Genomic DNA, 70,688 nt, shown 5'->3' with positions numbered 1-70,688 from the left:
TCATGTCCCTCTGCCTTAGAGGTTATAGGCCACTACAATTTAAGGAACCTTGTAGAATGTACCAGTCCAATAAATATAAGTCTATGTGCCGAATTTTGCAATAACTTAGTAAAAGTAGATGACTTCACCTATACCACTAGGGCAGCAGGCACTGATATCGTATTTTCCCCTACGACTATCCGAGAGTTTTTAGAGTTGCGTCCTTCTACTTGCCCCTTTTTGTGCTATCCTCCGAGGGATCTACCGTTCGACGATCCCTACTCACATATTACTCTCGATACGATGTATTCGTATTTTTTTGGGGGAGAGAGAGATCCCATTGTGACACAGTTTAGGTCAGTAGAACTTAGAGTCCAGGACTACGCTCTTTATAGGGTTGTAGTTCTTTGCATTTTACCACTGACCACTCGGGACATCGCTGTGATGCGCCCATTCCATTCATTCCTACTTTATGCCTTGATTCATAGGTTGGAGATTGACATTAGCCTACATATCTTCTCCACCATCATTTACGCAGCCGGATACGTGACTGACAGTCGAGTCCATATGCCATTTTGGTCACATTCTGACAGCCTATATGTCTTCACTGCACATTGATGTCACTAGAGGAGACGTTGCCCATATGACCGAGTTCGATGTTATATCCTCTCGGAACTTTTCCCTAGCCGGCATCCAGGTAGATAGAGATGACGGGACTATGACTTGGCGGAGGGGGGCACAGCACCAGCCCGATCCAGACGCACAGATGGACGAGTTCATGCTCGCACTATTTCCGGAGGAAGCCGCACCGGCTCCACCACCACCCCCAGCTCGAGCACCACGACACGCTCCCCGCACTCTAGCCGACCGTATGACCGGACTAGAGAGAGCCATGGCGAGTCTCCAGCAGGAGAACTCCGATTTTCATCGGGACATACGGCGAGAGGTTGCCGAGTTACGAGCTGTCGGGGACACCCGCCACACTGAGCTGATGGCACTTCTTCGATCCTTGGGATCTGGACCACCCCCTTCATCATCTCAATAGCTTTAGTGATGACCTACTTCTGTAGCTACACTATTTGTAAAATATTTTAGATTTATCTAGTGACATTTCAAACTTACACTGAATATGTTCTATCTCAATAGCCTAGGAAATTTCAAAAATCCTTTCAAAAATGATTAGTACCTAATTGGTTAGGCAGCTGGTTAGAGATAGGTATCAAATTCAGGGGGAGAAATATAACTATTTAGTTTTCCAAATAGAATTTTAAACTTAATTTTGAAAATCAAAGTTTAAAAACAACTTGTTTAAAATTGTAAAATCCTTTTAACTCAAATTTTTTTTAGTCTTTGAAAACTGACTTTTTCAAGTATTTTAAACGATGGTTTTTGAATCTAATACCTTTTTGAAAATTTGATTTTGGAGAACAAATTTTATAAACACATTCTAAAAATATGTTCTTACTTTTACCAAACTCCTTTGAAAACTAAAAGTAAAGATTTAAACTTAATTTTACTTTGAGAATTGTCCTGAGTCTAGTTCTTAAAAAAAAATTTCACTCAATTTTGACAATTTGATTTGAAGGATAAATCTTACAAAATTTAGTTTACAAACTAAGCTTCTCAAAATTATTTTTCTTGAAACTTGAATCTTGTACAATTAGTTTTAAAAAAAAAATAGATTTTTCAAACTTAGTTTTGGAATTTTGGTGTTGAAAACTTATGTTTATAAAGCATTTCAAAGTTGAAACTTGTTTTGAATATACACTTATGTTTGAAAATTAACCTATCTACACTTAGCATTTTTTCTAAAAACTAAAAGCTAATGCTTTAAACAAGTTTTCAAACTTTATACTCCCCCAAGTCAATTTGATCTTTTCTTGGATTTAAAAACTCAGTTATTTTTCAAGGTCTTATTGTTTTCAGTAATTCTCACTATGTTTGTTTACCCTTGTTTTTTTATGTATGCCAAAGGGGGAGGGTTAGGTTGGTTAAGTTAGAGCAACTTAATGCAAACTTGAAAAACTAACTTAAACCTTAAAAACCTCAATAATCATGCTTGATTCTTGCATATTTTTTCACTAACTTAACCAGGTTGTCATTCCATCAAAAAGGGGGAGATTGTTGGTGCGGTTAGCACTAACGGTCTAACTCAGGTTTTGATGAATGACAAATCAGGTTAAGTTAGGTTTGTTGTATCCAACACTTTTATCAAGTGTGCAGAAAAGTCCAGACAGGTCGAGTGTGCAGACGAAGTCCAGACAGGTCGACGGGCTGACCGGATGTCTGGCAAGAAGTCCAGCTAGGTCGACGGGCTGACCGGATAGCTGGCGAGAAGTCCAAGCGGGTCGACGGGCTGACCGGACGCTTGGCGAGAAGTCCAGACGGGTCGACGGGCTGACCGGACGTCTGGCAGGTAAGTGAGGTAAGTCACTGGAGGGGAGTGACTGTGAGGACGCGTTCCCGGGAAGGGGACATTAGGCGTCGATCCGGCTTAGATCCATTTCGGATGTCTAAGTCGAGATCGTGACTAGATTCCGGTCTCGGAAAGACGGAATCTAAGTCATACTCTTTCTTATCCATCTATTGAACTTTAACTGTGCTAACAATCTGTTTTACAGGATACATATTTGCCTCGGACTAACCTTGTTTTGCAGGAAAAAGGAGCTTTCTGAAACAAGGTGGTCCGGGCGCCCGGAGGGGATCCGGGCGCCCGGAAGGCAAATTTCATCCAGCCGAGTCGTCGCCACGTGGAGCATCATGGTTTGTGCAGCTACGTCACGTTCCAGGCGCCCGGAAGGGATCCAGGCGCCCGGGACATCATATAAAAGAAGCCCCAGGTAGGAGCTTCAAAGATATCAAGTCTTCACTGAGAATTTACTGCTTGCTCTGCTGCTCTACGCTCCTGCGACGCCACGAGGCTATTCCGACAAAGCGCTTTCTTAAAAGTCTAACTCTTCTTCTCTTGTCGGTATTTTATTTCTGTCAATTCTTGTACTTATTTGTAATCTTCATTCGAATTGATAGTGATTGCCCAACGAAAGTACTCACGGAGTACGGGCCTTCGAGTAGGAGTCGTCACAGGCTCCGAACGAAGTAAAAAACACCTGTATCTATTTTATTTTTCCGCTGCGTTTATACTCATCTTTATCGAATCGATATTCACCCCCCCCCTCTATCGAATCCAACGGTCTTACAAAATATACCTAGATTAACTATCTAAGTATCCTTAAAATCTTAGCTAAACTTACAACTTAAACCTAGATTGCCCTAATTGCTTCAAAGAAATGCCAAAACCTAAATTGGCATTTCTTATTTCTCTTGATTTGTTTATGCCACTTAAAAATTAAACATATCCTCAAATGTTGGCATATTTCATTTTTCCACAAGAGTAGCACTAAGAAAATACCAAAGTCCCAACTTGGTATTTCTTATATTTTTCTAATTTGTGTCATTTTAAGATAAAATCAATTTTTCACCAATAGACACATGTTACTCTTTCAAGGAGTAAATAATAGTTCCATTTCATTTTCAAAGGTTAACAAAAACCTTGAAAATGCTCCTTGAGTGTCAATTTCCTCAAAGTTGGGTTAACTACCCTTCTAATCGGAGTTGACACTCTCTAACTCATCTATGGGGTAGAGAAGATGCTCCTAGGAACCCAACACCTATTGGTGCTCCTTGGATGCTCTAGGTATTCACTAGGGATAACTTCCCTAGATACCTTCCTAGTGACCTTGTTTGGCTTCTTGGAAGCCTTGGTCACACTTTCTAGGTCAACTCTAGGGATAGCCTCCCTTGTGACCTTGTTTGTGACTTTCTTAGACTTCTTAGAAGCCTTAGTCACATTTATTGCAAAAATACTCTTAGGGATGACTTCCCTGGTATTTTTGGCTTGACCACTAGACCTAGGGTTTGTTCCATAACTATATGGAACTCTATGGTAAGAGGGCACATCCTTCTTAGCCTTTGGTTTGTATCCCAAACCTCTATGGCCATTGGATGGCTTTTGTACCCCTAAACCTAGGTTATGCTCATTTTGCCCTAATAGGATATTTTCCATCCTTTTTAGGGTCTTTTCCATTTTATCAAGTCTTGACCTCAAGACTTGATTTTCCATCACTAAGTCCTTAGTTTTTGGTTTTCCATTAAGTTCATGAGCATTTTTGTTTCTAGGCTTGTAGCTACAATCCTTAGAGTTCTTGCCTAGACTTTTACCTACATTCCTAGCCTTAGGTGTAGTAGTTTTGGCATGAAAAGCTATATATTTTTCTTTAACGCTATCATGCTTTCTATTTTCATGGTAAATAGCATTAAAATGATATAAGTTAGAACTATCATGCTTTTTACCATAATGTAAAGGGGTAGGCTCAATAAAAGATACCTTCTTCTTTACCTTGGAGGCTCCCCCTTGACTAGTGCCTCCTTGAGCCTTGACCACCTTCTTCCCCTTGGGGCATTGACTTCGGTAATGCCCTTTTTTATTGCAAGAGAAGCATATAATATGCTCCTTGCTCTTCTTTGTGTTGGGGATGATCTCCTTGGGCTTCACCTTGCCTTTTTGTGCCACTTGGCCCTTCTTCTTGACCAATTTAGGGCACTTGCTCTTGTAGTGCCTATGTTCCCTACACTCAAAGCATATAATATGATTTTTATTATTAATTGAAATATTTATACCTTTGCTTGTAGGGGTGGCATCTTTTCCTTTGGATCCGGAGGTAGAAGCTTCCTCTTGATCGGACCTTGATTCTCCTCCATTTGATTTTTCTTGACTTGTGGAGGTAGAATCTTCTTCCTCCTCTTCATCTCTTGACCCGGATGTAGAAACTTCTCCTTCTTCTTAATCCGGCGTCACCAAGGATTGCTCCCCCTCAATCCTAGAGGTGGAGGCTTCATCATCTTGAATATGAAACAAGGAGTATGCTCCCTCCTTGTTCCCTTTGTTGCATTCCTTTGAGGATGAAGCTTCTTGGATTTCCTCTTCTTCGGAGGTTGAGCATCTCTCAACCTCGGAGTCCTCCTCTTGGTCTTGCTCCAAAGAGTCACCCTCTCTGGATACTTCTTGCTCTTGTTAAGTGGAGGGGATCTCTTCATGAAGCTTGGCCAATTTGCTCCATAATTCCTTTGCATCTTCAAATTCTCCAATTTTACAAAGGATGGTGCTTGGCAATAAATTGACCAAGAGCTTGGTCACTTTGTCATTTGCCTCACACCTTTGGACTTGCTCTTTGCTCCACTTGCTCCTCTTAAGAACTTTGCCCTTTGAATTTCTTGGAGCCTCGAAGCCTTCCATTAGAGTAAATCATTGCTCTATCTCCATCATAAGGAAATTTTCGATTCTTGATTTCCAAGAATCGAAACTCGTGGAAGTGTATGGTGGAGCCACCCTTGTGTCAAATCCAAGCCCATCTTGGAATTGCATCTTGAAGTTGAGCTTGATAAAGTCTTGAACTTGAAGAATTTGCTCCAACTTCTTCACCCTCTAGCTTTTCTTGTTATGCTTGACCCTTCCGGCGATGATTCCGGCGAAGAGCGGCCTCGCTCTGATACCACTTGTTAGGACCAAAAGTAGCTAGAGGGGGGGTGAATAGCTCGTCGCGTTCGCTCGTTGCTCGGCGTTGCTTGTTTCTTCAAAGATGTGCAGCGGAAATACAAAGAAACAATCACACAACGCTAACACGGTTGGTTTACTTGGTATCCACCTCATAAGAGGTGACTAATTCAAGGATCCACACCAACACACACACCCTCCACTAAATAAAACTCTCCTTTATGGTAACTACCAAGGGCGGAGAAGCCCTACAAGACTCAATACAAGAAGAGAGGGAAAGGATACAAGAAATACAAGCTTACAAGCTTACAATGAGTATAAACTCTAACCCTAGCTTCTCTTCTTTGCTTTGATCCGCCTCTTGACTTGGAGAACTTCCAAGATCCTTCAAGAACTGGCGATCTGAGCTTTATGAGTGCTGTGGAGGAGCTGGCGAGTGATCTGGAGTGAATCGGAGAAGAGATACCGAAGACAACGTTCGCCTGCGGCTATAAACCCGATGCAACGGTCGGATCCCGATCGATTCGAATGCTCCCAATAGATCGGGGAGGCTTTGGATCGATCCACGGATCGATCCAGAGCACCTCTGTGCTCTGGAAAAAATGCCTAGATCGATCCATGGATCGATCCAGCGCTTATCGTGCGAAGCAGCCGCGTCCCAATCGATCCACTGATCGATTGGGACATCTGGATCGATCCACGGATCGATCCAGAGGCTCTCTGTTCGCTAGGAAAGGCTTGGATCGATCCACTGATCGATCCAGTACTTGGTTTTTGCCCAAAACTAAGTCCCAAGCCTACCAAACCAACACCCGGTCAACCTTGACCTGTTGGTACACCATGCCTAGCATCTGGTCACTCCTTTGACCTGCTAGGACTTCCCACCAAGTGTCTGGTCAATCCTTTTGACCCACTTGGACTTTTCTATTCATGCCAAGTATCTGATCACTCCCTTTGACCTACTTGGACTTCCATCAGATGTCTGGTCAATCCCTTTGACCTATCTGTATTTCCTCGTGCCAAATATCCAGTCAATCCTTTGACCTACTTGGACTTCCCAACACCAGATGTCCGATCATCCTTGATCCATCTGGATTTTCCCTTGCCTGGCTTCACTCACCAGGGCTTTCACCTGGCTTCACTCACCAGGACTTTCACCTAGCTTCACTCACTAGGGTTTTCAATCTGCCTAGCTTCACTCACTAGGACTTCCTTTCTGCCTGGCTTCACTCACCAGGACTTCCACCTACCTAACATCCCAGTTAGGACTTCCCAGTCAAGTATCCGGTCAACCTTGACCTACTTGACTCTTCTTCAATCAGTTTCTTATTGTCAAACATCTAAACTCAAACCAAGACTCAGCTTGGTCAACCAGGTCAACCTTGACCTGAGGGATGTTGCACCAACAAGTGAGACCGAGTGGGTAGGGCTATGACAACTGTGCACTCTGCCATCACTACTCCTGAGTGACCGAGTGGACAGGATGTTGTCGGAGTACACCTATCCTCCTAGCCCAAACACAATGGGGGAGTTGAAGCTCTCATCTTCCTGTGTTTGGGGGAGCCGAAGCTCTCATCTCCCTGTATCATAGTCAAGAGGAGGGATCCATGCCCGCTACCACACTGCAGTCATCGCTACCCATGAGCGGAACAACAGAGCCCTGACAGAACAAACTACACACACACCCTGCCTGAAATACCACTAATCCATAAATGGTTGTGTGTGTGCAGGTCATGTAACTGGCGATGTGTTCAACAACAACGGAGTTGACAATCGCACAACCTGCAATCATGCAAAATGGTGCATGACACTAAGCATGTACATCCTGAAAATACCAGTCTCCTCATAATGTGTACCAAAAAGGAAACCAAGTTCATAACAATGATCTATGTACACATGCCAGATGATAAGCCTAAGTACACATGCCAAGTAATAAAATTGGGTACACAAGCCAAGTATATCTAGTAGCTAGACATGTATCTGGTAACACATTGTATGTCACTACATAAGTACACATGGCAAGAATCAAAAAGGGCATACACATAAATGCACAACAGATAAAAAAAATAGGTATACTACGGGTATCAAGTAGTGACATACCAAGCAGATATCAGCATAACTATTACTACTAGTTATAACTCACTAAGCATATCGAATGACAAAATAAAAAAGATAAGTCAAAGGTACCCGCCTCAAAAGAAGATCGTATAAAATAGCTCTCACGTCGAGATGCTCGTCTCAAATCGAAGTCTTGTAACACATTATTGATTAGAAATCATATCTTACCCCCAAAAAGCTAACATAAATCCAAATTCAATTATAAACCCTAATTGAATCATCTAACTCCTCATCAATTCTAACTAATCCATAGCACAACTTAGCCAAATCTAGAGACTTGTTGTTGACTCACAGCCGAGGATGGTTGCTGTCGGAAAGTGTGATCGGCACTAGGTGTAGCTACTTCCATCCAAACCAAATACCCCAAATCAACAATTGATCTAGATCCTACTTAGATCAATCAAGATTAATTCAACCACCTTACCTGAACACATAGTCACCACTGTTGATTCACTGTAGGATGAGATAGCAGGGATGAATCACAAAGGAAAAGGGTTCGGTGGTGGTTGCTCGGCATTGGCAGCAAGATTGGGGAGAAGGGTGTGGGTTCTCCGTCGGACGACTGGTATGGATCTCACAGTTGTTGGCGGTGACACCGACGTCAAATCATGCGGTGGAACAGTGCCTCGAGTATGCGGTTGAGGCTTCGTCGACGATTTACCTTGAGGTGGTGACTGCGGCGAATGGCTAGTGTTTTTCGCAGCGACGACCGGGAGTTAGGAGAGGAAGTCGTGCCCGACAATAGAGCTCACGGCAGCCGGCGCGGCGATGGCGACGACATCAGGTGGTGGCGTTAGGCGGCGTCAACAGGCAGAGATACGAGAGGAAGCAATCGCAAGAGGGTGAGGGGGAATCGGGAGAGAAGTGTCTGATCTCCCTTGGCCGACGAGTTTTATTCGCGAGGGAGGTGACGCGTCGCGCGGTGTCGGTTGGGGGAAGGCGAAGGGATCGGGGAAGAGAGGAGAGGGCGTCGAGGGTCTTAGGGCACGAGTAAAGAAGAAACGAAAGAAAGAAAAGAAATATAAAAAAAAATCAAACATTTTCTCGTTCAAATAGGGTAGCTTAAACAGACTTTCCCCTAGCCCAATAATTTATCCCCTTAACATACATCATACGAGCTCCGAAAAATTCTCAGAAAATTCCTAAAAATTTTGTTAAGGTTATTCCTCAAATAACCTTATTATTTAATTATTATTTTGCTCAGTATTTTACAGATCTTATGTATATTAAATGAATTCTTACTAAGTTAAATATCAAATTTACTCATGAATATTTAATTCATTTACTGCACTAAATTTTGTTGATAAACTTGCAAGTTGTGTTGCATCTAATCTAACCAAATTTGAAACTTTTGTGATGCATAAAGCTGAAAACACTCACCTTAGACATCCGTCCCTCCACGACCCATCCTAAGAGCATCCATAATAGGAGATATTTGAAGGGGAAATTTCTCTAAATATCACCCATTGGAAGGGGATATTGTGGAGGAAATTTGAAATCACCAGGGTGATCTCTCTCTCTCTCTCTTTATTTTTTTAACAAAAATAAATTAAAAAAAATTTAATGGTGGAATTTAAAATATTTGATAGTGGAATATTTAATAGGTGAGCCCCATAAATATTTGATTTGTGGGATATTTAATTATAAGATTTGGGGTATTTAAGGAATGAGATATTTAACTGATAATATGAACATGGGGACTATAAATATTTGGGAGAAATATTTGATCTTATTGTAGATACTCTAAGGTATATGGAAGAGAGATATATCATGGTATCGAACGACCTCCTCGATGGGAGAAACTTATTGCCTAGAAGAATGAACTCCAAGGGATTTAAACCTTACTCCTATGATACAAACTTATCATCCAAATACCAATTCGGTTGCACCCGTAAGGTCAATTCAAAACTTTTACATGTTCAGGTGGTGGGCCAAATTTGTTAGGGTCGATTTGTAGCCAAAGGGGGTGAATAGCTCATTGCGCTTCGGTTGCTTGCTTTGATGATGTTGTTGCAGTGGAAAATACTCAAACAACTCTCACAACGCTAACATAAGGGATTTACTTGGTATCCACCTCAAGAAGAGGTGACTAATCCAAAGATTCAGCCCTCACACACACATTCACTAAGAAAACTCTCCTTTTTGGTAACTACCGAAGGTGGAGACGCCTTGTACAACGCTCACAATACAACAAGAAGAAAAGGGAAGCAAATACAAGTAAAATCTTAGAAGATTTACAAGATTAAGTCAAAACCCTAGCTTCTTCTTCTTCCTTGAATACACCTCTTAACTTGCTTGGAAGTATGCCAACACTCCTCTCTAAGCCTCCAAGATCTAGTGTGTATCAGTGAGCTCGGTGGAGAAGGTCGTGTGAGGTTCGAGATGAAGCTCGCGAAGAATTGCTGAAGAGATCGCTCGCCAACGGCTTTAATCCTGCGCAACGGTCACAATCCAATCAATCAACTGATCGATTGAGGAGGCTGAATCGATCGGCTGATCGATTCAGCCTTCTTCTATGCTCTCGCGTCTGCGTAAGAAATCTGGCCCCAATCAATTGACTAATCAATTAGGGAGCCCAATCGATCAGACGATCGATTGGGGAAGCTACTGTGCGCGAGATATAGGCTTCCAATCGATCGACTGATCAATTGAGCTATCATTTGTCGCAGCACTGTGCCCAATCGATCAGCTGATCGATTGGGCTTAGTCTAATTTGATCACTTGATTAAATTGATCAACCCTACCTTACCTAAGTCTAGGGCTCCCAAACCCAACATCCGGTCAACCATGACCTATTGAGACTTCTCGTGCTTAGCATCCGCTCAACCTTGACCTGCTGGGACTTCTTCACCAAGTGTCTGGTCAACCCTTTGATCCACTTGAAATTTTTTCCTCGTGCTAAGTGTCCGGTCAACCTTGACCCACTTGGACTTACCATCTCGTGCCAAGTGTCCGGTCCTCCATAATCCACTTGGACTTCCATCAGATGTCCGGTCACCCTTGACCCATCTGGATTTCCTTGTGCCGAGTATCCGATCACTCCTTTGACCTACTTGGACTTCCCAGCACCAGGTGTCCAGTCAATCTTGACCCACTTAGATTTCCACATGTCTGGCTTCACTCACCAGGTCTTTCCATCTGCCTGGCTTCACTCACCAGGATTTTCACATAGCTTCGCTCACTAGGGTTTTCACCTGGCTTCACTCACCAGGATTTTCCTACTGCCCGGCTTCACTCACTGGGACTTTTACCTGCCTAACTTCACTCACTAAGTCTTTCACATGACTTCACTCACCAGGATTTCTCAACTGTCTGGCTTCACTCACCAGGACTTTCACCTGCCTAACTCCAGTTAGGACTTTCCCAATCAAGTATCCGGTCAACCATTTGACCTACTTGACTCTTCTTCACATCTAACTAGTCGGTCCTTGACCATAGAGGAATTGTATCAACAATCTCCTCAATCAGATGATTGCATCTGCAATCTCCTTGTATTATCAAACATCGAAACTCAAACATCAAGACTCAAGCTTGAGCCAACTCAAGTTTAATCAACCAGCTTAACCTTGACCTAGGGATATTGCACCAACAATCTTCCTCTTTTTGATAGTTGACAAGACATTTAATGTTAGGCTAATCCCATAGCCTCAACTCTTTCTTCATGCCAATGAAGGTCCCTTCATTCTCTCTCTTTCCAAGAGGGCAAACTCCCCTATTGGCTGATGAAGGTCTAATTTAAACTTCATTCTCCCCCTATTAGCACACATCAAAAACTCTCCCCCTGAAGAGTTACTCAACGTTGTTCATAACCTCATTCATTGTTCATAACACCACAATGAAGGTCTCATACCTTTCATTGTCGTCAATACTCACCCTTGAGCATTAACCAACTTCACACTTATAATGAATGTCTCATACCCTTCTTTATATTTAATGCTCATCCTTGAGCATACTCCTTTTATATAATGAAGATATCCAATCTTCCATTGTTCCCCAATACTCAACCTTAAGCATTTTTCCAAACGAAAGATATAGCACCTTGAATGGTTTAGAAAAAAATATTTTCATGTTTTTAAAGAGTAGCTCCCCCTAAAAACATGCTTCAAATTTCTATCATTGCACCAATAATGACTTGGAATCCCTAAACCTATAGAAAATCCAAAATTTGAAGTTTTGAGGTTCAAATATCCAATATTGAAACTAAACTTCAACTTAGCCTTTCTTAACCAATTCATCATTGTTTTCATCATGAAAACTCCTCCTAAATGTATACAAATGTGTTTCGAGGGGTTAGGAATGGTTAAAGGGGCTAACAATGGCTTAAAGTGCTGAAATCAGACTTTTCAAGCCAAAATCAGGCTTTTCAATCGATTGGGTTTGGGCTCAATCAATTGACACTCACTCAATCAATCCACTGATCGATTCAGCGACATTCTGTTCATAAAAACTACCTCTGAATCGATTGCTTGATCGATCCAGGCGTGAATGAATCGATCAGCTGATCAATTATGTGAGCTACTGCTCACGGGAAACACATCCCAATCGATCGGCTGATCGATTGGGGCCCTCCAATCGATTGACTGAGGGCTCTGATTTCCTAAAATTCAATTTCAGCGAAATTCAGAAATGCCCTAAAAATTTCACAAAATTCTAAAAATCATGAAACTTGTTGTAGGTATTATTTAGGGTATATACTATCAAGAAAAAATAGTTTTCTAAGAAAATACTTCCTATTTTTAAATATTGACACAAACTTGGAAACTTACAAAAACTTCAATGTTTCTTCCAAGTTTATGTCTAACTTTTCAATGATGATTACTATCAAAAGATAACATTCACCAAGGTTTTTCAAAGTATATTTAAAATGATTTTCAAAACCAATTTCCAACCATGTTCTTTGGGCTCAATGCACATGACTTGTACATTAGCTTTTCCAATGATTGGAGTACACATAACTATGTGTTTTGATGAAGTCAAAACTCAACTAGATACACTAAATCAAAATCTTGAGTCTTGTTAATCATCCTAACATCTCACTTGTATCTAATGTGTACTAGAACACATACAAGTCAGCTTATAGTCTTTGTGAGATGTAGATTTTTGTTTTGCCCTAAACTAGGGATCATACATATCTATCTAGGCATTTTGAATTATGAACATTCACCCAGGATGTCACTTGTTAGTAAATGTCATTGTCCTTAATTGCAAGAAAATTAAAATGTTGCATGATGAGTTATGACATACATCAAAAAGAAATAATTTTCAAAAAAAAATATACTATTGCTACATGATGTATGTATGACATGACATGGTATTTTTATTTAATTTTCATAATAAACATGAATGCAAAATATGATATTATGATATATGAAGGGCAAACAAAGCATGTCAATTTAGTATACATAAAATATACCTAGATATTCTATCTAAGTGTCCTTAATCTTAGCTAAACCTAAAATTGATCCTAGATTGTCCATATTTTCTCAAGAAAATATCAAACCCCAACTTGGCGTTTCTTTTACTCTTGATTTGTTGTACCAATTAAAATTACATCCAATTTCTCAAATTATGGCACATTTTATTCTTCTAAAGAGTAAACATATGATTCATTTCTTTTTCAAAGGTTTACAAAAATCTTGAAAATGCTCTCCAAGTGCCAACTACATCAAGGTTGGGTTAACCACCCTTCCAATTTGAGTTGACACTCTCTAACCCTCTAGGGTGTAGAGAATATGCTCTTAGGAACCCAACATCTATTGGTGCTCATTGGATGTTCAAGGTATTTACTAGGGATAACTTCCCTAAATACCTTCCTAATGACCTTTCTAGGCTTCTTAGAAGCCTTGGTCACTTCCTCTAGGTCAACTCTAGGGATAATTTCCCTTGTGATCTTCTTAGTGACTTTGTTAGACTTCTTAAAAGTCTTAGTCACTTTACTCTTTACAAAAATACTTTTAGGGATAACTTCCCTTGTGTTTTTGACTTGACCATTCGACCTAGGATTTGTTCCATAATTGTATGGAACTTTATGATAAGAAGGAACATCCTTCTTGGCTTGAGGTTTGTATCTCAACCCCCTATGACCATTGGATGACTTTTGTGTTCCTAGCCCTAGGTTGTGCTCATTTTATCCCTTAAGGATATTTTCCATCCCTTTTAGGGTCTTTTCTATTTTATCAAGTCTTGACCTCAAGACTTGATTTTTCATCATTAAATCCATAGTTTTGGATTTTTCTTTAAATCTTTGAGCATTTCTATTTTTGGGCTTGTATCTATGATCCTTAGGCTGCGTTTGGTAGCCTGTAATCTACCTTGTAATGTAATCCAGATTACATTACAAAGTCGATTATTTTGTTTGGTTTGATTTAAAACTTGTAATGTAATGTAATCTGGATTACAAAAGGTAGTGGAGATTTGTAATCTGGATTACAAAGCAAATGCTATGTAATCCGATTACATTACGAGGTCATTGTTTCACCAAAGTTTAAATGCCGAATATACCCCTAGTCTGTTGTCGACCGCCGCCCGCCACCAGTCGCCGACCTTCGTCGTCGGCCGCCGCCGGTCGCCGGCCGCCGCCGGCCGCCGGTTGTCGTCGGTCGCCGGCAATCGACCACTACTGTCACTGCCAATCGTCGGCCGCCGATCGCCCTCCGCCACCGTTGCCCGCTGGTCGTCGCCCGCCTGCCGTCGCCTATCGCCGCCGATTGGCGAAGACGGTGGCCTGCTGCGGCGACCGACGGTGGCGGCGGTAGCTGGTTGCCGATGGCTGCCGCAAACTCTGACAAAGGTGTGGCGACCGCCAATAGAGGTCACAGGATATTTTTGTCATTTTATAATAATATGAATTACATTCCTTATAAAAAATAATGGATACCAAACAAAAGAATGTAATCACCTTTGTAATCAAAGATTACATACATTACATTACCAAACGTAGTAATGTAATCAAGATTACATTACATTATATTACATTACAAATTTGATTACATTACAAGCTAGATTACATTACACCCAACCAAACGTAGCCTTAGTGTTTTTGCCCAGATTATTATCTACCTTCCTAATCCTAGGTGAGGTAGTCTTAGCATGATAGGCCACATGATTTTCCTTAATTCTATCATGCTTTATATTTTCATGATAAATAGCATTGAAATGATATAAGTTAGAACTAGCATGCTTTTTATCATGATTTAAAGGGATAAGCTCAATAAGTGATATCTTGCGTTTTACCTTGGAAGCTCCCCCCTTGACTTGTGCTTCCTCCTTGGGGTTTGGCCAGTTTCTTCTCCTTAGGACATTCGCTATGATAATGTCCTCTTTGATTGTACAAGAAACACACAATGTGTTCATTGCTCTTGCGTTCCACGGGACCGACTCTCTTGGACTTCTCCTTATCCTTGGGTGTTACTTAACCCTTCTTCTTAGCCAATTTGGGGCACTTACTCTTGTAGTGCCCATGTTCCCTACACTCAAAACATATAATATGATTTTTATTTTTAATTGAACTAATTATACCTTCACATGTAGGGATGGTACTCGATCCTCCAATTAATTTTTCTTGACTTGTGGAGGGTTCACCATTTTCTTCACTTGACCTGGAGGTAGAAGCTTCTCCTTCTTCTTGGTCCGGAGTCATCGAATGTCGCTCCCCCTCAATCCTAGAGGTGGAGACTTCTTCATCTTCATCTTGTACATGGAACAAAGAGTATACTCCCTCTTTGCCCTTTTCATTGCATTCTGTTGAGGATGAAATCTCTTCTTCTTCCTCCGATGTTGAGCATCTTTCAACTTTGGGATCCTCTCCTTCTTGATCCAATGAGTTGCCCTCTTTGGATTTTTCTTGAATTGGTATAATGGAGGATTCCTCATGGACTTTAGCCAATTTGCTCCATAGTTCTTTGGTGTCTTCAAATTCTCCTATTTGCTTCAAAATATTACTTGGCAATATGTTGACCAATACTTTAGTCACTTTGTCATTGACCTCGCTTCGTTGAATTTTCTCTTGACTCCACTTGCTCTTCTTGAGAATTTTGACTTTTAAATTGTTGGAGCTTGGAAACCTTCTATTAGAGCAAGTATGAAGAAATTTTCAATCCTTGATTTCCAAAGATCAAAACTTGTTGATGTGTACGGTGGAGGCACTCTTGTGTCGAATCCAACTCCATCTTGGAATTCCATTTGAAATTGAGCTCTTGATGAAGTCTTCGACTTGTTGGCTTTTGTGCTTCAATTTCTTCTCCCTCTAGCTTGTTGCCCCTTCTAGCGATGATTTCGGTGAAGAGTGACCTCGCTCTGATACGACTTGTTAGGGTTGATTTGTAGCTAGAGGGGGTGAATAGCCCGTCGTGCTCCGGTTGCTTGCTTTAATGATGTTGTTGCAGGGAAAACACTTAAGCAACTCTCACAACGCTAACACAAGGGATTTACTTGGTATCCACCTCAAGAAGAGGTGACTAATCCAAAGATCCGACCCTCACACACACATTCACTAAGAAAACTCTCCTTTTCGGTAACTACCGAAGGTGGAGACGCCTTGTACAATGCTCACAATATAACAAGAAGAAAAGGTAAGCAAATACAAGTAAAATCTTACAAGATTTACAACATTAAGCCGAAACTCTAGCTTCTTCTTCTTGCTTGAATACACCTTTTAACTTGCTTGGAAGTATGCCAATACTCCTCTCTAAGCCTCCAACATCTGGTGTGTATCGATGAGCTCGGTGGAGAAGGTCGCGTGAGGTTCGAGATGAAGCTCGCGAAGAAATGTTGAAGAGATCACTCGCTAACGGCTTTAATTCTACGCAACGGTCACTGTCCAATCGATCGGCTGATCGATTCAACCTTCTTCTGTGCTCTCACGTCTGCGTAAGAAATTTGGCCCCAATCGATTGACCAATCAATTGGGGAGCCCAATCGATCGGTCGATCAATTGAGAAATCTATTGTGCACACGATATAGGCTCCCAATCGATCGGCTGATCGATTGGGCTGCCATTTATCATAGTACTGTGCCCAATCGATCAACTGATCGATTGGGCTTGGTTAAATTTGATCACTTGATCAAATTGACCAACCCTAGCTTATCCAAGTCAAGTCTAGGGCTCTCAAACCCAACATCTAGTCAACCGTGACTTGTTGAGACTCCTCGTGCCTAGCATCCGGTCAACCTTGACCTGCTGGGACTTCTTCACCAAGTGTCTGGTCAACCCTTTGACCCACTTGGACTTTTCTCCTCATTCAAAGTGTCTGGTCAACCTTGACCCACTTGGACTTACCATCTTGTATCAAGTGTCCAGCCCTCCATGACCCACTTGGACTTCCACCAGATGTCCACCCTTGACCCATCTGAATTTCATTATACCAAGTATCCGGTCACTTTTTTGACCTACTTGGACTTCCCAGCACCAGGTGTCCAATCAACTTTAATCCACCTGGATTTCCACGTGTCTGGCTTCACTCACCAAGTTTTTTCATCTGTCTGCCTTCACTCACCAGAAGCTTCACCTAGTTTCACTCACTAGGGTTTTCACCTGGCTTCACTCACCATGATTTTTCCACTGCCCGGCTTCACTTATCAGGGCTTTCACCTGCCTAGCTTCACTCACTAGGTCTTTCACCTGGCTTCACTCATCAGGATTTCCCAATTGCATGACTTCACTCACCAGGACTTTCACCTGCCTAACCTCCAGTTAGGACTTTCCCAATCAAGTATCCGGTCAACCCTTTAATCTACTTGACTCTTCTTCACATCTAACTGGTCAGCCCTTGACCAGAGAGGAATTGTATCAACAATCTCCCCAATCAGACGATTGCATTTGTAATCTCCATGTATTGTCAAACATCGAAACTCAAATATCAAGATTCAAGTTTGAGCCAACTCAAGCTTAGTCAACCAGGTCAACCTTGACCTAGGGATATTGCACTAATAAAATTGGGATTGCATTTTGGGTAAAAAATGATTAAATATCACTTAACTTTGTGTTACACAGCTGCCTTTTCTCTACTAGCCTTAATTTTCTTTTAATAAAAACACTACAATAAGTGCATCTTTCCACAATGAGCAATTATTATATCTGCGATATGCATTGCATGTTACACAACTCCAAGTTGTTAAAAGTCATAACACATCAACAGCGTGCAGTCGCGCGCTCCATCTGCAACACAAGCATGCGCTGCCAATGCACTTAATTGCAGTGCACGATTGTGCGCTATGGATGTACTTAACCGTAGCATGCGATCGCACACTGCAGATACTATTATACCTCATATAATTAAAATGTCACGTATACACATCTTATATAATTATAATATAACAAATATACCATCATGATAACATCACATATAAATATCATAAATAATTATAATAACACCTACACTTAATTATAAAACTAAAACTAAAACATTTATAATATCATGAATAATCATCAACACAACACTTTAACAAAATAACAATTCATTTAGTTGTAAAATATATCCCAAATTAGTCACACAAATTCGCTTAATAACATAAATACATTCCTAAAAAGTATATGCTAAAATCAACAACTCAGTCATAGAAAACTATGAACTTAGATAACCAAGCAATTGTGCTTCCTATTATAACTTTGAGGGAAAAAATATTTCTGTAAGTACCCCAGGATAATTGTGATGTGATTAACTGAGTTAAGTTAGGTCCTATATATTTGATATCTTGTGTTTGAGTGTTCAGAGACTTAGGAACACAAAAAATCGAGCAAAAGCCGCAGCAAGCAAGAAAGATGGCACAGGAAGCAAGTTGGCAAGCTCAGTGCATCCAAGGGATAATGAGCAGTTGAAGAGTACACCAGTAGAGAAATAAGGAAGTGCATGGCGCATCCGAGGGACGAGAAGCTGAGGAGGAAGCATGCTCGAGCAGAAGACCGGAGTTGGGTTCAGGTGAGCTCAACTCTGGATAGCCTGAGCATCACCCAAGTGAGCGAGAATGAAGAATGGCCAATGTTGAAATTGACCATTCGAATGAACAATGCTCGAGACTCCTTAGATAAGATTGAAGGCGACTCGGATAAATAATACCCAAGATACCTCAGGTCAACTGGAGATGCCTCCAATAAGCTGGAGCCGTTGGCGAAGAGATTAGCTGCAAAGTCCAGCTCAGCCTAACCGAGGCACCTCAAATGATCCAAGGCACCTCACATGAATAGTAGTTGAGACGTCCTAGATCACTCAAGGTGCTTCCAATCTGTGAGATCATAACGTTGACGTGGATAGAGCTTTATCCACTTGGAGACGCCTCCAACTGTTCGAGGTGCCCCAAACTGTCATGTCAGCAAAATGGTCACTTTAACCGTTGAGTTATAAATAGAGGCCTGAAACCAGTTGTAAAACACACATTTGTTCTTAATATTCTATAATTCATTATAAGCGTTCAACTGCTGTAAAGGGCTTCTCCATCTCCGACTTTGTCGAAGAAGGAGTTTCTGCTAGTATACTTTTACTGTCTTAGATTAACAACCACTCTGGTTGTAACTAAATAAAAATATTGTCTCCTTTCTCTATCTTTTGAATGTCATTTATTTTTGTTAATTAATTGTGTGTTCTTACAAAGTAGAAAGCAAGAGAGTTTGAAATTTCATTTGTAGGCTATTCACTCCCCTCTAGTCGATTCATTGATCCAACAATTTTATCATTTGGTTGAATAAGACTCACCTTGTCCACAAACTCTATGAATCTAAACTTTCCAACAAACTCCACCAAGAGGAACATGATACACTTTTACTTTTGGATCTATGGATGTAATTTGATCTTCTGCAATAACTCCATCAACACTATAATGAAATAATTTGCATTTAGTATTATCAATAATATCTCCATAATTTAAATTCTTCCGTTTGACTGTATAACTAAAATAATATGCTCTCGGTGTTCTTGGCATGGCAATGAAAGAAACAAATTAAAAAGTAAATATTCCTTAAGGAAAAAGGAAATGAATGTATTAGAAAAGAAAAGGAAAAGCTAAGTACTCTAGATTAGAGTCGATTAGAGTAGTAGAACATTTACTATACCATATACTTCACATGGTGAAATCCAATACAGTTGCATTGAGCTAGGCTAGATCTCCTCAGCCTTCCTTAAGCTGAGCATGCATATGTTTATTCTTAAGTTGAGTATTATAAATAAGTTAGCCATCTTCATTCGTAGATCATGCATCCATGTTTGCATCAAACTTTATATATATCTAAGCTTGTATACAAGTATTCGAATATTGTAAAATACCTTTCCCTCCCCAGTATTTTAAGGTTAATATGGCAAATTAACTCCTACACCTTTTAAAATTAATAGGTGAGAAGTTAAAATATACTATTACAAACCTTGCCTAGGAAGGCTCTACCTAGACCTGACCACGGTTCGGAACCGACGGTTCGACGGTTCGGAACCGCCGGTTCGACGGTTCCAGGCAGGTCGACCCTTAACCTTAACCGCCCAAGACGGTTACGGTTCACGGTTCAGAACCGCCGGTTCACGGTTCGGTTCACGGTTCGTCACGGTTCGTCACGGTTCAAGATTAATATGTTAATAAAAATTAAAAATTAAAAATTAAACATTAAACATTAAAAATTAGAAATTAAAATTTATTAAAAAAAGGGCTTGCACTTATTTAAGTTGCCTACGTATCCCTTTAGGGGAATCAAAGCTCACGTAGTTCTTTTACATTTTTATCCTTTTACATTTTCATTCACTTCCATTTCCTGTTCCTGTCGTATTTGTTCCTTCAGTATCAAAATCTTCAACTTCGTCATCTGAAAGTTGCATTCCTTGGATTCTTTTCTCCGCTCTGGTCCAATCGTCCAGTAATGCTTGGGCTTCCAATGAGTCGGGAGACAAAGTTGATCGTCATTCATCTAATATGTTGCTATCGGCACTGAGCGTCTGCTCCACAACAGTTGACCTGGACAAGCTAAACTTTCTTTTGCGATCACGGAGAGAACGGGAAAGCTTTCAGCCTTCTGTGACCAGCACTTTAAGATGTCGAAGGTTTCGCTATCTGCTGCATGAAAATCAAAAGAAGTCGTAAAATAATTCTCAAGTTCTTGTGGAACTTGAGGATCCCCATGGACGTTTTGTCCGTTCTTTTAATAAGAGTTGTGCTTTTGTAAGTTTTAAATTACTACTAGTAGTTTGTTGAATTTCAGAAATATTAATTTGTGTTCCATATTTTGCATAATATTGATTATAAATATCATATAAATAAATTCTAACATTATATATAATATTAATGGATCGGGGAAGAAGAATCTTTAATTGGAATTAAAGCATCATAATATAAAGTTAACATTTCTTGTAAAACTTCTAATTTAAATCTAGGATCTAAAGCAAATGCAATTAAATAAATTTCAGGAATTAAATAAAAATATTTTTCCCATTTAGTTTTCATAGCTAAGATGCAAGGAGATAAAGATTCATTATTAATATGTTCATTTAAAACTAATACTATATTAGAAAAATTTTCTAAAACTAATTGAGCAGTGGGATAATAAATACCGGAAAGTTGTTCGGTTGCATCATTAAATACTTTTAAAATTTCACAAATACTACTACAAATATTTCATTGTTGTGAAAATAAATATATATTAGTATTAGTGTTTTGTGCAAAAAATGAACATAATAATTCTTTATATTGAAATGAATCTTGTAATAATTGGTATGTTGAATTCCAACGTGTTGGTACATCACGTGGAAATTTTTTAGGTCTCATTCCATTAATTTTACAAAACCTACCACATTGTTTCATTATAGATGGATGAGACCATAAATAAGAAATTGCAATTCTAATTGGTTTAATATAACTTTCTAAAATTTTTAAACCATCTTGAACACATAAATTTAAAACATGGCATACACAACGAATATGAAAAATAAACCTCCAATAATAGGTTGACAAACAAATTTTAGATCATCTATACAAGCGGTATTAGAACTAGCATTATCTAATGATATTGAAAATATTTTATGAGTTAAACCATATTCTTCTAAAATTAAACATAATAATTGTGCGATATTATGAGCATTATGTGATTCATCAAAAACTATATAAGCTAATAATCTTTTTTGGAGGTTCCAAGAGTTATCGATCTAATGGCAAGTTACACCCAATACAAATGTGTTCGTCAATGATCACTCCAAATATCGAAACATAAAGAAACTTTATTATCTAATTTACTAAATTCATCAATTAAATTCTTTTTTCCTTATTTTACTAATTTTTTAATTGTACGAATAAGTGATTCCTAGGAACACGTTTAGCACATAGATTAAGAGATTCTTTACAAAAATCTTCAAATGTGCATTTAGATCCAAAACTAAAAGAAAGATGTTCTACGGAAACAAATTTAGCTAATGATTCTCTTAATTTATTATCCGAATATAAAAATAAATTAGAATCAGTACTACCGCTAGTTAAAGAAAATCTTGATAATTGTATTTGAGAATGGTCGAGTCCATATTCCGTCGGGCCGTTTCTACATGTCGTTTCAACGACCCATAGCCGCCGCTTTGGAATTTGTAGGAAGCATTGCAGTGCTTACATTTTGCACGCATTTCTCCCGACGGAAGAGTGACCTTCTCAAAATGTTTAGTAAAAATAGAAGATTTTAGAGGAGGAAGTTCCGAACCTTAGAAGTAATTGCATCGGTACTTCCTTGTGTGTCGGGTGTCGGATTCGGAAGATGCTCGATCTCATCATCGGTGGATTGAATGTTGGGGTCCTTCTCCCGTGGATTCATTATTTGTTTTCCCTTCCGAGCTCGAGATGATGCACCTCCGCGGCCTCCTTCCATTGTAATTGAAAACGAAAGCGTGTAGAGATTAGAGAATACGAAAATGAGATTAAGAGTAGAGAAGATGTGTGAAAATGATGAAATAAGCTCTCTATTTATAGAGTTTTGATAGTAACGGACACTAAATCATAGCCATTGATCAAAAACGGTCAAATGATCCTAACCGTTGAAAAAAATACCTAAAAAACCTCCCAATGACTACGAACCGCGGTTAACCGCGGTTCCAACGACTATGAACCGGGTTAACCGGCGGTTCAAGCCGTTAAAAAAAAAACCGCCGGTTAACCGGCGGTTCGCCGGTTTTACATCCAATGAACCGGAACTTGCCGGGCCGGTTCCGGTTCGACCCGGCGAACCGGGTCAACGGGCAACCGGCCCGTTGACCCGGTTACGGGCCCGGGCCGGGTCCGGGCCAGACCCGGGCCTGGTCCGGGCCAGACCCGGCCCGGGGTCGGGTCTAGCTCTACCATTGATTCAGTGGAGGGTGAGGGTGTTGCGCCTCTGTCGTTAAAGGAGCTCAAAGAGGGATGGGGTGGTACGCCTTTGCCGCTAACAAAGCTTGAAGAGAGGGGGTGGAACATAGTTACTCGAAGAGGGAGGAGGGGTGGGGACAGAGTTGATCCGTTGATAGAGCTCGAAGAGGGAGGGGCGGTAGAGGAGGGAGGAAAAGGGAATTTGATGGTTTGAAGAGCTAGAGGGAGTGAGGGGGGTATTAACAAAAGAGGGACGGAAAGGGGTTAAAAGAGCCAAGGAGGGGCGCAAAGAGCTAGGAGGGAAAAGGAGTTTTTTCTACAAAGCGAATAATGAGGGATTTTTTGTACAACGTGGGGGTACTAAAATGAAATTATATTTTTAACAGCACACTGTGAATGTATTGTTAAAAGTAATTTTAATAGGCATCTTGCATGCTATAGATGTTCTATCATTAATTAATATTAATAGCGATTTGATGTTAAAATTATATTTAACAATAAATTATTTTTATATGTTGTTATTATAAAAATATATTAGTATCTATAGCATACTTTATTTGATGTTCTGTAAAAATTATTATTAACATACTATAAATGTATGTTGTTAATAACGTATTATGAAAAGTCATATTTGTTATAATGAAACTTGAATTGTATCAAAATATATTTGTTTTCTTTTACAAAACTTGATTTTTTTTTATAATTAACTCTTAACTGAATTTATTTTGTAAAAAAATATTATGCATGGATTTGGAATTTTCGATTCTGCAAAAACTGATTAATTTAAAGCAGGAGTTGTTTAGTTAATTTAGTACAAACATTTCAGTGATGAGCTGTTAAGGTCACAACACATAAAGCTGCTTTACTAGCTCCTACTTTCCCTAACCAATACGTGAACAAGAATTTTTTTTATATATATAAAAAACATTTTTAATTAAAAAATTGAGAAGAAACCGAGGCAGTAGTTGGCAACACATGCTCCTCAATAATACAAGAAAATAATCATATTTTCATAGCTCTTTAGGAATTGTTAAGCTGATCAGTGGCTGACTAATTGAGCTGTTGTATCCTCTACTACATTGTGATCTATTTCATAATGATTTCCCTAATTGAAAGGCAAAGGTAACGTATCTGCATGCCTCTGTCCCTGTATGAAAAGTGAGACATGCATGTCAGTAAGATTATTTGCTTATCAGGGAATATTTATGCATGGGAAAGTTTTCCCAACATATCAACCTGAAAAGTTGGAGATGATTATGCATTGCCTCCAGGTAACTTAGCACAAAAGCCAACAGAGTGTTGAGGGAGCACCAAAATGAGTGTCCTGGTGGATGATTTTGACCCACCAACTGTATGATTCCCTGCAACAGTATGATTCTGTCTTGTGAGCTGTAAGCACAAGCTGCCCTTGGTTTCTATAATTTTGCCATTGACTTTTCTTCCCCAAAACCTGTAAATATATGTTCCCGTGAATCGTTTCTTCCTCGACGCAGTAAAAAAAAAAGGTTGAATTTTTCATGATTGCGTTGACAGTAAGTCACATGCCTTCTCTAACATCAATAAGGCCAAAGTGAGGGACGCAATTGTCTTCCACACCTTGTTTTGTTCCCCTCATGTAAACTACTCTTCTTGTTTTACTTTGGAGTATAACTTTTGTCAGTACAATCGTTTTTTATACTTTGAAGTCCTTCTGCCTTTTTTTTTTTGCTTACCTATTGTTTTGAGATGAGAGACTGTCAGTCAATTTTGTACAAGAGGAAAATTTTCTTGCAATATCTCATGTCTTTTTCTTTCAGTGACGATATAGAGGTAATGGATCGCTATGGCCTAAGCTAAGCCAGAAGAAAAAAGCTCGACATTTCGGATTATATAATCTTGCAACATTATTTATTATTATATTATGACTCACTTGGTGGCACATCAATGGAAGTTGTGAAGGTCTGACCATGGCCAAAAGGGTTGGTCGTGATCCTCGACGCTGCACAATAAGCTACTAAGGTTTCCATCCTCCACGACATTTTCATCATTCTTGTTGCAATATCGTTCAAACAGATTCAAGCTTTGGTGCGGATGAAGCTGAAGGCTCTCGCTGACTGATGTCCTTGAATTAATGTCCTGCAAGTTGATCATGTCAGAGCTGCTCTCGCTCCTGTTGCCGCAAGAACCTTCAGTTACTTTATTGAGATTGATGAGCAGTCCTTGTGCCTTTTCCCTACCTTTGAGAGCCAAAATCTGCACTTGATTCTCCTTAATTAGTCGGAATCCACTAGCTAGTGTACAAGAAATTATGTATATATACCTCGGATTGCAGCTTCTTCTTGTGTTGTTTGAGGGTCTCATTCTGTGATTTGAAGGCATCGAATTGGATCTTGAGAAGCTCATAGTCCTTCTCCAGCTGCTTGGTCTTCCACCTGGCCCTCCTGTTCTGGAACCAGATGGCTACCTGCCTCGGGTGCATCCCAAGAGCGTTGGCCAGCTGCAGTTTCCTCTCCGACTCCAGCTTGTTCCCCTGCAGCTCAAAGCTCTGCTCCAGTGCCCTCACCTGTTCCGTGCTGAGTCTCCTCTTCTTCTCCCCTGCTTGCGCGCCGTCATCAGAGAGCTCATCATCCTCCGGCTTCGCGGCCTCTTCGCCGTTAATTCTGATTCCTGATAAGGGCATGGCTCTCTTCCGCAGTATCGTCGGAGCCACCGCTGCTGCACCAAAATTAACTTGAGGAGTAAAGTTGGGAGAATTAAGTTATGGCAATTGGCAGACTGACCGGTGAGGTCTTGCTGGGGGGGTTCTTCATGGCGTGGTTGGACTTGTAGCAGATAATTTGGGGAGAAAAAGGAGGGTGTGCCCATACCATTGATGCAGGACATGGATGGAGCTGAGATCACCTTCTAGAATGTTATCACTACCGGCGGAGGAGAAAGACGACGGAAGGCATGAACCAGAACCAGGGAGAAGGAAGAGAGATAGAGAGAGGAGATGGGCAGATGGCAGTGGAAATATATATATTCAAGTATAGTATATATGATTATTGTATATCATATTATATATTATTAAATTATATTAATATGATTAATTAGGTAATCGGACCATTTGAATTGTTTAATGTGTACGAAATGGATTGATAAGGAGGGTTGGGCCTCAAATAGAAAGGCAAGGTAAAGCAGAAGTAAATTAAATTAAATTAATTCAGTAATTTCAGATCATTTAGTTTCCCAATGTGTCACTACATAATTATCCATTTAAAATAAATATTGATGTGACCTTTCAGAACAAATTCACAGTGATACGCTGCTTATGTTGCCCATTTAATTTAATTTTATTATTATTATTATTATTATTAAATAGTTAACCCCGTTTATAATGTCAGAGGGGACTAATTTGATACTACGAAAATTTTCTATTAACTATCAAAATTAATCAGGAATGCTCATGAAAATCCATCTAGATGATACATTCTTAGACTCGTTTTTTATTGGAGGGAAAAAATATCCTATAATGTGTCACAGTTAAGATTCGAACCTTAAATTTCTTGATTATATATTGGAGAATCTATTGAAAAATTCATTGCATCATTGTAGAGCCTTGAGCACGACATAGTTATAAGGCACTCAACATATATCTTATACATATAGGGTTTGATTTTCAGGAAGACCGATAAAGAATGAGTGATCATGGTCAAACTACTAAACAATTGGACTCTGGGTCATCAAACCGTTTGCACTTCTAGATTTATCCAGTGGATAAATGGAGAGGAGGAGACCGCGTGCCTCTCGGGCAAATTAGATCATAAGGTATGGATTGAATTAGTTTGAATAATATTTGATAAATATTTAAAATTATCAAATTCGAATCTATTGGATAATTTTTTAAGCTGAATTCGAATATATAATATTTTGTTTGAGCATTTGTAAGCTTTTGTTTAATTTTATTTTATATTTTTGAATGACTACCATATTGATTTTTGAAATATAGCACCACTATAGACTATAGTGTTGATTTAAATAATTAGGGTTCGAATAATTTGATTCAAATTCAAATTTAAATTATTTTGAGCTAAAGTTAGATTATGCTCGAATAAGGCTCGAACAATTTGAATTGAATACGAACTCGAATTTATTTCGAATGGAGTCGAGCTAAATTTATTTATCTTTTCAATCTTTAAATCAAATTTGAATACCATATATTTTATATTTCAACAAATTGTTTTTAAATCCCTACATGCAAACTCAGCTTTCTCCTTTATCCCTTGTCAGTACAAATTTATTTTCACTTTCTGTATATAGATTTTTCTTTATTTCAACTCTTTAATGTACATCGATTTATCTAATTGTCCTTATATTTTTTAAGTACAAAAAAAATTCAAAACAAAGTGTAATTCATCCTAAATTTTACATCATTTAATTAGAATCTAATATATTTTCTATCAATAGACCAACTCTAATTAATTAGGAATTGATCTACAATCGATCGATTTATCATGAGGGAACAAAGACCCTCATTATTTTTTATAGATACGAAAAGTTTAAAATAAAATATAATTCCTCCTATATTTAGCACCATTTAATTAAAATCGAATATATTTTTTATCCAATTAAGCACAACTCTTTTCCGCCTATCAATCAATTGGAAGTCATACTAATCGATTAACTTAGGCTAAATCGATTGGGAGCCTAAGTCAATTGATTGGTATGAACGTTCAATCGATTGGTTAGATGGGAAAAAGAGTTATACTTAATTTAATAGATAAATATACTATATTCTAGTTTGAATGTGTTGAATTTAGAAGAAATTATATCTCATTTTAAACTTTTTTACCTAAAAAAATAGGACAATTAGATAAATCATGTGTATTAGAGAGTTGAAACAAAGAAAAATTTGCATGCAAAGTGAGAATATTTTTTTTCTAACACAGGGACTAGGGAGGGAATTGAATTTGCATGTAAGAAGTTAGGACAATTTGCCCTTAATATTTTCATACTATTTGATTTGATTTATTTGCACGCGTGGATATCTAGATTATAAAAATAAATAAAAAAAAAAATACTCCGGGGCTATGGTATAGTGACAGAACATTTAGGTTATCATCCAGGTATCTACAGTTCGATCCCCTGACGTATTTACAAGAATTTTTTTTCAAATGAGATGTGTAATCAAAGGATGTTGGGTTGAGCTTCTTGATCCATGAATATTTTCCGATTTATACTAATTAATGAGGTGAATCAAAGGTATGATTTTGAAACTTTTACATTTAGAGGTAGAAAATAATTCTTTTACTTTTCAATCCTTTATATATGTGTTAAAGAAAAGAAGGTAGGTTCCGAGAGGACCAAAAAGTTAAGTCAATGAGATTAATTAAATTTATTTATTTTTAATTATAAAAAACATATTTATTTAAATAAGTTTCATCTTATTCAAAATAATGTTTTGATTAATAGTTCCACATATTATTATTTTTTATATTCTCATTTTGTTATTTTTTAATATGATTTTGTTTGAGCTTTTTGAATACAATATTAGATATGATTTGTTAAAATACAAAACTCGAGTTATTAGTAGACGACACAGCAAAATCCTAACTCAAAATATATATATATGAGATTTTTTAAAACTTTTTTTTAAAGGTGTTAATTTATTTTAAAATATTACAACTAAACTAATCTTTTTAATAAAGTATAAAAATAATAACTTCATCGGTTTAAAATAAATTTTAAATAGAATTGAATTTTTTTACTTCGCTTCGTTTAACCTAAATAAATAAATAAATAATAATAATAATAATAAACTAGCGCCCTCCGAGTTTATAGGAGAGGAAAAGGCCGCCAGTATTTTTCTTTATAATAACGTCGATCATCATCACAACTAGCTTGCGGTGCTTTCACATCTGAAGAATCCGGTAAAGGGCGGTAACGTCACCTGTAGGGCACCAGCTCTTCCGCGGCCGTTGACTGCGTTATTCCTTCTCCCCCTGACCACCTTCCCCTCTTATTAAGAACGGCCGCTGGGAACTTGAAGGCGGAGGAACCAGAGGAGTCTTGGAGCGCACTGCTCATCCCCCGCGAGGACCCGCTTCTCGGATTCCCTTCCTCAGGCAATTCTATCTTTCTCCCTTTTCGAGCTAATTTGTTGTCGGAGTTTTTTAATGGGTCCAAAGTCCAAATGCCGGCGATTTATGGCAACTTGAAATAGAACGATCGCCTATCGTTTTATCGGCTTTTGTGGGTTTTCCGTCGAGAGTTAGGTTAATTGTTGGCTGTGTTCATACTGTCTCAAATTTCGTGCAAAAGTTTGGTTTGAGAGTCGAATTTTGAACTCTAAGCCTATATTAGACTTTGCGTTGCATTGGATCAAAAAGGAGAAAGTGTACTCCTCGTGTTTCTAGTTTCTCTTTCTGTCCACCATCTGGCACTTTCCTGCAACCATTTGCTCATTACTGAATCCTGCCGTTTGGAAACTATATGATTGAATGGTTTTTTTTTCCCTATGACTTATGGATGGATACATGCTTTCTTGGTTCAGTACTGTCTTAAATTTAGAATTATTGAGCGTCCAAAGGCTCAGCCTTGGTGATTCAGTTAGTGTCTGGCAGCTATCATTTTGTATACGAAGTTATTCTGATAAATTCTGGTTGGTTTAGAAAGTGACCATATTGTTAACATTGTGAAATAAATCATATGCTTATTTATGCTGAGATTGGACTCCACGATGGTTTTTAGTAGTTGGTTTTTCAATTTTTTGGTCAAGTTGTAATCTTGACTTCTGAACTATTTTCAGTTTCTACAAAAAGGTTCTCTATGGTAATTGCGAATTGATAAAGTTTGAACTTAATTATCCTTCAGGTGCTTGAGTTCGAGTCTGCTTCAGGAATCACTAACTCTTCCAAGTCCAAGGAATGGCTTTTGCCTCATCAGTTACTAGGGTGGATTTTGTAAACATTCAGCAACATGGGGCACTGTTGCACGCTAATCGTCATCGATTTCCAAATTTCAGCAGTTTAAATTTGAGAAAGTTAGAGAGAAAAATTAGAGCTGGATCTCAGATAACAAATGCTAGACGAGTGGTCGAGCCAGAGGTTGATATTAATGATCCAGAATGGAAGAAACACTTCCAGGAGGATTTTGATAAACGGTTCAACTTACCACATTTGAAGAATATTCTTGACATTAAGCCAAGGCTAACAACATTCTCACTCAAAAGCAGGTCATCTATGTTTTAGATTATTTTTTAAAAAACTATTTTTTGTAATTATGATTATATGATTGATCTTCTTTGAAGAAAAATTTTGAATAGAGTTTCTTTTCACATGAATAAATGAAACTTGTATTTTTGTACATAAACTACCTGGTTTATTCAAGAATTTGTCTCATGACAGAAGACCTATAGATGAAGATAATGGTGCAAAAAATGAGGATTGGAATGGCTATGTAGATGATGATGACAGAGCACTTCTCAAGGTCCATCAACTGATCTTTTTTCTTTAATAGTTTCATATGATCTTTCTATGGCACATGAATTTTAGCTTTAGTAAGTCCAGATTGAAAAATATTTAGGCTTATTAAGTAAAATTTCAAATGCAACAATGTGATTTTAAATTCTGGTTAGATCCATCTCAAACTGAATTTCATATACGTTTCAAGCATAATTCTGTAAGCAATTTTTCAGGATGCTTTCAATAATTATTATGTTAACTTTGATCTCTAGGAAAAGAAAATAAATGAATATATATTGATCATCAAAGTGATAGTCTTCATTATTTCACTTTAAAACTAATGGATTTGCTTTGGTCAAATATAGGCTGAATCTATTTGTGAGTTCTGGTTTCTGATATTTTTCATGGTTCTTAACTTTTTGGTTATCATACTATATCAAGTTTTCCAGGATCTCTAGGAGCAAAATAATCTATTGTAAGAGAGAGGGACTTCTCTTAGAGAATATTCTGACGTTTGTATTTTTGTTTCAGAATATTCATATTCAAGGTATAAAACGAAATAAAATTAGCTTTGGCATTGGATTAGATATATATACCTGCAGGATATTGTAAGTAATAGAGTTCTCTCAAGCAAGTATTAAGAATAATAGAGACAATATATCTTATATTAGTTTGCGACTACTAATTTATTATCCCTAGCAGAAAACCCACCATTTTCATTCAGTTTGATTTGGGTCCTGACTCGATGCCTTTGTATGGTAAACTACTTGTAATAACTGTGCATACTGGTTTTATTCTTCTTTCTTTCTTTCTTTTCAGGTTATAAAATTTGCTTCCCCGACTTCTGCTGGAGCCGAATACATTGACCCTGATTGCAGCTGGGTGGAACAATGGTACATGCTAATTCATGTATATAAATTAGTGATTATTAGAAGTGTAGACTCGTTTCTTATCATTTTTTTTTCTTATGTTTTTTCAACAGGTGTATAGAAGTTGGTTTTATCCTGTTGGATGTATTTTTATATTTTAGTTACTTCTCTGAAAGATACTTAATTTTTATGCTTACAGTTGAGATGAATTGAGTTTCAACTCCGATCTAAATGAGCAATTTGTAGTCTATCATTTTATGTGGAATTATCATAACTAATTACAGAATTTCTTTTTGATACTTTGAGTTTATGTAGGAAAAGAAATTATGCTTGAGAAACTATTCTATTTTGGTTCATTTTTTTTTACAGTTTCCAATTGTATTTGTAATTATTCTCCCGAGCATTCTGAAACATGAGTTGAGAGGGCCAAATGTAAAGACTAGTACTTAAGCATCCAAAACATAATTTTGAGAACTCTAATGTCACTCTCTCTCTTTCCTTCTATAACTTTTTCCGTTTTCCCAACATGAATTACTTTTTGCTAAAAACCAAAACTGACAGTTATTTATGTTTGTGTATACGTATCATTTTCTCTTACATTAACTTTGTCTTTTATTTTACAAGGGTACACCGTGCTGGACCACGTAAGCAAATATACTTTGAACCAAGGGAGGTCAAAGCTGCAATTGTTACTTGTGGTGGGCTTTGTCCTGGACTTAATGATGTAATTAGGCAGGTTAGTAGCTATTTTAATCTTCATTTGTCTAATTTTTATTCATTGTAAATTCATTTCACATCTACGATTGCTTTATGCAATTATGTCATTGTTAAATCTCAGTCTCCTTTTTATACAATCTATTTGCAAAAGGCATATAAAATACTGTAAAACGCTTGTAATTCAGTTCTTGTCGTGAAAACATAGTAATTCTATTTGTAGTAGTAGAATGATGAATTTTCCACCAAGGTACTGAACATAACATTTTCTATTATTGAATATTTTGGGGCTGCTTGATTTTGCCTTCTAATCATCGAATATGAAATGAGGCAACCTAAAAATTATGGCCTGTGATGGTACCAATTAGCTGTGCAAAATACCTGGTGACTAAAAGAGTTGAAACTAAAAGAAATGGTCTTCTGAGCCTGTCTTTAATAGTGTTGCTTACTCTCTTAAAACATTATGGTCACCATTTCATGTAGTATTGGTACATTGTACGGGGAGGATGCAATTAAGAGAGATTGTGATCTGATCTAATTCTGCATAATAATTTTCATAGTGAGAGAAGTTTGTTTTCTGAGCAAGTAAACAAACTGGTGAATGGAGACTGTAGACAATTGTTCATAGTGCAAATCATGGAAACAACTTATGTGTCTGTACTTGTTCACATCTTAATTATTTGTTGATAACAGTAGATATTTTTTCTCTGATTTTCAGAGTCATAACATTAAGAAGATATCTTTGTCTTGTTTGTTTCAGATAGTGCTCACGCTTGAAATATATGGGGTAAAAAATATTGTTGGAATTCCATATGGTTATCATGGATTTACTGATCCCCTCTTATCAGAAGTGCCGGTTTGAACATTAACTTTTGAAGCATTTCTGATGATTTAAGTGGGTATTTCTACGTGTGGTCTAAGAGAAGCATTTTTTGGCAGCTTTCTTGTCAAGCGGTGCAGAATATTAACCTTGCTGGTGGGAGTTTCCTAGGAGTGTCTCGAGGATCACCAACTACCAGTGATATAGTTGATAGCATTCAGGTACATTGAGTTATTGGTTAAGTTATAGTTAATTGGCAGCCGTATTTGAAAAGTCTAGTATTAATTAGTGATTTCCTTACAACACAAAGGCCAAGGGAATTGATATGCTTTTTGTATTGGGTGGAGATGGGACACATGCAGGGGCACTCGCTATACATAATGAGGTATTGCATGAATTAACTTAAGCTTTTAGAATTGTTCTTATGATCTTAATTGTGTAAAGCATTTTCCTTGTTCAACTGTTCTTTGCTGGAAAAGTTCCCATCTGTTTCACAATTATGTGATTATCATGGTTTTCATCTGTTGTAATTTTATTCTCTTAAACAAGTGCTGCAAGAGAAAACTGAAAGTATCAGTTGTCGGGGTGCCAAAGACAATTGACAATGATGTATTACTTATGGACAAAACATTTGGTTTCGATACTGCTGTAGAAGAGGCTCAGAGGGCCATCAATTCTGCCTATATTGAGGTAAAATTTTGCAGCATGGTGTTTCTCATTGGCAAAAGCAAGCTCTCTTTTTTACTTGCCATTTTAATGCTTGATCTTATGTAGGCTCGGAGTGCTTACCATGGAATTGGAGTGGTCAAATTGATGGGAAGGAGCAGTGGTTTTATAGCAATGCATGCATCATTGTCCAGTGGTCAAATTGACATATGTCTCATCCCAGAGGTTAGTAATATCCATTTTTCTTGGAATATATTATCATCATCAGTTTACTGAATCACCTCCAATTGAAGGTGCCATTCAAGCTGGAGGGACCTAATGGAGTCTTAAAACATCTAGAGTATCTCATAAAAACAAAAGGAAATGCAGTCATTTGTGTTGCTGAAGGGGCAGGACAAGTAAGCCCATTGGTCTAAATCCTTTTTCAACTATATGTTCAAATTCTACAGCATTTAATAAGCCACACTTGTGTGCCTGCGTTCTTCACCGATTACTTGTGATATTGCTGAAGCTTGGTTTCCCTGAATCAGTTTTGATAAAAAAAACCCATTATTTCTTTCAGGAATACCTAACAAAATCAAATGCAAAAGATGCATCAGGAAATGTTGTTCTCAGTGATATCGGAGTTCACATTCAACATCAGGTTTGTTTTAAAAGTACCTTATTTTAGAAAGACCAGTCAATCCTTTACCTAGATCAGGTGAATCATATTTCATACAGCTTTTGTGAGAATGGATGTGAAATCCTTCTAAGAAGAAAGAAGTGAAAAAAATTGCTGCTAACTGATTAATAACAACAACAACAATAATAAAAGCTTATATTATATAATTTAGGTGAGGTATGATTCGTTCTTTCTGGACACCTAGAATTCTCAGTGCCTCAGAATCCGCCTCATGCCTGATAATGGTTGTGTTTGATCAAGCTTTTGGTATCCTTCCCTCCAACTCTTGAAATGCAGGGAGAAAGGAAGGAAAAAAGCATTCGACCTGACCTTTCTTGCTCGTGATACAATCTTTTTATGCTTCTCCTACTTGTGAGTAACTGGCTAGCTAAACGTGTTTGAATTTTGATAGATAAAGAGATATTTTAAGGGAGCAGGCATTCCGTCAGATGTGAAGTACATCGATCCAACCTACATGATCCGTGCTTGCCGTGCCAATGCATCTGATGCGATCCTCTGCACTGTACTGGGCCAAAATGCCGTAAGCTTCATAATCGCTCTGCACCTCAGCCTTTCTTGCTCCAAATGTTACATCGATTTTATATTCGAAGACTGAAGACGTGCATTTGGTCATATACGATGTGTATCAGGTACACGGTGCGTTCGCCGGGTTCAGCGGCATCACGACCGGCATATGCAACACGCACTTCGTGTATTTCCCGATCACGGAGGTGATTGCGTCGACCAGGCGGGTGGACTCCAACAGCAGGATGTGGCACCGATGCCTCACGTCCACCGGCCAACCTGACTTCGATTGAACATAATTTCCAATTTATTTATTTTTAAAATCAAATCAAATCAAATATAGGGTACAAATTCTTGTTTCAAGTGGCGCAAAAGAGCCTTCTAGTCATTTCATTTCATTTGATTTTTCCCACGAATAATTTAGCGCGATGGATGAGTGGGAAGTGTAAGTTTGTTCCAAGTTCGATCAACCAATAAACTCATTTTGTTTGCAGAATCTCTAAATAAATTATGGAAAATGGAATTCTTCCATCTACCGCGACTGGCAAGTAGCATTTACAATTGAGAATAATTGAATAGGAGAATTACCTAGATTTCTGGCCTAGCAGAAAGTTGTTCTTCCGAACATGGAGATTGGTATGTTCTGGACTGCAACTGGGAGAATATTTACCTTCTTCGGTAATGTTATTATTCCTCTTTTCGGCCTCCCTTCTCAGCCAAGCAGATCGGGGAAGCCGCTCCCGGTCCGGACCAAGTTGGACCGGGCCCCAAGGCCGACACCGGTCCGGGGGCTGCTCGGTGTCGATCGCACAGCCCGCGGCGCCTCGAGGCTCCGCCGGAGGCACTGCTTGATGGCCGCGATCAACTGCTCCGACGGGTCGACCGCCGCCGCCTTGGCGGACCTGAAGCTCCGGCAGAAGGTGGCGTGCCGGTCCATGGCCTCTTCCGTCGAGATCACGAGTCCAGAGCGTAGGAGCTCATCCCGCACGGCCTCCGCGCAGAGGCCGCATAGCCACTTGCCCCCGTGCCGCTCCCGCACGATCGCGATGTACGCCGGCGTGCACTCCTCCGTGAGGCCGCAGCAGTCGCACGCCACGAACTCCAACTCCACTACTGCCGCCGCCGCCGCCGCCGCCGCCACGGAGGCTTCTCCCCCGCTACTAATCAGCGTAGTCGACATGACGAAGAAAACAGACGCAGGCTTTTCGCCTGGATCCAGAAATCAAAAATACCCCTAAAAAATCTCGATTTAAATTTTCTCTAAAAAAGGGGGAAAAAATTACAGACAAGCACCGACCTGGTGGAGCAGCGGCGATGGACGAGGGTCCGAGGAGGAGATGAAATGCTACCTTCTCTGCTCGGGGGACTCCATTTCTTCGCTGTCTCCTCTCTCTGCTATCGTCGGCGGGGACTTCGGTTCTTGTTCTCGAAGCTTCCGTTTCATTGGATTTCGGTAATTAAGCGTTTTTCTTTTCGTTTCTTCATTTGCTACTACGACGGGTGGAATTTAGGGTGGATGCTTTTATTGGCTGGGCGTGTTGGGCCCCGCAGCAGCAGTGAATGAGCGACTCAACTGGAAGCTCCTCGTCAGCACAGATTCGGGTGCGTCGGTACTAGACTGTTACCAATGCGAACGCAGGTACGGTAGTGGGGATACACTGTCGGTGTTGTGGTATATCCGGAGAATTCTCCTTGTGAAAGAGGATGCCAGCCGTCGGCCAACTCATGGATGAGTTGGTGGGGCCAGACAGACGTCGGAAGATTAATACCACCTCATCTTATTATATTATTATTTATTATTTTGATTATCACTATTACTATTAAAATAAATTGCTATGTTTTAAATAAGTTTGTACTGATAAAGGGAACGTGCGTAACCAAACAGAGAAGACGAGCAACTCATCAGACCTTTGTCTTCATTGGGCGGAGCCATCTAAGTTCCGTTTGATATGCATAATAAAATAGAATTATATTTTTAAAAAAAATTTAATTAAACATTTGATAGAGTTGATTAGAGATAGAATTATAGATGATTAAGAATAGAATTCATAATCCTTGATCTCAAAAAAAAAAATTATTTATCCTACTTTTAATTCTATCCTACTCAATTCAATATTATCTTATCATACATATCAAACGAGCCTAATGTAGCTAGGCTTATCACGATGAGATGTGTACTTATTTGCAGACAGGATGTCCATGCAATATGACAAACTATATGATGGAGCCTGCAATATTGTTAAACTATATGATGAGTATAAAATTATATTATATTTTATTTGCATATATGTCTGATAATACTTGTGACAATATGAGAGTTATTTATTGAGGTAGGAATTCTATGGTCCAGGATTTCTTGATCAGTTCTAGACCCTTATTGATTTATTAATGGAGTAGATTATTATCCCACCTGTTAATAGGTGGGGTCCAATTCACCTCATCAATAAATGGGTAGGGTCTCCTCTGATCCAATAGATCTTGGACTAGAGGATTTGGGAATAGTCGCGACTCACTTTCAAATCATATAGGATAATTTCCTGAACACTCAATCACATCTACCGATCAATTAATCTCCTTCCTGAGTAATCCTAATTTATCTGGCATTCAGGATCAGAAAGGTCACTCGAGACCTTCTTGAGTAGTCAATATTCATCTAGCACCATCCCATTCGGATTTGGAAAGACCTCCTCAGATAGGAAGGTCACTCCGGACCTCCATTCCCAAGTGGTCTATATTCATCTAGCACCATCCCATTTGGATTCAGAAGACCTCTTCATATAAGATCAGCACTCCTGAGCACTCAACGTTTGTTTACAGCAACCCATTCAGATTTAGGAGACCTATTCGGAGTCAATCAATCTAGCAGTACTCGATTAGCCTCAATCTATCTCCGATAATCGAACATCCTACCGAGAGATTCCCAAGGAGTAAAATTATCAGACGGGCCGACTTGTGGTGGGGCGAGCCGACATCTTGGCGAGCTGAAAATTTCTAATCCAATCCAACTCAAGGTAGATTACAGGTTAGTCGAGCCAACTCATGAGCTTACCAAAAAAATAAAAAACATATAGAAAAGATTAAAATTTCTGATTTTGGGTTATGGTCCTATCTCATTTTGTTTAACTCTCTTGTAATAATTTTTATTGGAGTGCAACTTTCACAACTCTTCAATGAGAATAGTAAATTACACGAAAAAAAAAAACTTTCTTACAGTTGGAATTTGAAGGGAAATAATGCGAAAGAAGAAAGGTTCTTTTACTACTTAAACAATATTATTTCTTTAAAAATTTATAAATTTTATAACATTTAGAGAAGTGCTGTATTACTTGAGGAGATAGACATACAATTACTTATCATATCAATTGTATTAATCAGCTGTTCAGGAGCGAATAATCCACAAAAAATCAATACAATAAATCAGTGTCTATAAAGGTTATATAATATTAGTAAGTAAAGTTCATTTTCTTTTTCAATTTATATTGGACTTCCGGATTTATATGGGATGATAACTTAATTAAATGGAATGGAGAAATAGAAGGAAAGATACTGAGGCACAGATATGGTATACAGCAGGTAACAAAAGGTGTCATGTCATAACCAATGCATACCATAAGGCTCCAGAAAACTCCTAGTCTATGATAAAACCTCTACGAATTAGGTTGGTCAAATTCATGGGTTTATTAAAAATTTTACTTTAGTTTTAAGTTGTAGAGAAATATTTTTTCTCCTTAATCGACGGGCTAATCTAAGCCTGTACTGGGCTAATCCATGTGGGTCGCAGGCTTAAGTAGGTTGATCCATCTGAATCCTTCTTTAAATAGATCGATAAAATTTTAATTCAATCTATTTAAATATTCGACGGGATAGATTAACCCGACAGATCTAATCCAAATCGACAGCTCTATTAAGGAGATGTGGTGTAACGATGATAGCTCCTAGGTCACCTAACAACCTCTCATGGGCATAACTGGTAAACACGTGACATCATACATGGAATTTCGTCATGATAGATATAAGCCAACAACGGTTATAACAACAGTTATAAGAGCATCCACAGTCATTGGACCTCGTGGAGAGCTCTTTCGTTGCCACATCCACGTCACATCAAAAGTAAAAAACCTCACATATCTTTCCATTATAAAAAAACCTTTCAATAACTCTTTCATGGGTCCCATATTTCACTACAAAAAAAACCTGCAAATACCGACAACATCCCCGACTGAATTTAATTCAGTCGGGAAATATCGACTGAAATTTAATTCAGTCGGTGTTTACCGACTGAATTTAATTCAGTCGAGATTTACCGACTGAATTAAATTCAGTCGGTAATATTCCGACTGAATATATATTTCAGTTGGTATTTACCGACTGAATATAATATTCAGTCGGCAAATCCTTTAACGGGTTCGGGTATTGATGTTTACCGACGAAATGTTAATTCCGTCGGTAAATACCATTATTCGGCCGCTCCGATTAGTGTTAGGGGTTACCGACGGATTGTAACATTCCGTCGGTAATTACCGACAGAACCATAATTTAGTCGGTAATTACCGACGGAATTGAATTCCGTCGGTAAAACATAGTAAAAATTAGGGCACGATGCGACTTTCCTCTCTGCGCGAACTCAATCTCCTCTCCTCTCTGCATCCTCGGCGATCGGCAACCGGCAACCGGCGATCTCGGCGTCCAGCCTCATGTCCTCTCCCATTCTCGGTGATCAGCAAAGGCGACTCTGGTATGCTCCTCTCCTCCCTCTTCTCTTCTGTTTGTCGCGCACGCCGCATGCTACGCCGACGCCTTCTCCCCGGGCGTGTGCTCCACCGGCGGCTGCTCCCCAGGCGCCTACTCGTGGCAGTCGTCCGCCGCTGGCGCCTGCTTGCTGCAGGCCGGCGCCGCAAGGCCCTGTTCACTGCAGGCCGGGGGTGCCTCAGGGCCCTATTTTCATTGGACATAAATCAGACGATATGTTATTACAATTGATGTTTGCACAAAGAACATGTCAGTTCATGGATGCAACAGTTATCTACTTATTACACAAATTAAACAAGGATCATCAGCTACTTGCACATCTAAGTCAATTTTTTTGTAATAGAAAATCAGATCTGACAATAATAACAATGTGACTTTGGTCCTATAATGAGTTCATATGGATCATTCTCTATGTTGTATAACATAAGCAAACCTAAGTTGAGTATATGGCAATTGAATGTATACATTTATCATCATCCACCTACAAAAAAAAAATCCAAGAAACCTCCAAAAATATAAAAACCAAACTTAATATCGCAAGCAATAATCAAAAAGTTCTTGGAATCCCAATGTAGATAGGGAAACAAAATTTTAGATAGAAACATATAATTGAACATACTGTTGCTGTGCAGCCAAGTCAATCTGAACTTCAGGAGGTGCCAGTGCAGGTGATTCAACAAAGTGAAGGTTAGGGTCCCTGGAACCACATTTATCATTACTTCTAATTCTTGATTAGTTAATCTTTAATTGATACCAAAATCAAATCATGCTAACCCTGCAAGTTTTCTGGCAAGATAAAGGAATGACTTCTCAAAATTATAATTGCTCTTTGCCAAAATCTCATAGTACTGGAGATTCTTCTTCCTGTGAAATGTAACTTGTTTTGCATTATCATGTTTGTAAACTTTATTATGATATGTTGTAATGCTATTTTGTAGATATTATATCTCATGACAGATCATCCAGCACCACCACTTCGTGGATCTACAGTTCTTAGGGTTATTGGAGAGTCGTAAGTATTTTTTCATTATTAATAATTCATGTTCTTTTTTTAAAACATATAGCTTATGTTTTAAAATTGTTTATATGCAGATTTACTCCTGACGACCATCGAGTATCCACATATATTACAAAAAAATTTAAAGAAAGAGTCTGCATTGCTGGTACTACATCTGGTTTACTTTCTCCATCATAAAATTTCTCATAACCATTGCATAACCATTTGGATTAATTGTTTATATTTTTAAATTATAGTATTAACTATAAGAATGAGCGTTTCTGTAAAAGCACTTCTCACAACTTTTGCTTAGTCTCTTTCTCTTGTTCTTCTCTAATATGTTTGATTTTTTTCTTTTTAATTCACCAGACTTTTTCATCCTTTATTTTAATTATTTTTGTGTTGCTTTTGTTATAATTTTCTTTTTATTTTTTTTTATCACCTACCTTATTTTTTTAATGTTTTTTCTAGTCCTCTATTTTTTACTTGTTCAAGTTTATTTTTAATTTCCTTCTTATTTACTTTATTATTATTTTTTTTTTGTCATTTGTCTTATTCTAATATTTCTTTATTATATTTTTAATTTTTCTTCTCATGTTCTATTCATGTGCAGTGTACAACTTAAGTTTCGTTTTTAGATAAAGCATGAGTTGTGCATTCCATCTACTTCTCATCTTTTTTCACAGTGCACTTTCTGTTGGAGTGTATACTGAAAGCCTAAGCTTTTGTAAACATATATTTTGAATAAAGAATCACATTTGGTCAAATCATCTACATTTGTTGTAGTTGTTCAATTAATTTATATTGTAGATAACATAGTATGTAGTGTCACATACAGAAGATGATGTTATCAGTACCTTATAAATTATAAACAGTAGCTCACGACCAAAATAGAAAGAAACAAGCCATTGGAAGGTCGTAGTGTAATTAGGTATTAGTTTATCTTAACTATATAATTACACTAGTACACTTAGAGTGTATTGAGTAGGACCATCAGAGATCGTTTTCTTTTATACTGACTTTATAAAGGAACAAAGACCTCAGTTATTATGGAAGTGTGTGCTCTTAATCCTAATATAATAACGAGCACATATATTTGATATTTATTTCTTTAATTTATCAAAGGGTGAGATTTAGTTCGATGAATCAATAAGCCCGATAAGTTGGGAAATGATATCACTTATAGTGTGTGTTGTTGATTATAGAAGAAAACTGTGTCCTAGTAATTTAGGTTGATAATGCCCCCAAGATGAGCTCATAAAGATTGTCATGTTAAACCCTATAGGTAGACTTAGTCCGACATGACGATAAGGCTGAGTGGTACTATTCTTGGATTAAGATATTAATTAAATGAGTTGTCAGTAACTCACTTAATTAGTGGACATTCGACATCTTAAACACAGGGAGACTAACACACTCATAATAAGAAGGAGCCCAAAAATGTAATTTGGGATTGGTGCGGTAGTTCAATAATAGTTCTCTAGTGGAATGAATTATTATTGATAAAATTAAGTTGTGTGTTCGGGGCGAACACGGGATGCTTAATTTTATCGGGAGACCAAAACCAATTCCTTCTCTCGGTCCCTATCGTAGCCTCTTATTTATAGAGTATTATACCCACCTATACCCACCTTCATACCCATGATAAGGGGGCCGACCAAGCTAGCTTGTGGTTCAAGCTAGGGTCAGCCAAGCCTTGATTCATGGGTGGCCGGCCCTAGCTTGAACCCAAGCTTAGGTAGTCGGCCCCCATTAAATTAAAAAGAATTTTAATTTTTAATTTTTATTATGTGGAAGATATAATTTATTAAAGAGAATTAAAATTAAAATATCTCTCTTAAAAGGATCTACAAAAGATTAAAGAAAGAGATTAGATCTCTTTCCTTATTTGTAGATTGGAAAGATATTTATTTTTTCTCTTTGAAAATTATTCACATGTTGAAAAATTAAAATTATAGAAATTTCTTTTTATCAACCATGAAGGGATTTTAAAAGGAAATTTTATTTTTTAAAAATTTCCAAAGACAAATAAGGAAGTTTTAATTGTTGATTGAAACTCTCCTAATTTATCTATTTGAGGTGGCAGGCCATGATTAATTGATTAAGAAATTTTATTTAATTTTTCTTAATTAATTGTTATCAAGGAAAGTTAAGGAAATTTTATTATAAATAAATTTCCTTATTTGCCAAAGCCAAGAAATATAAAAGAAGGGGTTGGGGTGCCTTCATGGGTTACAACTTCTATTGTTTTCTCTCTCTTTTCCTTGGTGTTGTGGCCGGCCAACCTCTCTTCCTCTCTTCCTCTTTGTGGTGGCCGAAATCTATCTCTTGCTTGGAGCTCTTGTGGTGGTCGGATACTACTTGGAGAAGAAGAAGAAGTAGGAGAGAAAGCTTGCATCTCTTGGAGCTTGGTTGGTGGTTTTCTTCATCCTTGGTGAAGCTTTTGTTTTGGCCGAACCTAGCAAGGAGGAGAAGAAGGTGTGTTGGTGATTTCTCATCTCGGAAGATCGTTGCCCACACAACGTCCGAGGTTAGAAGAGGAATACGGTAGAAGATCAAGAGGTCCTTTTAAAAGGTATAACTAGTAATTTTTCCTTTCCGCATCATACTAGTTATTTTTGGAAATAAATACCAAACATAAAAGGCTTACGATTCTAGTATTTCAAATATGTTTTTCGATGTTGTGTTCTTTTGTTTTTACTTTTCCTTGTGATTTGATTGTTCCTTTCGGTTAACCTAAAGTTATTTTAGGAAATTAAATATTAGCTTTCCTTAAAAGGTTTTGTCTAGTCGGTGGTGGTTGCTCCCATATCCAAGAAGGTCATGTGCCTCGCCACGTCAGTACTGGGAACCAATTATGGAAATTAATATTTAATGGAATTAATAACTTAGGTGATTTGGATCGAACGTGTTAATTTCCGCAGGAGATCCAAGTCTAAACCTAAAAGAACAAATAAATTAAGTTTTGGATCAAACGTGTTAAGTTCCGCAGGCGATCCAAAATTTAATTTAAAAGAACACATGGTAGCTAGGAAAAGGTTCAGACATTTGTACAAAATTTTTGTACAGTGGAACCTCTAGGTTTTCCGAGTAGCAACCAACAATTGGTATCAGAACTAGGGTTTTACCTCTGTGTATTTGGTATTAGTTTAATTATGCACATGTCATACATAATTTAGGCAGGTTAATAGTAGGATGTGCTAACTTTGTGGATGCAGGATCCAACTATTATGGCTTTTAGTTATTATGTGTGTGATTGGACCCTTGGACATGTCAAGGGCATTTATATGTGTGTGCATGATTGTATTATAAAATACAGCAGGAGCTGTATTTAGTTTTTATTAGGATTTTATTTTTGATCTAGTTACATGTACATTCCTTTTATGGAATATAGGATCGATGGATGTAAAATTTTATTTTATGTTCGATCTAGTTTACATGTACATTCCTTCGAGGAATATAGGATCGAAAAATGTAAAATTCTATTTATGTCGTGGATCGAATCTTGCAAGGCGTGGAACCTTTTGAGGACCAGAGGCGCAGCGGAACAAGGAGCAAGATGGATGCGACAGCTAGACCCGGTGGCGGTGGCCAAATATGGCAGCAGCTTGGGATGACAACACACGGAGGACAACGATAGATAAAAGTCATAATAGTTGAAAAAGTAGTTTTTCATTTATTGCTTTTATATTGTGCTGTGTGTGCATGTTAGTATACATGTCCAGTAGGCTAGCATAGTTAAAATTTCTCATTTATAAATAACTAAGTGGGAGAGAAATTTTAAATAAATTCCTATAGTTACTGGTTTGTAAGTGATGCAAACAAGCTTGCGCGTTGGCTCTGAGTGTCTTCCTCCATATCGGATGAGCTTGTTTGTGGATCACTAGAACAAACTTCCATTTTGGATGACTATAGGAAGTTAATTAAGAGCGTGTGATCTTCCCCATCGGAAGGGGCACAATCTTATTAATGGACTTAGTGTCAAGTAATGGTATACACTTAGGCACGTTTAATAGTATCCTCCCCATCGGAGTCACTGCTATTATTCGTGTGACCAAAGGATACCAACTATTAATTTTATTTGTCAAAAAGTTAGGTTGACAAGATAATAAAATTAATGGGTTAAAACCCTCCTTTTACAAATGTTGAATTTGTATACGTCCACACTATCGTGGCATATAAAATTCACGGTGGTTTGAGGTGTTGGTTAATTTAAAATAGTATTGTTTGAGGAATCAATATTATTCTAAATTTAGAGTTCTGACCAAAAGTTATTTGTGATTCTTAGGATGACTTTCAACCTACTGTCCATCATATTATAACAGAATAGACTTACTGATCCTAACTACATAGATTGGAAAAGGAACCTAGACATTGTTCTTACTGCTGAAAACTATAAGTTTATACTGACTGAGCCTTGTCCTGATGCACTCACTGGTGAATCTACCCAAGAGGAGATTGAATATCATAGGAAATGGGTAAAAGCAGATGAGATGGCGCGGTGTTACATTTTGGCTTCAATGTCAAATGTATTGCAACATCAGCATCAAGATTTACCAACAGCCTATTATATTATGAACAATCTCAAGGAACTCTTTGGCCATCAGGATCGGGCTTCTAGGCAAGAAGCCATGAGAAAGATAATGACAGCCACCATGCAATAGGGTACTCCTGTGAGGGATCATATCCTAAAGATGATGACTTATCTGAATGAAATACATATCCTTGGATGAGAAATTGATCGGGAAACCTAGATCGATATTGATCCGGTAAAGAGATATAAGGGGGAGGGCTTTTTTGTAAAAGGGGGTTTTTTAGGTTTTTTGTTTGGGGATTAAGGCAAGCACACGGAAGAAAAAGAGGAGGCGGCGGCGGCTCGTGTTCGAGGAGGAAAGGGGGTTTCCGCCGCCAGAGAGAGAGAGAGAGAGAGAGAGAGAGGAGGAGCGTTCCTCTATCACCGCCACCCGCAGTCAGCACTGCCTCCGGCCTCCTCGCCGGCTGACGCTGCCAAGGGACCGGACTTCCGCCTCTCCTTCTCCTCCTCTCGCCATAGCCACCGCGTGCAGGGGTCTCCTCTTCCTCGTGCAGCCACATGGGGCGACTTGTGGCACTTGTGGCTCACCGGGTTTAGCAGCCACCACCGCTGCCTACAGCAGCGGTCGCGCTCTCCCGCGGCCGCAGCCACCGCCGGCAGCCACCGCTGCCTTTTCCCGCGGCCACAGCCATCGCCGACAGCCGCAACAGCCCCCTCACGCGTCTACTGCCGCTGTCTTTAGTAAATATCGTCACCTTCCAGGTAGCCACAGCTTGGTACTAGTTGGGTCATTCCGGCCATCGCGCCGAGGTATTTTACTTTTTACATCATTATCATCATTGTGGATTATTGGGCTTATCCGGCCTGCGTGCCGAGTTCCGGCCTGCGAGCCGTTGTGGTATCCCGGCCTACGTGCCATCTTTTGGATCCATGCCGCACTGGATTCCAAGTTATCGCCCGCGGATTCGGCTGCCCGACCGACTTGCATTCATCCACCTCACCGGAACCAGCTCACCGCTCCATCCGAGGGCGCCCCCCTGGGCCAGGGTACGTTCTCGTACCTTTTCTGCATTCAGTTAATTGTGCTATACTATTATGCGGTTATTTATATGTCTGTGGGATTCGCCTCGAGCACCGAGGTAACAGAGACCGGGGGCGACCCGGTACAGTTGACCGGAGGAGGACTTCGACGATCCGGTCAACGTAGAGGACAGATCATCGACCGGGTCATGGGGATGCGGTCAACCTTCCGGACACGTCACACCGGCAGGTTCGTTTTCTCGGCTTCCAGACAGGATCAAATGGCGCGTCTGTGGGAACGCGCCTGATCCGGAACGTGAAGATGAGCGACGCCGGATAGTTCTGCCATCCTCATGACCACGGTCAGTTTTTCTGTTATTTGTTCTGTCGGTTATATGATCTATACTAGTCCGAAGGCCCCGAGCCGGCTAGGAGGTTTATATCCGAGCCAGGGCTCGGCGAAACCCCGGCCGCTCGGCGGAGGTTATATCGAGCCAGGGCTCGGCGGAAGCCCGAGCGATCGGTAGGAGGTTTATATCAAGCCAGAGCTCGAGGCGAAACCCCGAGCGATCGGTAGGAGGTTTATATCCGACCACGAGCTCGAGGCGAAAACCCCGGCGATCGGTAGGGAGGTTTATATCGAGCCGGGCTCGAGCGAAACCCCGATCGGCGGAGGTTTATATCCGAGCCAGGGGCTCGAAGCGAACCCCGAGCCGATCGGTGGAGGTTTATATCCGAGCCACGGGCTCGAGCGAGCCCCGGCCGTCGGCGGGAGGTTTATATCGAGCCGGGGCTCGAGGCGAAGCCCGGCGATCGGTAGGAGGTTTATATCCGAGCTAGGGTTGAGGCGAAGGCCCCGAGCCGTCGGCGGAGGTTTATATCGAGCCGGGGCTCGAATCGAGCCCCGACGATCGGTAGGAGGTTTATCTGAGCCACGGGCTCGAAGGCGAGGCCCCAGCCGTCGGCGGGAGGTTTATATCGAGCCACGGGCTCGAGGCGAAAGCGCCGGCCGATCGTGGGAGGTTTATATCCGAGCCAGGCTCGAGGCGAAGGCCCGGCCGATCGGCGGAGGTTTATATCCGAGCCACGGGCTCGGCGAAACCCCGGGCGATCGGTCGGAGGTTTATATCCGGAGCTAAGGGCTCGGCCGAAACCCCGAGCCGATCGGTAGGGAGGTTTATATCCGAGCCACAGGCCCCCGAGCCGATCGGCCTAGAGGTTTATATCCGAGCCACGGGCTCGAGGCCCCCAAGCCGATCGGTAGGGAGGTTTATATCGAGCCACGGGCTCGAGGCGAAGCCCGAGCCGATCGGTAGGAGGTTTATATCGAGCCGGGGCTCGAGGCGAGGCCCGAGCGATCGGTGGAGGTTTATATCCGAGCGGGGTTGACGAAGGCCCGGCCGATCGGGGAGGTTTATATCGAGCGAGGGGCTCGGCGACCCCGGCGTCGGTAGGAGGTTTATATCCGAGCGGGGCTCTGAGCGAAGGCCCCGAGGCGATCGGCGGGAGGTTTATATCGAGCCGAGGGCTCGAGGCGAGCCCCGGCGTTCGGTAGGAGGTTTATATCTGAGCCGTGGGCGCCACGGGCTCGATGTGAACCCGAGCGATCGGTAGGGTTTGAATTAGCCCTCAAGACCGTCGAGCTCCGGCGTTAAATATCGAGTCGAGCGCGACTAAGAACCGCCGCTATAAAAACCCGGCTTGAAGACCGTCGAGCTCGACGTTAAATATCGAGAGTCGAGCATCGAACGACGACGTTAAACTCAGAGTTAAACGGCGACTATAAAACCCGCCTTGAAGACCGTTGCATGGACTAGTTATCAGATATTCTATCTCCCGTTCGGGGTCAGCCTTCACTGGTCACGGACCGATTCATGATCATCTATCTCCCGTCAAATTCAGCGATCGTCACGGCGGTATCTATTCTTCGATCGGCGTCACCGATTCGCCTGCGTATCGTGCGGCATCTATCGACCGATCGGTCACAGTCGCTTACGTGCGGCATCGTCCGCCCGGTATCTATCGACCGATCGGCGTCACCGCGATCGCCGCGTATCGTCCGTCCGGCATCTATACATCCGATCGGCGGCATTACGATCGTTCGCAGCAGACGTTCGTAAATCGTCTATCCACCGATCGGCATCACGATATCGTCCGGTATCTCTTGGGTGCATATTAGGCATTGGTCGGTTCTGATTTGATCCGCTCGTACGAGTACTATCTCATCGACACCATTATAGCGGTCGCGAGCGATATATTTTGGGTTCAGCGATTTGATTTTGATATCGTGAGCGGTTCCGCCCTTTGCGATAGACTTGTCCAGTCAGTCGGACTCACGCCTCCTTCGACTAGACTCGAAGGGGAGGCTTGTGATCCGGTAAAGAGATATAAGGGGGAGGGCTTTTTTGTAAAAGGGGGTTTTTTAGGTTCTTTGTTTGGGGATTAAGGCAAGCACACGGAAGAAAAAGAGGAGGCGGCGGCGGCTCGTGTTCGAGGAGGAAAGGGGGTTTCCGCCGCCAGAGAGAGAGAGAGGAGGAGCGTTCCTCTATCACCGCCACCCGCAGTCAGCACTGCCTCCGGCCTCCTCGCCGGCTGACGCTGCCAAGGGACCGGACTTCCGCCTCTCCTTCTCCTCCTCTCGCCATAGCCACCGCCGGCAGCCGCCGCTGCCCTCTCCCGCGGCCACAGTCGCCGCCGGCAGCCACCGCTGCCCTCTCCCGCGGCCACAGTCGCCGCCGGCAGCCACCGCTGCCCTCTCCCGCGGCCACAGTCGCCGCCGGCAGCCACCGCTGCCCTCTCCCGCGGCCACAGCCGCCGCCGGCAGCCACCGCTGCCTTTTCCCGCGGCCACAGTCGTCGCCGACAGCCGCAACAGCCCCCTCACGCGTCTACTGCCGCTGTCTTTAGTAGATATCGTCACCTTCCAGGTAGCCACAGCTTGGTACTAGTTGGGTCATTCCGGCCATCGCGCCGAGGTATTTTACTTTTTGCATCATTATCATCATTGTGGGTTATTGGGCTTATCCGGCCTGCGTGCCGAGTTCCGGCCTGCGAGCCGTTGTGGTATCCCGGCCTACGTGCCATCTTTTGGATCCATGCCGCACTGGATTCCGAGTTATCGCCCGCGGATTCGGCTGCCCGACCGACTTGCATTCATCCACCTCACCGGAACCAGCTCACCGCTCCATGGGCCAGGGCACGTTCTCGTACCTTTTCGCATTCAGTTAATTGTGCTATACTATTGTGCGGTTATTTATATATACGTGGGATTCGCCTCGAGCAAAGGTACGGAGGAGGCGACCGTGGATCTGGTATAGTTGACGGGAGGAGGACTTGACGATCGGTCAGCGCAGACGGATCATCGGCCGGGTCATGGGGATGCGGTCAACCTTCCGAACCGTCACAGCCGTGATTCGTTTCTCGACTTCAGACGGGATCGAGATATGATCCTCCAAACACTACCTAAAGTTTTGAGCAATTCCTTTGAATTACAATATGAACAAAGGGTATATTCATTGCGGAACTATAGAACTTCAGGCAGCAGAAGGTTTGTTTCGTCACAATTCTCATATTCACTATCTCGAAAATGGTTCTACTTCTAAACGAAAGGAAAGAAGAAGAAGAAACAAGTTGGTTCAAGAAAAGTGAATAAATCTCATATCAGGGACCTAAAATTTGGGTGAAGAAGCAGAAGGGCAAGTGCTTCATCTGCAGTGATCGAGGCATTGGAAGGTAATTTGTCTCGTAGGAATTAGAACAACAAAGGTATATCTCATACTCTAGTTGTTGAAACATGTTTAGCGGTGTTATCTACATGCACCTGGTGTGTTACGGGAGCCATCGATCATCTCTGCAATTCCTTGCAGGGGTTCCAGGAAACCCGACGACGGAGATTACCGTCTACATGGGCAATGCTACTAAGGTGGCGGCTGTTGCAGTGGGAGACGTCTACTTATCTTTTAGTAGAAATAAAAATTTGGTTTTAAGAAATTGTCTTTATGTACCCAGTTTTAAAAAGAATTTAATTTCAGTTTCTAAACTATTTTTAGATGGATATTCAGTTTCCTTTAGTAACGATGTAGTTATTAAGAGAAATAAAATGATTATCTGTTCTAGTGCATTAGTTGGCAATTTGTATACTTTAAATCCAATTTCTCCCACAAAGTAAAACATGAAAATTTATAACTCATCTTCTAACTCTAATAAGAGAAAAGAACCTTCAGAAATGAACCAAGCATATCTTTGGCATCTAAGGCTTGGTCATATTAACTTAAGTAGGATTCAGAGGCTTATAGCCGATGGACTTTTGGGTTCATTAGAGTTGGAAAATTTTTCAACTTGTGAATCTTGCTTGGAAGGTAAAATGACCAAAAGGTCTTTCAAGGCCAAGGGGTATAGAGCCAAAGAAGTGTTAGAATTGGTTCACTCTGATTTGTGTGGACCTATGTCTGTCCAGGCAAGAGGAGGTTTTGAATATTTTGTCTCTTTCATAGACGATTATTCAAGATACGGATACATTTACCTAATGTGCCGCAAGTCCGAGTGCTTTGATAAGTTCAAAGAGTACAAGGCTGATGTGGAAAGACGAATAGGTAAAAGTATCAAGACACTACGATCTGATCGTGGTGGCGAATATCTCTTAGGAGAGTTTAGGAATTACTTATCAGAGGCCGGGATTCAATCACAACTGTCCGCACCTGGTACACTCCAACAGAATGGTGTGGCAGAACGAAGGAATAGAACTCTTATGAAGATGGTTAGATCGATGATGAGTTATTCGGAATTACCAAATTCGTTTTGGGGATACGCTCTGGAAATGACAGTGTACATTCTGAACTTAGTACCTTCTAAATCAGTTTCTTCAACTCCCATGGAATTGTGGAATGGGCGAAAACCCAGTCTAAGACATATTCGGATTTGGGGTAGTCCAGCACATGTGTTGAAACCAGATGCTGATAAGTAGAATCTCGTACAGAAGTTCGTGTGTTTGTGGGGTATCCCAAAGGAACGAAAGGTGGTTTATTTTATAGTCCTAAAGACCAGAAGGTCATTGTTAGCACCAATGCCCAGTTTTTAGAAGAAGACTATATAATGGATCACAAGCCTAGTAGCAAAGTTGTTTTAGAAGAACTTAGAGAGGATACGACTACTTCAGTACCAACAGTACAAGATGAAGTACCACAAGAGACTGCAACACGTGTCACACATGATACACAACCACAGACAGTGCCTCGTCGCAGTGGGAGGGTTGTAAGGCAGCCTGAAAGATTCATATTTTTGGGAGAATCTTCGGACTTGATCCCGGGTAAACATGAACCTGATCCCCGAACATATGACGAAGCACTCCAAGATATAGATATGCAGCATCTTGGCAAAAGGAAATGAATTCTGAAATAGAGTCTATGTACTCTAATAAGGTCTGGGAGCTTGTAGAACCACCTGATGGTGTAAAAGTCATTGGATGCAAGTGGATCTACAAAAGGAAAAGAGGGACAGATGGGAAGGTAGAAACCTTCAAATCTAGGCTTGTTGCGAAAGGGTACACTCAGAAAGAGGGAATCGACTATGAGGAAACCTTTTCACCGGTAGCCATGCTTAAGTCTATCCGGATACTCTTATCCATTGCTGCTCATATGGATTATGAGATTTGGCAAATGGATGTCAAGACAACTTTCCTTAATGGAAGTCTTGAAGAGAACATCCATATGAAGCAACCAGAAGGGTTTATTGAAAAAGACAAAGAGCATCTAGTGTGCAAGCTCAATCGGTCCATTTTTGGACTAAAGCAAGCTTCAAGGTCTTGGAACATCCGGTTTAATGAAGTAATCCAGTCATATGGATTTATTCAGTGTCCGGATGAGTCTTGCGTATACAAGAAGTGTAACGGAAACGTAGTGGTATTTCTTGTACTATACGTAGATGATATTTTGTTAATTGGCAACAATGCCAAGGTATTATCGGACGTAAGTGTATGGTTGTCAAAACAATTTGATATGAAGGACTTAGGAGATTGTGCACACATTCTTGGGATCAAAGTTATAAGGGATCGCAAGAAAAGAATGTTGTGTCTGTCCCAAGCTTCATACATAGATACAATCCTTGCTCGTTTTAGCATGCAAGATTCCAAAAAAGGTTTCTTACCTTTTAGGCATGGAGTAGCTCTATCTAAAGAGATGTCTCCAAAGACATCAAAGGAGATAGAGGACATGAAAGCAGTTCCTTATGCTTCGGCTGTAGGAAGCCTAATGTATGCAATGCTATGTACGAGACCTGATATCTGTTTTGCCGTGGGCATGGTTAGCATATATCAGAGTAACCCTGGATAAGGACATTGGACTGCGGTAAAACATATATTAAAGTACCTGAGAAGGACTAGAGATTATATGCTAGTTTACCAAGCAGACGATTTGCTCCCTGTGGGTTACACGGATTCAGATTTCCAATCAGATAGGGACAACAGTAAGTCTACATCAGGCTATGTGTTTACTTTAGGAGGTGGAGCCATTTCATGGAGGAGTGTTAAGCAGAAATGCGTTTCGGACTCAACAATATGTAGCAGCCTCTGAGGCAGCTAAATAAGCAGTATGGCTTAGGAATTTTCTAATGGACTTAGATGTGATTCCTGGTTTGCCCAAAATCATCACAATTTATTGTGATAATAGCGGTGCAGTTACAAACTCGAAGGAACCACGAGCCCATAAGGCAAGTAAACATATAGAGCGCAAGTACCACCTGATACGAGATATCGTGAATTGAGGAGAAGTTGTCATCGCCAAGATTGCATCAGCGGATAACCTGGCAGATCCTTTCACTAAGGCCCTTCCGACGAAAGCTTTCGATCGGCATGTGGAGGGAATGGCAATCAGATGTATGGCAGAAGATATGACAGCTTAGTCATTAGTATAAGTGGGAGATTGTTGAAATGTATACTGAAAGTCTAAGCTTTTGTAAACATATATTTTGAATAAAGAATCACATTTGGTCAAATCATCTACATTTGTTGTAGTTGTTCAATTAATTTATATTGTAGATAACATAGTATGTGGTGTCACATACAGAAGATGATGTTATCAGTACCTTATAAATTATAAACAGTAGCTCACGACCAAAATGGAAAGGAACAAGCCATTGGAAGGTCGTAGTGTAATTAGGTATTAGTTTATCTTAACTATATAATTACACTAGTACATTTAGAGTGTATTGAGTAGGACCATCAGAGGTCGTTTTCTTTTATACTGAATTTATAAAGGAACAAAGACCTCAGTTATTATGGAAGTGTGTGCTCTTAATCCTAATATAATAACGAGCACATATATTTGATATTTATTTCTTTAATTTATCAAAGGGTGAGATTTAGTTCGATGAATCAATAAGCCCGATAAGTTGGGAAATGATATCACTTATAGTGTGTGTTGTTGATTATAGAAGAAAACTGTGTCCTAGTAATTTAGGTTGATAATGCCCCCAAGATGAGCTCATAAAGATTGTCATGTTAAACCCTGCAGGTGGACTTAGTCCGACATGACGATAAGGCTGAGTGGTACTATTCTTGGATTAAGATATTAATTAAATGAGTTGTCAGTAACTCACTTAATTAGTGGGCATTCGACATCTTAAACACAGGGAGACTAACACACTCATAATAAGAAGGAGCCCAAAAATGTAATTTGGGATTGGTGCGGTAGTTCAATAATAGTTCTCTAGTGAATGAATTATTATTGATAAAATTAAGTTGTGTGTTCGGGGTGAACACGGGATGCTTAATTTTATCGGGAGACCAAAACCAATTCCTTCTCTCGGTCCCTATCGTAGTCTCTTATTTATAGAGTATTATACCCATCTATACCCACCTTCATACCCATGATAAGGGGGCCGGCCAAGCTAGCTTGTGGTTCAAGCTAGGGTCGGCCATGCCTTGATTCATGGGTGGCCGACCCTAGCTTGAACCCAAGCTTAGGTGGCCGGCCCCCATTAAATTAAAAAGAATTTTAATTTTTAATTTTTATTATGTGGAAGATATACTTTATTAAAGAGAATTAAAATTAAAATATCTCTCTTAAAAGGATCTACAAAAGATTAAAGAAAAAGATTAGATCTCTTTCCTTATTTGTAGATTGGAAAGATAATTATTTTTTCTCTTTGAAAATTATTCACATGTTGAAAAATTAAAATTATAGAAATTTCTTTTTATCAACCATGAAGGGATTTTAAAGGGAAATTTTATTTTTTAAAAATTTCCAAAGACAAATAAGGAAGTTTTAATTGTTGATTGAAACTCTCCTAATTTATCTATTTGAGGTGGCAGGCCATGATTAATTGATTAAGAAATTTTATTTAATTTTTCTTAATTAATTGTTGTCAAGGAAAGTTAAGGAAATTTTATTATAAATAAATTTCCTTATTTGCCAAAGCCAAGGAATATAAAAGAAGGGGTTGGGGTGCCTTCATGGGTTACAACTTCTATTGTTTTCTCTCTCTTTTCCTTGGTGTTGTGGCCGGCCAACCTCTCTTCCTCTCTTCCTCTTTGTGGTGGCCGAAATCCATCTCTTGCTTGGAGCTCTTGTGGTGGTCGGATACTACTTGGAGAAGAAGAAGAAGGAGGAGAGAAAGCTTGCATCCCTTGGAGCTTGGTTGGTGGTTTTCTTCATCCTTGGTGAAGCTTTTGTTTTGGCCGAACCTAGCAAGGAGGAGAAGAAGGTGTGTTGGTGATTTCTCATCTCGGAAGATCATTGCCCACACAACGTCCGAGGTTAGAAGAGGAATACGGTAGAAGATCAAGAGGTCCTTTTAAAAGGTATAACTAGTAATTTTTCCTTTCCGCATCATACTAGTTATTTTTGGAAATAAATACCAAATACAAGAGGCTTACGATTCTAGTATTTCGAATATGTTTTCCGATGTTGTGTTCTTTTGTTTTTACTTTTCCTTGTGATTTGATTGTTCCTTTCGGTTAACCTAAAGTTATTTTAGGAAATTAAATATTAGCTTTCCTTAAAAGGTTTTGTCTAGTCGGTGGTGGTTGCTCCCATATCCAAGAAGGTCATGTGCCTCGCCACGTCAGTACTGGGAACCAATTATGGAAATTAATATTTAATGGAATTAATAACTTAGGTGATTTGGATCGAACGTGTTAAGTTCCGCAGGAGATTCAAGTCTAAACCTAAAAGAACAAATAAATTAAGTTTTGGATCAAACATGTTAAGTTCCGCAGGCGATCCAAAATTTAATTTAAAAGAACACATGGTAGCTAGGAAAAGGTTCAGACCTTTGTACAAAATTTTTGTACAGTGGAACCTCTAGGTTTTCCGAGTAGCAACCAACACTTTCAACTTTCAATTTGTTGCTATATTGCTCTCTTCTCATCATTTGTTCCTGCACTATTGTATGTCTGCTGGGCACTTTTAAGTTTTTGCTTCGTCTAATGTATTTTCAAATTCCAAATACCAAATGCATGCTGAAAATAAAGCTCACACTACCATGAGCATGTTGCATCCATCTTGCTTTCCACTATGCTTGAATGTGATTCATTGATTCCTTATCTCTTATAAGATAGAGTAGCCATTACAATTTCATATTCATATTAGGTTTCAGATTCTTAACAAATTTAGATATTTATCTTAAATTGTATTGCATTTTGCAGGAGTCCATATTGATACATTCACCATCGTACTATCATTGGATATCTACAATATAATCCAGGTATTTTATTACATGCAAAATTAGTTATATATTACAATTCTTGAGTTATATATTACATTTATATCGATTCAGTCTGATTATAATATCTTATATTTGACTTTTACAGGATTATATTTGGATATATATGTAGGTGATGTATCATGGTAAGTTTGGATATTTTGTATTTAACGTTGACTTGTCAGTACTTTTGGATGTTTATGATTACCAATACTTGATATTTGGTTATGTTTTATTTTGTATTGAATTTTGGAGATATGGCCACATGTTAGTATGTTTTGTATTGTTTTTTAGGCAGTTTTATCATTTATTTGTGAGCATATTGTATGTTGTGTTGGTTGTTGATTGTGTGGATTGTGATTATATATGATTTGTGTTTGTGTTACCATCGTTTGTGATGGTTTTTATTGTATAAAAATTGTATATATATGATAAGAGGGAAATGCAGAGTAGACATTTCAAAATTTTTACTGGAAATTACCGATGGAATTTCGCATTCCGTCGGTAATCTATCGAACTGCACCAGGATATTTACGATACCTTGCCGACGGAAATTTTAATTCCATCGGGAATCACAGACGGAATCCAATATTCCGTCGGGAATCATGGACGTAAATTTAAATTCCGTCGGTGATTCCCGATGGAATATTGAATACTATCGATGATTTACCGACGGAATATGGTTCAATCGGTAAGCTCCGTTACACGTCGTTTGCCCTTTGCCAACGGTAAGTTTTCTGTCGTTAATGTATACCGACGAAATTCATACATTCCGTCGGTAAATTCCGACTGAATATATTTTTCGTCGGTAAATTGAGCTCCGACCCAATTCTTCCCGATATCAAAAATTCCATCGGTATTCCGTCGGAAAGCTCATTTATCGACGGAATGCCGACGGAATATTCAGTCGTTATTCGTGACTATTTTTGTAGTGTTTTTTAAACCTCCACACCATATATATCTCTTTCCTAATTAAAAAAACATTTCTAATATTATATTTAAATTAAAAAAACATTTCTAATATTATATTTAAATTAAAAAATTAAAAAAAAAAAAAAAAAAAAAAAGGTGAAAGAGCGGCTCCATAGGTATGGAGCTGCTCCTTCCCAAATGGGGAAAAAGCTCCCTCCCATTATGGGAGGGAGCTTCTTCCTACTGCTACATCTACAGTGGGAGCTCCGAAGGAGCTCCCACTGTGGATACCCTAAGTTCATCATAATATATAATTTGACATGTGTTTTGTAACAACCTTTCAGGGCTAACGATTATCCAATAGCCTTTTAAAGGAATGATTGATAAAACACACGACCTCCAACGTGGAGATTCTTTTCAACTAGCTATATAACAACCGATGACAATAAGTTGAGGTGATCCTGTCCGAATCGTTGAATCAACGGACGCTGGGCACGTGGTGCTCTCTTTGTCGCTGACGTAGATCTTCGGTCGGTCGGGCGGCGCTCCGGCGAACCTGCAAAGAAGTCGGGCCGGGAAGGGGTTCCCGGCGACGACCCTCCGACGCTCAAGTCAGGCAAGTGGACAATAAAGAAGTGGCTCCAAATCTCCGAGAATGCATACCTCAGGCGAAATGTGAGGCCCTTTATATAGAGCTGTGAAGAGGCTCCCATACACATACCGAGGCGAATACGTGTCCTCTGACCATACCTCGGTATGGAGTTGTCAGAAGAGCTTACCTGACACCGTACTGCTACAGTCCGAGCACATCTTTGATGGGACAGCGGAACCCTCTGTCGTAAGATCCTGCGTATGGCCTGGTCATCGAACATACCCGCTGTCAGAAGATGTTCTCTTGTCCTTGTCGCTTCTGTTCCCGCGCCGAGCGGCCAGCTGCTCGGCAGGCATAGGTCCGACCGGGCGTAGGTATCGGTCCGATCGGGTGCTTGGCTGAGAGTGTTCCACAGCAACGATGCTTTATGCTTCGGCCGAGCGGGCTATCCGCTCGGCCAGGTGACCCTTTTCACTATGAGCGTCGGAAAACCCGCCCATGGTCGGGTTGTCTTCTGTCCGGCCCGGGAAGCTCCTGGCCGAATGTCAGGTCGGCCCGGCATCCTTCCGTTCGGTCCAGCATCCTTCCGCTTGGCGCCGCAACCTTCCGTTCGGCCCGGCATCCTTCCGTTCGGCCCGGCATCCTTCCATTCGGCCCGGCATGTTTCCGTTGGGCCCGACATCCTTCCGTTCGGCCCGGCATCCTCCGTTCGGCGCGAACTTGGGGTTGACCTCCACGTGTCTTTGACCCTCCGTCCATGAAGATTCCCCGTCCTTATCACCGGATCATCAGGTATGATTTCTTCTTCACTAAAACTCTCTTATATACTTTGGACTCTCTCTTTCTCACTCTTCAGATTTGGTTCTGACTTTGACATCAGAGAGGCTGCACTGATAACTCTAGCCAATTATTGATTTATTTTTCTTTTCATACTATCGAATCATGGTCAGCTAGGATCTTGCAGCAATATTGACGAAAAAAGAGATTAGGAGAGGAGAAGCCCGAGTAAACGAAAAGGATACACCATCAATACAATAACACAATAATAACAATCAAACATTTTTCCACTAGATAATATCAGCTGAAAAAAGACACCATCAAAAAAAAAAATATTTTCTAAATAGTCATATTTCTTCTTCTTCTATAGATCCGATCTCATAAAAAATTTTCTATTGACCATGGATAAGCCAGCACCATAAGTGGCTCAAACGCCACATGCATTTGTTTGCATTGCACCAAGCCGCGAGGATAGTAGTAGTGATATTTCTTTGCATCTTCAAAGAAAATTGTTGAATCCCATTTACACGCAATTAATAGGAAATATTGTGCCAAGTTCATTATACGCCAAAGTGAGAGAGTCGATTCGAATAATATATCTACATCAGTGGCTAGTTCATTATACTAAACTGATTAATCATGCAGCTAGCTAGCACACCATAGCCATAGCAACTGGTTGGGTGGGCAAGGAACATTGACCATCTACTCTTTGTTTTACATATGGAGATGTGTTACTCGAGCCATCTTAATTTCCTTGGAGTTGATTCTGATACTTTCAAGATTAATGCTCTTAATTATGCTTTAGGAATGCAATTTAATAAACTTTATTTGAAATCCTAGAGCATATTGAAATCATTACCTATCTAGCTTTCTCAATTAGCAATATATATACCCTTTTGGTCTGGTGTGAAGAGTTCTAAATCATTGTACGTGATTAAGGAAACAGGGGTGGGACAGAGCCACAGAGGCCTTATCCATGTCCCTGCGCGGCCCTTCACAGGGATGGCCAACCTCATGTGCCACACCGTGCTCTCGGCCATCCTGCGTGTGCTCAGATTTTTGTACGCATGTTCCTTTCTATCCATCTGCATATTTTTGTGCCAAAGCCTTCCAAAGAGATCTGCTTGTCCTCATTTGGAAAACGCAGACCTATGAACATTAAAATGTAGCCAGCCGTAGCTTGCTAAAAGATTCGATTGGATCTTTCAATACTATAAAAGTATGGCGTTCTCCAAAAGGGTTTGTATCTTTTTCTCCTGTGATCTACTTCTTTTCGCTGCTGCATTTCCAGAACAGATTGGTTGTCAAGGAAATATATTTCCTGGCTGCTAAAGTTGCTGCTAAACGATGGAGAAGGATGGGTGCATTATTATTTTAAAAGGCACAAACACACACACAAGTATCAGGTGCAAAAGTCTCTACCTCGGAACTTGTACCATAATGAAGTGAGAGCCGTATGACCATTAAAGCTTGGCCATGGAGTTCTGAAGCACTCCTGTGCTCTCTCAATCTAATCGGTTGAGAGCTACATTTGCTATTATTGGTTGTGGACTGTAGGTCTTCTTTAATTTGTTGTTCTTTTTGCTGACAGAAGGAGAAGACGACTCTAAGCCATCTGATACTATGAGAGTATGGATTGGCAACTTGAAAGTGAAAGAGCTTAGTTTTCAGCAATTAATTGTTCTTTCTTTGCTTTACAGATCTTGAGTTGGGTGCAAAACAAGTTTCAGGAAAGGCAGGAGAAGAAGAGACTAGATGCTGTCGTGAAATCAGCTCATCTACCTCATTGTTAAGTGTTGCTTTTCTTTCTTTCTTTATTCCGAATTTGAAGCTATAGTGTTTGATTAAATTTCCGAATGTAGTCAGTTAGAAAGTGGTTGCAAAAACAAGTTTAAACTAATTAAATTTCTCCTCTGCTATGCTCTTCAGGTTCTTTACCTGTTGATCCAAAGGAAGAATTCAAAGATTGGCCACAATCACTACTGGCAATTGGAACATTTGGCGACACTGAAATCAAGGAAGAATCTCACAGTGGTCATCACTTCCAATGTATAGAAGCTTCACAAGATTTATCTGATTTTGGTGTTGAAGAATTCAACCAGTTAAAGAAAGAGCTAAAAAAGTTGCTCTCACTCAAGTCAAAATGCAAGTCAAAATCCAGCAGCAGCAGTAATGGATCAGAGATCATGGAAGAGGGCGGAGGAAATATGCCATTAAATAGATTTCTGAATTTCCCATCGAGATTGGGGGTCGATAAGGCATTGAGTACGAGTCTAGAGCGCTTGGCAAGTGACAACAATGGTGATATCTCCCCGAGTTCAAAGATGATCCTTATTAGCAAAGTGAAAGATATGTTGCTGGAAAATCCTAAAGCACTTAAGAAGAAATCAGTCTCTTTTATCATCAAGAAGATGTTTGTATGCAGCAGTGGATTTGCACCAGCTCCAAGCTTGAGGGATCCAATTCCGGAGTCAAGGATGGAGAAGGTATTGTTCGAGGTTAACATATTTTGTCCTGTTAAAGTTTTATATTGTAAAATTAGTTTCTGTAGTTCCCTTTGTTCTCTCTTCAATGATGCATTACTGCGCATGCTGCAAGGCAGATGTTAAGAGCAATTCTCACCAAGAAGATACACCAGCAAAGTTCTGCTCCAATTGCTTCAAAGAAGTGCATAGAAAATAAATCAACAGAGGAAACACAGGCTGGGGAAGAAGGGGATGATAAGGGCAAGGACAAGTGTAAATGGGTCAAGACAGATTCAGATTGTGAGTCTAAAAATATTTAGATTTCTGATTTTATTTTATTTTTGATATGTTTGTTCTTTTTGGCCTCCAGTTATTGTTCTAGAGATCTAGGAACCCAGTGATCAGCATTTTCATGGTAAGTTGAAAAATAAATAAACTGAAACCTATATTAAAGAAGATAATATTGATTTTATTCTAGATGTTAATTTCCTTGGTTCCTATATATGGTTTGCAGGTTCATGAAGTTTCTCTCCAATAAAAACACAAGAACACCACGAAGATCATAATAAGAATGCACATGTGGATGGAAGCATGAAGGGGATTATAAATGCCATTGTTCATACTTTTGAGCAATGGAGTGTCTTGCGCTTCTAAACATGCAAAGAACGAGAAGATTGAATCTTAGTATGATGAACAAAATGCACACTACTTGTAACTTTCCCTTATTGTTCATCTTCATATTTGCAGAATTTGATTTTATTTATAAAAAACTTGTGTTTTTTTATTTGATGAATTATATACGTCAAAGACATCGTCATTAATAGAATATGCACGATAAAAATGGAGAGGAACTCCTTGCGAATCAATTATTTTATTAAATGAACCAAATGCAGCACGAGCATTGAGCACAGATGCAACAATTAATAGTCACCTCGGAATGATACGGTAGTTGAAACATGATATATTATCATATAAAATTTTAAGATCAAAATTTGGCACGTCCAATTATACTTTTTTTCATGTCTTAACCACTTGTGTTAATGACTAATAGTCACCTATGATTTATCTTCTCTGTGTTAGCCTAAGAATGTGTTGGCGGGAGTGTTATGACGAATGAATCGTCTTTTTTACACATAGATACTAAGTGTTGGGTTAATTTTTAACAAGTGTAAAATGACTAACCTCTTATATGTAAAAAGTCACTAAGTTAGGATAAAATACTATCATAATTTATTTATCTGTATCATATCGTAGAACCGACAATACTAAGAGAGTATTTGGGAGAGCTTTTGCTTATTTAAAAGTAATTCTTATATAGATTATTTTAAAGTTAGTGAGAAGTTAAAGTAGGGAGTGTTTGGAAATAGAAGTCAAAAGCTAATATAAAGTAAAGTTAAAGTGTTTGAACGAATAATTACTTCTAAATTTAATTTTTAGTTAAATGACAACAATAACTTTAAATTTTATAAATTATTATTTTTAATTATCTAAATATAATTTTGTTATATAATTATTATTATATTTTAAATACGGTATCAAAATCATTATTTTTTATATTGAAAAAAAAATGATAAAATTCATTTAAATATATAAAAATATGTATAAAAAATCTAGAAATACAAATTTTATAAGATATAAAATATTATTTAAAAAATAAATATTATAGAAGTATAGTGATACTTAGGTAAAATGATAACTTTTAATTTTAGAACATCAGAAATTAAAAAAACATTAAATTTTTCCTTCTAAGTTTTGAGTAAAGTTACATAAGTGAAGCAGAATTTGATATTTATAAATACTCAAAAAAATTTCTATATAACTAGAATCTAAAAAATGCATAATAAAAACTCTACTAAATACTCCCTAAACTACATGAGGAAGCCATATCACTTGTTTTTTTTTTCTCCAACAGTTGCAGCAATTCATAGTTCAATTTCTTTTTTCTTTAAAAAAAACTTTTATTTCATATAAAATGCTGCTGGAGAACATTATCTTTCTGCAAAAACTTATAAGCCCCTCTTTGTTTTCCAAATCATAAAAGAGGCAAGCCATTTTATTTATTTATTTATTTACAAAAGGATATCTCACCACACTGTTCAACCTTGTACAAATATTTAACTCTCCTCCATTATTGTTTAGTGCTGTTTTGTTATTATCTTCATCTTCTCTTATTTAAATTTTAAATTATTTGGACGCATTATAATTGATCCGATTATAAGGACGGGAGATTCTTATTGGTGGAAGGTCAATGGTGAAAAAGGTCAACCCTAAGGTCATACCGAGTGGACAGAGGTCGTGCCGAGCGGAGTAGCGGGCCGACCGGACATCCGGCCAGGGGTCTCCCGGACCGGACGAAAGACAGCCCGACCAGGGGTCGGGTTTCCGATGCTCAAGTAGAGTCTATGAGCCGAGCGGACCGCTCGGCCGAGCCGCATGACAATAAGGCGCAATTTCATCCGAGCACATGAGCAGGGCTTCCCCGCCCGGGCCGAGGTAGGCATATTCCCGGAGGCCATGAGCGCCGAGTGGCTGGTCCGCTCGGCCCAGGAGTAGGTAAGAGCGCTAGGAGACAAAAAGGACAGCTGGTAACTTCATTCTCGAGACACCTGCCGCCGACAAACAGCATGGTCGGCGGCCGGAGCGGACAGAGTATCGTACGGTGGAAGTTTCCACCGTCACATCCGAGATATGCTCAGACAATTGCGGAATGACGTCAGACATGCTTTTCTGACACAACCCTACTGAGGTATGTTTGGGGAAACATGCACGCATCGAGAAGCGTGTCCGCACCTCCCCGGGGTCCTATATAAGGACCCCCAGACTTCGACGGAGGTATGTGATTCTTATCACTGTAGCCACAGTAGCGTTGCCTTGTTCTTCTTCTTCGCCACTGCCTGACTTGAGCGTCGGAGGGTCGTCGCCGAGAAATCCCTCCCGGCTAGGCTTCTTTGCAGGTTCGCCGGAGATCTACATCACCAGACGAAAGTAGCAGAGAGTGCCACGTACGTCTCCAGCGTCTATCGACTTAGCGCTCAGACATGATCAAATTGGCGCCGTCTGTGGGAACGCACCTGAATCCGAGCAAAGAAGATGGAAGAAGCTGGACGCCAACTCACGGTGACACTCTCTCCCGAAAAACTAGATGCGCTCATCCAAGTGCGGGCGGCCAAGATAGTCGAGCAACAGCAAAAGGCTCAAGCCGAGCGGATAGCGCAACAGGCAACGTTGGCATCAGGCGGTCGGGCGCCACCAGCCGGAGCAGCTCTTAATATGGGGCCAGAACAAAGGTCCGACCGGCACTCAGGTGGAAGCTTCGCCCGCCCCGATACCATTCCATCGGGCTTTATTCCAAACGCCGTCAGAAGTCGCTCAGGCCAACCTCGACCGAGGATGTTCGTCAGACGAAGCCCCGCGCGGGACAACAGAAAAGGTAAGGCGCCACGGACAGACTCGTCCCCCTAGCGAATCAATAGACAGTTCTCCGAGGCCATCCTGCGCGACCCACTACCAAGGCATTACGCGCCCCCGGCGATCGGGGAATACAACGAGACCACTGACCTGGACGACCATCTGGGTAAGTTCGACAACACCGCTACTTTACATTAATATACAGATGGGGTGAAGTGCCGAGTGTTCCTCACCGCCCTTTCTGGGTCAGCGCAACGGTGGTTCCGGAGGCTACCGGACGGATCGATAACAAGCTTCAAAGAGTTCCGCACGGCCTTTCTCCACCACTTCGCGAGCAGCAAACGCTATCAGAAAACCAGCGTCAGTCTATTCGCCATCAAGCAAGGATCGAGGGAGTCACTCCGAGCTTACATCCAACGCTTCAACCAGGTGGTCATGGATATCCCGACGGTCACCTCGGAAACTATGATGAACGCGTTCACACAAGGGCTTGTGAATGGTGAGTTCTTCCGTTCGCTCATCAGAAAGCCACCTCGCAGCTACGACCACATGTTGAACAAGGCCAACGAATACATCAACGTGGAGGAAGCGCAGATGACGAGATCGAGGGAGTCGCTCCGAGCTTACATCCAACGCTTCAACCAGGTGGTCATGGATATCCCGACGGTCACCTCGGAAACTATGATGAACGCGTTCACACAAGGGCTTGTGAACGGTGAGTTCTTCCGTTCGCTCATCAGAAAGCCACCTCGCAGCTACGACCACATGTTGAACAAGGCCAACGAGTACATCAACGTGGAGGAAGCGCAGATGACGAGGAAAAAGGAAGCACCATCCGAGCCACCAGCCCAAGCCTAACGGAAGCCGCCTTCCAATTATCAACCACCGAGAGGACCCCGCGCAGAAGTCGCCCGGCCTCATCAGCAAGCAAGGTCGCACGCCGTCCAACAAGTAGCGGTCGATCGTCCTAAATCGAAAGGGAAGGTATGGACTCCCATGTTTTGTTCGCTCCATCAGTCAGCTACTCACAACGCCCGCGACTGTCGGAGCCTCCCCCCAATCACTCATCCTACACCAAGGAGCTATCGTTGTCGATCACCTTCACTGAATCGACGACAACAATACCAAAGTCCCGCCCGACGTACAGAAAGGAGATCACCTGCGTGGCAGCATAACCAGCAACACAGGGCCATTCCTCGGGCATCGCATGATGGACCCCGACTAGCTGCTCGGGAAGAGGAGAATAGAGGCAATGCGTCGAGGGGTGAAATCAACATCATCGCCGGAGGGCCGACCGGAGGTGACTCCAACAAGGCAAGAAAGGCGCATGCAAGGCAGCTGACGATCCATGCGGTTGGCTGTAGTCAGGAGCGGGCGAGTGAGCCCCAGATCAGCTTTGGGCCTAGGGACCTCGATGGAGTCGAGATCCCCCATGATGATGCCCTCATCATCAGAGCGGTAATAGCTAACTACACTATTCACCGCATCTTTATTGATACAGGTAGTTTGGTCAATATAATTTTCAAAAAGGCCTTCGACCAATTGTAAATCGACCGAACCGAGCTACTGCCGATGACAATCCCCCTCTACGGGTTCACCGGCAACGAAGTTTTGTCAGTTGGACAAGTCCGGCTGGCTATCTCACTGGGAGAGGAGTCGCTCAGAAGAACGCGGGCTGCCAACTTCATCGTGGTCGACGCTCTCTCCGTGCACAATGTTATCCTGGGACGACCGACTCTCAATGAGTTCCGAGCGGTCGTCTCCACCTTCTGCCAGAAAATTAAATTCCCGGTGGAAGACCAAGTTGGGGAGGTCTGAGGAGATCAGCTTGCCGCACGGCGATGCTACATAGAGATGGTCCGGGCCGAGGCTAAATCCGCTCGGAAAGTGCCACGAGTCGAGGTAAACGCTATAACCGAAAAGCTACCTTCTCTAGTTTATGAAGAAAAGGAGGCAGTACAGATCCACCCTGCCCGACCGGAGGCCACGACTTTCATAGCATCCGATCTGGAAGCAAGCCAGAAAGAGAAGCTGATCGGATGCCTCGAGAAAAATTGCGACGTTTTCGCTTGGTCAACCCACGAGCTGCCAGGAGTCTCGCCGAGCATAGCGCAGCACGAGCTTCACGTCCAACCGGATGCTCGGCCGGTAAAACAAAGGAAGAGGGATTTTAGTGCTGAACAAAATATCATCATCCAAGCGGAGGTGGAGAAGCTCTTGGAGGCTAGCCACATAAGGGAGGTGCAGTTCCCGAGCTGGCTCGCAAACGTAGTGCTGGTCTCCAAACCAAGCAACAAATGGAGAGTCTGCATTGACTTCCGGGATCTGAACAAGGGCTGCCCGAAGGATTTCTACCCTCTGCCCCGGATCGATCAACTAGTAGACTCCATAGCCGGGTGCGAGCTGATATGCATGTTGGATGCTTATTAGGGCTACGATCAAGTGTTGCTTGCCCGAGGAGACCAAGAAAAGGTCAGTTTCGTCACTGCAGACAGCACTTACTGTTAGAACGTAATGCTGTTCGGGCTGAAGAACGCAAGAGCTACCTACCAACGGCTGATGAACAAGGTATTCTGGGAGCAAATCGGGCGCAACTTGGAAGTATACGTAGATGATATACTTATCAAATCCTTCCGAGCGGCGGACCTTTATACGGATTTGGAAGAAACTTTCCAGACACTGAGAAGATACGGGGTCAAGCTGAACCCCCAGAAGTGCTTGTTCGGAGCAAAAGGCGGGCGTTTCTTGGGCTATATTGTGACCGAGCGGGGCATAGAGGCGAATCCCAGCAAGGTGAAAGCATTGCAAGATATGCCTCCTCCCAGAAATCTTCGAGAAGTACAGCGCCTCACCGGTCGGATAACGGCGCTATCACGATTCATCTCCCGAACGGCCGACCGAAACCTCCCTTTTTTCAAGATTCTGCGCAAAGCTACCAAATTTCAATGGGACGAAGAATGCGATCGGGCACTCGAGGATCTAAAGACTTATCTCAATTCTCTGCCCATGCTAACCAAACCGGCTGTAGAAGAGCCGCTCCATATTTACTTGTCTTCGACCGAGCATGCTGTGGGCTCGGCATTAGTGAGGCCGAACAGCGAAGCAGCCCGTGTACTTCTTAAGTCACATTCTAAAGGATGCTGAATCTCGCTACACTGGTCTTGAGAAATTGGCTTTTGCCTTGATCCTCGCATCGCGGAGATTGCGCCCTTAATTTTTTGGCGCATACAATCATCGTGATGACGAACAGCCCGCTGGGAAGGGTGCTCCTGAATCCGGTAGCGTCCGGGCGGCTCATCAAGTGGACAACGGAGCTGAGTGAATTTGACATTCAGTATCAACCCCGCTCGACGATTAAGGCGCAGTCCTTGGCAGATTTCGTTACCGAGGTGTAAAATCCTGAGCCCGAAGGTATGTGGAAAGTATTTGTGGACGGATCGTCCACTCGGCTCGGAAGCGGAATTGGTATCCTGTTACTTTCCCCTCAAGAAGAGTGGATGCACCTGTCCGTCCGGCTGGACTACCGAGCAACCAATAATGAAGCGGTATGAGGCCCTCATAGTCGGCCTATAGGCCGCGCGGCACGTGGGGGTCAGCTGAGTGACGCTATTTTCAGACTCCCAGTTGGCTGCTCAGCAGCTCTCAGGCTCCTTCGAGATAAATAACGCGAGGCTCAGGCTCTACGCGGAGGCCTTTGGAAAGCTCAAGACCAACTTCGTCGAAGTTGTCATACAGAAGATCCCCCGAGCCGAGAACTAGTCTGCGGACGAGCTAGCCAAGCTTGCCAGTTCGATAACGCCGGTCGTCATCCAGCAACCAATCGAGCAAGTGTCCATGGTGGTGCACATCGACCGGATGGAAGGCCTCACATTCCCGAGCGATTGGAGGACATCCATACTAGAATTTTTACGATCGGAGGCCACACCATCCGATCGGGAGGAAGCCCAGCTATTGAGAAGGAGAGCCGGCCGGTTCACGCTCATCGGGGATCAACTTTACAAGAAGGCGTTCTCCCGGCCGCTGCTAAAGTGCGTCAGCTCGGAGGACGCAGAGTACATTCTCCAAGAGGTACACCAAGGATCTTGCGGAGGTCATCCGGGCGGCCGGTCTTTGGCTAGGAAGATCCTGCTGGCCGGATACTTTTGGCCAACTCTACAGGAAGACGCCGCTCGGACCGTCGCTACCTGCCTTTCCTGTCAGAAGTTCGACAACTTCTCCCATAGGCCAACGGAGAAGATGAAGGCGTCTGTTGTGTCCTGCCCGTTCGACCAGTGGGGTATGGATATAGTGAGACCTTTCTCTATGGCGACCGGGCAACGGAAGTTTTTATTGGTAGCGGTCGACTATTTCTCCAAGTGGGTTGAAGCTGAACCACTGGCCAAAATAACCGAGCAGATGGTCAAAAATTTCATCTGGTAGCATATAATCTGTCGGTTCGGCATCCCTCGTCGGCTCATTTCGGATAACGGGCTGCAATTCGTTGGTCAGGAGCTCGGAGAATGGTGCAAAGGATACGGCATCGAACAACACTTCACTTCCGTGGCTTATCTTCAGAGCAACGGTCAAGCCGAAGTAGCCAATCGGGAGATCCTGCGAATACTTCGGGTTTGGCTCGATCACATGGGAGGAAGCTGGGTGGACAAGCTGCCGGGCGTACTATGGGCCATTCGCACAACCCCAAAAGAGGAAACGGGGGTAACACCGTTCCACTTGGTGTACGGAGGCGAGGCGGTCGTCCCAGTCGAGGTCGGAGTGTAGTCCGATCGGATCCAAAGCTACGATGGGGATAATGCCGAGCGAAGGCAGCTGGAGTTGGACCTGGTGGACGAAGCAAGAGCTAAAGCAGTTGTCCGGCTGATGGCGTACAGGTAGAGAATGAAGCAGAATTACAACAGGCGTGTAATTCCCAGAGCTTTCCAGGCCGATGATCTTGTATGGAAGAAGGTGAAGTCGGTCGGCGATGTGAGCAAGATGGCTGCTCCCTGGGCGGGGCCTTTCAGAGTCGTCGAGAAGCTCCGATCGGGTGCATACTACTTGGAAGATGAGGACAGACGACGGCTAGATCGACCATGGAGCTCAAACCACCTCCAGTCGTACCGTGCTGGATAAAAGGTGCACCAGTGTAATTCATTTCATGTATGTTCCGTTCATCTGTATCCTTTGGCTGCAGGATTGAAGATAAGAAAAATTACGAAAAGTCTGAGCGTTATTCGCCGAACGGCAAACTACGTAAAGACCGTCGAGCGACGACGTTAAACTCTAGAGTCGAACCGGCGACTATAAACCCCCCGGCTCGAAGACCGTCGAGCGGCGACATTAAACTCTAGAGTCAAACCGGCGACTATAAACCCCCGACTCGAAGACCGTCGAGCGGCGACGTTAAACTCTAGAGTCGAACCGATGACTATAAACCCCCCGGCTCGAAGACCGTCGAGTGGCAACGTTAAACTCTAGAGTCGAACCGGCGACTATAAATCTCCCGGCTCTAAGACCGTCGAGCGGCGACGTTAAACGCTAGAGTCGAACCGGAGACTATAAAACCCCCGGCTCGAAGACCGTTGAGCGGCGACATTAAACTCTAGAGTCGGACCGGCAACTATAAACCCCCCGGCTCGAAGACCGTCGAGCGATGACGTTAAATCCCTGGGTCGGACCGACGACTATAAACTCGCCGCCGAAGAATACCGAAGGCCACTTGGAAAGAATGCGGTCGAGGAAGTAACATCAATAGAAGCGGAGTTTTATTTACCCATCGTCAAAAAATACGCAGACAAGTAAATTAAAAGTCAAGTTAAAGATGATAAGGTTAACTCGCCAAACGGCTAGCATACAGACAAAACTTCAAAACATAGACTGAGACAAGTGAGAAACACTCCTCACTCTATTGCATCAAAGATGGGCTCGGGAATGGTCTCTAAGAGGCCGGCTATGTCTTTGGCAGGTATAGAGGCTGTCTCCGGGAGATGGCCCTTAGCTTTCAGATAAATCGCTGTCGCCCGGATGGCTTCCTCGAAGGCTATAACTAGCCGATCGCTAAACTTTTCGCCAAATTCGTCCGAGCGGAGATAGTTTTTCTTCATCGCCTCGAAGCGGCCTGATTCACCATCTTGATATTCCTTTAGCGCAGCTCGCGAAGCGTCAAGAGCGTCTTGGAGATATTTCTTGTCTCCTTGCAGTTTAGCTTCGGAGGTCGATCGGCCCTCCTGCTCAGCAGAAAGCAGATCGGCTAACTCCTTGACACGCTGCTCCAGCGCACGGGCCTGCACATTCTTGGCCTCTAAATCGAAGATGGCTGTATTTTTTCTATTAGTCGCCAGCTTCATCTCTCGGTCGTGAGACTTGACCTGGGCTTCAAGGCCAGCTACCCTGGTCTCCAAGCCAGAGGACTTGTGTCGTTCGGCCGCCAGTAATTTCTCCGATTTGTTCAGCTCGGCTCGAAGCGTGGCATATGAGGGCCCCTGAACTGGCGCCCCTCCGGAAAGTTGAAGCTTTTTCAATTCTTCCTCCAGTGCAGCCAGGCGGTTGCTGACTGCGATGTTCTCTACCCAAGTCTGCGCATAGAGGAAATAATATCACGAGCCAAGTCAAATAGCCATGTAGTGTGTTAAGAAGCATACCCCGGTAGCTTGCTGCAAGTGGCTATCGCCGAGCTGACCGGGAGTCATCAAGGCGACGCGGGCTCTCGCATCCTCCCATATCTTGGCAAGCGGTCCGCGAATAGTAATCTGATGCTCAGGGGTGACTGGCCGATCAGCCGCCAGAAGAAATTCTTACGTTGGGAGGTGGAGGACGGCCTTAACCACTCGACGACCGCTTGTATCAGATTGAGCTGAGGTTGCGCGCCCGGATGACTCGCCGAGCGGGGCAGATACTATATCAGACCGCCTAAGCCGAACGGGAGCTTGTGGCTGGGAACTTACAGGCGGC

At 41.1% G+C, this 70,688-nt stretch overlaps 5 protein-coding genes across 10 annotated transcripts; 3 read left to right on the top strand and 2 right to left on the bottom strand.

Moving 5' to 3' along the window:
- Positions 1-24,801: 24,801 nt before the first annotated feature.
- LOC122028247 (homeobox-leucine zipper protein ATHB-13-like) lies at positions 24,802-25,915 on the bottom strand. Of its 2 annotated transcripts, none has more exons than XM_042587272.1 (3): positions 25,696-25,915; positions 25,236-25,630; positions 24,802-25,168 (listed from the first exon to the last, which is right to left on the bottom strand). In XM_042587272.1, exons 1-3 carry the CDS (start codon positions 25,796-25,798, stop codon positions 24,857-24,859), a joined length of 810 nt encoding a protein of 269 aa, XP_042443206.1. In that variant the 5' UTR covers positions 25,799-25,915; the 3' UTR covers positions 24,802-24,856. The 2 variants fall into 2 exon arrangements, with proteins under 2 accessions (XP_042443206.1, XP_042443207.1); XM_042587273.1 differs by having other exon boundaries at positions 25,236-25,627.
- A 2,885-nt stretch (positions 25,916-28,800) lies between these two features.
- LOC122027597 (ATP-dependent 6-phosphofructokinase 5, chloroplastic-like) lies at positions 28,801-35,147 on the top strand. Of its 3 annotated transcripts, none has more exons than XM_042586588.1 (14): positions 28,801-29,019; positions 29,768-30,128; positions 30,301-30,382; positions 31,177-31,250; positions 31,851-31,962; positions 32,701-32,796; positions 32,880-32,981; positions 33,071-33,145; positions 33,310-33,450; positions 33,535-33,651; positions 33,720-33,824; positions 33,989-34,069; positions 34,500-34,628; positions 34,738-35,147. In XM_042586588.1, exons 2-14 carry the CDS (start codon positions 29,821-29,823, stop codon positions 34,903-34,905), a joined length of 1,590 nt encoding a protein of 529 aa, XP_042442522.1. In that variant the 5' UTR covers positions 28,801-29,019; positions 29,768-29,820; the 3' UTR covers positions 34,906-35,147. The 3 variants fall into 3 exon arrangements, with proteins under 3 accessions (XP_042442522.1, XP_042442523.1, XP_042442524.1); XM_042586589.1 differs by having other exon boundaries at positions 28,802-29,019; positions 30,304-30,382; XM_042586590.1 differs by lacking the exon at positions 32,701-32,796 and having other exon boundaries at positions 28,802-29,019.
- LOC122027599 lies at positions 35,100-36,127 on the bottom strand. Of its 2 annotated transcripts, none has more exons than XM_042586592.1 (2): positions 35,910-36,127; positions 35,100-35,846 (listed from the first exon to the last, which is right to left on the bottom strand). In XM_042586592.1, exon 2 carries the CDS (start codon positions 35,790-35,792, stop codon positions 35,325-35,327), a length of 468 nt encoding a protein of 155 aa, XP_042442526.1. In that variant the 5' UTR covers positions 35,793-35,846; positions 35,910-36,127; the 3' UTR covers positions 35,100-35,324. The 2 variants fall into 2 exon arrangements, with proteins under 2 accessions (XP_042442526.1, XP_042442525.1); XM_042586591.1 differs by having other exon boundaries at positions 35,100-35,821; positions 35,910-36,124.
- Positions 36,128-40,311: 4,184 nt separating this feature from the next.
- Positions 40,312-48,818, top strand: LOC122026502 (protein ALEX-like). Its single transcript, XM_042585242.1, has 4 exons — positions 40,312-40,373; positions 40,454-40,475; positions 45,198-45,668; positions 48,360-48,818. The coding sequence occupies exons 1-4, from the start codon at positions 40,312-40,314 to the stop codon at positions 48,816-48,818; spliced, it is 1,014 nt and encodes a 337-aa protein (XP_042441176.1).
- Positions 48,819-59,017: 10,199 nt separating this feature from the next.
- On the top strand, positions 59,018-61,193 carry LOC122027426 (protein NEGATIVE GRAVITROPIC RESPONSE OF ROOTS-like). Of its 2 annotated transcripts, none has more exons than XM_042586379.1 (7): positions 59,018-59,294; positions 59,480-59,517; positions 59,589-59,676; positions 59,818-60,374; positions 60,491-60,653; positions 60,724-60,768; positions 60,868-61,193. In XM_042586379.1, the coding sequence occupies exons 2-6, from the start codon at positions 59,512-59,514 to the stop codon at positions 60,741-60,743; spliced, it is 834 nt and encodes a 277-aa protein (XP_042442313.1). In that variant the 5' UTR covers positions 59,018-59,294; positions 59,480-59,511; the 3' UTR covers positions 60,744-60,768; positions 60,868-61,193. The 2 variants fall into 2 exon arrangements, with proteins under 2 accessions (XP_042442313.1, XP_042442312.1); XM_042586378.1 differs by having other exon boundaries at positions 59,018-59,333.
- The last annotated feature ends 9,495 nt before the right edge of the window (positions 61,194-70,688 follow it).

This window comes from Zingiber officinale, chromosome 10A (assembly GCF_018446385.1).
Source record: "Zingiber officinale cultivar Zhangliang chromosome 10A, Zo_v1.1, whole genome shotgun sequence".
In the NCBI taxonomy this organism is placed as follows: domain Eukaryota; kingdom Viridiplantae; phylum Streptophyta; class Magnoliopsida; order Zingiberales; family Zingiberaceae; genus Zingiber; species Zingiber officinale.
Note: the sequence above shows the minus strand (reverse complement) of the source record. Positions and strands in the feature narration are given on the sequence as shown.

Bases quoted from the DNA above. Each gene is read 5' to 3' on its own strand.
- LOC122028247 (XM_042587272.1), bottom strand. From the start codon at position 25,798: ATGTCCTGCATCAATGGTATGGGCACACCCTCCTTTTTCTCCCCAAAT. The intron at 25,631-25,695 runs GTCAGTCTGCCA...ATTTTGGTGCAG, and splicing joins CCCCCAGCAAGACCTCACCG to CAGCGGTGGCTCCGACGATA. The intron at 25,169-25,235 runs GTATATATACAT...AATCAAGTGCAG, and splicing joins AGAAGAAGCTGCAATCCGAG to ATTTTGGCTCTCAAAGGTAG.
- LOC122027597 (XM_042586588.1), top strand. From the start codon at position 29,821: ATGGCTTTTGCCTCATCAGTTACTAGGGTGGATTTTGTAAACATTCAG. The intron at 30,129-30,300 runs GTCATCTATGTT...GTCTCATGACAG, and splicing joins ACATTCTCACTCAAAAGCAG to AAGACCTATAGATGAAGATA. The intron at 32,797-32,879 runs GTTTGAACATTA...ATTTTTTGGCAG, and splicing joins CCCTCTTATCAGAAGTGCCG to CTTTCTTGTCAAGCGGTGCA.
- LOC122027599 (XM_042586592.1), bottom strand. From the start codon at position 35,792: ATGTCGACTACGCTGATTAGTAGCGGGGGAGAAGCCTCCGTGGCGGCG.
- LOC122026502 (XM_042585242.1), top strand. From the start codon at position 40,312: ATGACAGATCATCCAGCACCACCACTTCGTGGATCTACAGTTCTTAGG. The intron at 40,374-40,453 runs GTAAGTATTTTT...GTTTATATGCAG, and splicing joins CTTAGGGTTATTGGAGAGTC to ATTTACTCCTGACGACCATC. The intron at 45,669-48,359 runs GTACTAGTTGGG...TTGGGGATTAAG, and splicing joins TTCCAGGTAGCCACAGCTTG to GCAAGCACACGGAAGAAAAA.
- LOC122027426 (XM_042586379.1), top strand. The intron at 60,375-60,490 runs GTATTGTTCGAG...GCTGCAAGGCAG, and splicing joins CGGAGTCAAGGATGGAGAAG to ATGTTAAGAGCAATTCTCAC. The intron at 60,654-60,723 runs GTGAGTCTAAAA...TTTGGCCTCCAG, and splicing joins GGTCAAGACAGATTCAGATT to TTATTGTTCTAGAGATCTAG.